Genomic DNA, 72089 nt, shown 5'->3' with positions numbered 1-72089 from the left:
GGTAGTTCATCAAGCAATCAGGTAATCACTACTGACTTAACACAGCTTACTAAAGAAGAGTGCAATGATGCTTTTAATGACATGTCTACTGAATTGTATCATTTGTGTGTGTCTCTTAAATCTCTTGCTAAAGAAAATAGTAGGATTAGAGAGAACAATCTGTTTTTAAGTAATAGAAATGCTTTGTTAGAAGATAAGATGATTGACCTAGAGAAAACAAAGTTGCATTGTATATCTGTTGAAAATGAACTAGCTGAATCTGTTAAGAAAGTAGAAATACTTTCCAATCAATTAGAGAAAGAGCAAGAGGTGATTAAAGCCTGGAAGACATCTAGGGATGTAAGTGCTCAAATTGCTAAGGTCCAAGGAATTGAATCATTCTGTGAAACTGCCTGGGATAAAAATAAAAAGGAACTGGAATTAATTGATGGGCTGTCAACGGATGTGGAATCAACGGATGATGAAAGTTATCCGTTGAAGGAAGAAAAGGAGCATCCGTTGAAGGTTCCTCAATCAAAACAGGCAGATGTTTCTAAAAGAGAGAATCTAAAGAAACTCAACAAAAAGTTTGGTTCAACTTCAAAGAACTTTGTCAAAGAAGAAGCAAGCACATCCAAAGATGTCAGTAAGGTGAATGTAGGGCACATGACCTTAGAACAGTTAAATAATAGGCTCAAGATGGTTGAGGATAAAAAGGAATCTAAAAGAAAATCCAACAGAAATGGGAAGGTAGGAGTTAATAAACACAACAATTACACACCTGATAGGTATGCTCCTAGAAAAAGCTGTGTGTATTGTAGTAGTGTTAATCATCTATCTGCTAATTGTAAATCCATTAAGAAGACTCCCATAACTGTACCTTCTTCTATGCCTAATATGTCTGCATCACCTCTGCATGCTATGCCTGTTATGTCTCAACAAAATCCTTATGCACATTTTGTAAACATGCCATATTTTAACAATCCTTATCTTGCTGCATGTAGTATGCCTCAAATGCCATACAATATGCCCATGTGGAATAACATGTTTGCACAATCAATGCCTAATAATTTTACAAATGTGCTAAATGATTCTGTGACTAACCCTACACCTCAACCAACTACATCTAAGACCAAGGTTGACTCAAACTTACCTAAGTCTAAAGATGCAGGAGGAATGAAGTCTAGGAGAAAGGCTAACAAGAATGGACCCAAGGAAACTTGGGTACCAAAATCAAATTGATTGATTTTATGGTGTGCAGGGAAATGGAAGAAATCTATTGTACTTGGACAGTGGTTGTTCAAGACACATGACAGGAGATTTCTCCCTGCTCACAGAGTTCAAGGAGAGAGCTGGCCCTAGCATAACCTTTGGAGATGACAGCAAAGGGTTTACTATGGGATATGGCTTGATTTCAACAAGGAATGTCATCATTAATGAAGTTGCATTAGTTGATGGTCTCAAGCACAATTTACTGAGCATCAGTCAACTATGTGATAGAGGGAATACAGTTTCCTTCAATTCTGAAGCCTGTGTTGTCACTAGTAAGAAAGACAACAAAGTGGTTCTAACTGGAGTTAGAAAAGGAAATGTGTACATAGCTGACTTCAACTCTACAGATGCAGAATCCATTACTTGTCTCTTCAGCAAAGCAAGAACAGTTGAAAGTTGGCTATGGCACAAGAAGCTATCTCACTTGAATTTCAAGACAATGAATGATCTAGTCAAAAAGGACTTAGTTAGAGGAATCCCTCTAGTTGAATTCTCAAGGGATGGTTTGTGTGATGCTTGTCAGAAAGGCAAACAAAGGAAAGCATCATTCAAAAAGAAGCTTGAAACAACAATTGATGAACCATTACAGCTGCTACATATGGATTTGTTTGGACCAGTCAATGTATTGTCTATTGCAAGAAAAAGATATTGCTTAGTGATTGTAGATGATTTCTCAAAGTTCTCATGGGTCTATTTTCTTGGATCAAAGGATGAAGCAAGTGAAATCATTATCAATCACATCAGGCAAGTCAACAATCATCCTGACTTGAAGGTTAGAAATATCAGGAGTGACAATGGAACTGAGTTCAAGAATTTGACATTAAGGCTGTTCTGTGAAGAAAATGGAATCATGCATGAGTTCTCAGCTCCAAGAACACCTCAACAAAATGGGGTTGTTGAAAGAAAGAACAGATCTTTAATTGAAGCTTCCAGAACAATGCTTGAAGAATCAAAGTTACCAACATATTTCTGGGCTGAAGCTGTTAATTGTGCCTGCTTCACTCAGAATATTTCTTTGATCAATCAAGCTAAAGGCATGACTCCTTATCAGTTGTTCAAGAGAAGAAAACCAACTCTAAACTTTCTTCATGTCTTTGGATGTAAATGCTTTATACTGAGGAATCAATCTGACCATAAAGGGAAGTTTAATGCAAAGGCTGATGAAGGGATATTTGTTGGTTACTCAGCTGGAAAATCTTATAGGGTCTACAATCTAAGAACCAACATTGTTATGGAATCTGTGCATGTTGTGTTTGATGATAAAAAGATTGATGGACTAACAGATGAGGGACATAATGAGAGACTCAAATTTGACAACATTGAGATATATTGTGATGATAGTGAAGAGGAGACTGATGGAGATGACACTTCAAAAGGGATTCAAAACATGCCCTTGGATAATGCACAAAATACTGCATCCGTTGATAGAGGCAATGCAGTATCCGTTGAAAGACATAGTGCATCATCCGTTGAAGTACAAAATGAAGCATCCGTTGATCATAGTTCATCAACGGATAATCGATTTACATCATCAGTTGATAGAACTCCAAGTTCCCTGCAAAGGACCAACAACTCAGGGGGAGTTTCAACTAGTCAACACTCTGTCTCATATCATGACAATACTGAGGTCAGCTCATCTAGAGAGCATCTTCCACCACAAAGGAAATGGACCAAGAATCATCCCTTTGAACTGATCATTGGTGATGCATCATCTAAAGTGCAAACAAGAAAAGCCACTCAAGATGAATGTCTGTATAGTAGTTTTCTGTCTCAGGAGGAACCTAAGAAAGTGGAAGAAGCTCTATTGGATCCAGATTGGATATTAGCTATGCAGGAAGAGCTGAACCAATTTGAGAGAAACCAAGTATGGAAGCTGGTACCCAAACCAAAGAACAAGAGTCCTATTGACACAAAGTGGGTATTCAGAAACAAGATGGATGAGAATGGCATTATCATAAGGAATAAAGCCAGACTGGTTGCTAAAGGCTATTCTCAGCAAGAGGGAATAGATTTTGATGAAACATATGCTCCTGTTGCAAGACTTGAAGCCATCAGAATATTTCTAGCCCATGCAGCCCATGCCAATTTCAAAGTCTATCAAATGGATGTCAAGAGTGCATTTCTAAATGGGAAATTAGAAGAAGAAGTCTATGTAAGTCAACCTCCAGGATTTGAAGATCCAAATTTTCCAGACTATGTGTATTATCTGTTGAAAGCACTCTATGGACTGAAGCAAGCACCTAGAGCCTGGTATAAAACCTTATCAAAATTTCTTTTGGAGAATCACTTCACTAGAGGTACTGTTGATAAAACTCTCTTCTTTAGGGATGTTAATGGCTCTAGTATACTTGTTCAAATTTATGTAGATGACATAATATTTGGCTCTGTAGATGATAAACTTTGCAAAAAGTTTGCTAAGCTAATGCAAAGTAATTATGAAATGAGCCTAATGGGAGAACTAACCTATTTTCTTGGTTTACAAGTTAAACAAGTTAGTGATGGAATTTTCATTAGTCAAACTAAATATATTTATGATCTTTTAAAGAAGTTTGACTTAATGGAATGTTCATCTGCAAAAACTCCCATGGCCACTGCCACCAAACTTGAATTAAATAAGACTGAAAGGTCTGTGGATATTACAAGTTATAGAGGCATGGTTGGTTCACTTTTATATTTAACTGCTAGCAGACCAGATATAATGTTTGCTACATGTCTATGTGCTAGATTCCAAGCTGATCCTAGGGAGTCTCACTTAATTGCTATCAAAAGGATTTTCAGATATCTCAAGGGTACACCAAATTTAGGTATTTGGTATCCCAGAGAATCTGGCTTTGATCTAATTGGTTATTCAGATGCAGACTATGCAGGTTGCAAAATAGATAGGAAAAGTACAACAGGCTCCTGCCAATTCCTGGGAAACAAGCTTGTATCATGGTTTAGCAAAAAGCAAAATTCAGTCTCTACTTCTACAGCTGAGGCTGAATACATTGCTGCTGGAAGTTGCTGTTCTCAAGTGTTATGGATGAGGAACCAACTCCTTGACTATGGACTTCATGTTGATAGAATTCCTATCTTTTGTGACAACACAAGTGCCATAGCCATAACAGAGAATCCTGTGCAGCACTCAAGGACCAAGCACATTGATATCAAGTACCACTTCATTAGGGAGCATGTCATGAATGGTACAGTGAAACTACATTTTGTTCCAAGTGAACAACAAATTGCTGACATATTTACCAAGCCACTTGATGAATCAACATTCACAAGATTGGTAAGTGAGCTAGGTATGCTTAATTACTCTTAAAATTCATGTCTTTATTGCAATTTGAATTGAAGCCTGAAATATATTAGTTGCTAAGAACAAATTTGACTTTTAACATAGTTTATTCCATCAACGGATGTTCCCTATCCGTTGAAAGTCAAAATTGCTCTATCAACGGATAGTCATTATCCGTTGAAAGACAAATACATTTCTGGAATTTTTATCCGTCAACGGATAAAACTGAAGTACCTTTCAACGGATGACAATTTGCCTTATCCGTTGAAATGTCACATCAATCGATTCAGGTGTTTAACAGCCGTTGATTCTATTCTCTTAACCGTTGATACTCATACATACATCTGTATGTATTGGTTTTAAAGGTAGTTTTTAGAATACTTACAGTTTACTCTTAAACGGCTGAAATTCACTAACGCATATTTATTGATAAATCTTTATTTTATATTTTTGTTTATTAATTTGAGAAAGCATATAAGTCCTTCTGATTGTTCATTTTTACTTTACGCTTTCTTGAAATTTCAAGCATTTATCATTTTCTCTCTGCAAAAACTTCAAGTTATTCTCTGCAATTTCTACTCACAAAAATGGCACCAGTCGTGAAGATTATGTCTCAATCTGGGTTCATCTATGAAAAGAACAATTTCATAGCTTTGGTAGAAAAGAATGAAGCCCACTCAGACTATCACAAAATGATGGACTTCATCAAAAACTGTAAACTTAGCTATGCAATGCTGGAAGCCCCAACAATTTTCTGTGAAGTAGTTGAGGAGATTTGGACAACTGCTGAGTTCAACTCCATGGATATGACTATCTCCTTCACTCTCAAAGGTAAAACTCACTGTATTAACTGTGATGATTTACAAGCATGTTTTAAATTGCCTGAGAACAATGCCATGACACCACACACTGATAGTGATGTATCCAGCATGTTAGATTCCATAGGTTATTCTCTTAACTCTGCTAATTTAGGGAGTATTAGAAGAAAAGGCCTTAGGAAAGAATGGAGTTTCCTTGGGGATGCCTTTATAAAGGTTTTCTCTGGGAAAATTAGTAATTTTGATGCCATAACTTCATCTCTGGTTAATATGCTCTATATGCTTGTTTCTGATAGGTATTTTAACTTTAGCAACTATGTGATGCTAGAATTAGGTACTAGATTGGGTAACAAAGCTAATAGACCTAATAAAATCTATTATGCTAGATTCTTTATGTTATTGGCTAACCATGTTGCTGAAGGTTTAGTCATAATCAATGAGAATAATAAACTCAAGTGCTGGGCACAAGAGAAAAGAGTTCTTGCAGACTTGAAGAGAATGGATCTTAACAGCAGTGTGCCATTGGTATATTTACCAATCATGAATGCACCTCAGGTAGGTGAGGTAATTGCTTCTACAACTCCTACTTCTTCCAACCTCTCTATTTCTTTATCTTCTAGTGTGGCCATGAAATCTGTGATGCCCCAACAGATTTCTACCAAGGTCACCAAAACTAAACTTTCAAAATCCAAGACAAAGAAATCCACCTCTGTTGTTTCTCAAAAGACAACAGTTGTAACACCAACTATTAACCCTGAGGTGAGTGAACAGGGTGTGAGTGGTGAGGGGAGGGGTGAACATCAAAGAAACCCCCAGGATAAGGAAGGAAAGTTGAGTGCTTCCCAAGCTAGCCAAGCCACAGTTTCTCAAAAAGCTGTGGTGGTTGAAAAGGTAACTAGCACATCCCTAGTAGCATCCTCCCAAAAGGATGTTACTATTGAAAATAGTTCCAAACCAGGAACACAGAACAAAAGAGGGAGGGACACTAAAGCCAAACACTCACCAACAAAAGCCTTTATAAGAAGAAAGAAGGCCAGAACCCAATCTTCTACACAGGGTGCACACACTGCACAGATACATCCATCTGTATCTATGCCTTCTCAAACTCAGTTTGATGTGACTCCAATAAATGTGGAGTCACAACCCCATTCTCTCACAATAATCACACATCAATCACCAAACACTTCATCACCATCTCTGGATGTGGATATGTTATTCCCATCAATTCCTGATTCTCCCTCTTTACAACTCAGGGAGAAGCCCCACTCAAATACAGGTGATCATCATCTCTTAGATGATTTGTTGGATCACCCGCAAATTCTTTCAGATATAATTGAAGGATCTGTGTCACCACATCTCAAATCAATCTACACAGATTCAACAGTTATATCACTTTCAATTTCAACTTCTTTTCCTTCTTCAACGGATATCACTCATCCGTTGACAAGTGGTTGTTCTTCAACGGATAAGCTTAACAGCAGTTATCCGTTGATAACATCAGTTTCACCTTCAACGGATATTCCACATCCGTTGACAGTCTCTACACAAATAACTGAATTAATTCCAAGTGTAGAAGACATGAATACTGTGCAATCACTCTTAGGATTGAGGGAAGGGAGTGACAATTTGAGTGAGAGGCTGGGTTGCTCCCAGGCAAAAGGAGAGATTGAGAGCTCAAAAATGCATGCTATTTCTTCCAGCATGGCAAAAGTAAGTGAGTGGAGTACCACCTTAGTAGGTGAAGGTGAGGGAGTGAGATGTGTGAGCCAGGGGGAGCCCCTGATGCAAGAACATAGAGAAAAAGAGAGAAAAGCAGGTACAGTAGATACAAGGGTGGAACCAGCCATTGCTAATGAGTCAATGATTGTGGATGATGCTGAAAAGGAAAGACAATTTCAGCAACATTACAAAGCTGTAATTGATAACATTTCCTTGGATGCTGACACTTTTACTCATCCTGTGACAGCCTATCAACTGTTGGCTGCTCAGGGCAATAAGAAGGCAGAAAGGTCACTACATCTAGTGCACACAACAGAATCTCTTCAAAGGGATAAAGCTGCCATTAACAAAATGCCTTCTACAGCTGGTGAGCCATCTGAGGAATTTGGAGCAAATTCTGATGATGATGACTCTATTTCTTTTGATGGAAGCATGAACTTAGGGGGAGATGAAGGCCCTAGTTCAATTCCAAATCTACCTGAATGGGCCTTGACTAAGGAGTATAGATCAGGGGAATTCAATGTCTCTTTAGTCAAACAAATCAACACTATTCAACAGGCCATTCAGAATACTTCACATGCAAGTATCAAGGCTATCCTTCAAGCTCACCTGGACTCACTGCATCTCATGAAGCTGCAGCAAGTGAAGCAGAATCTGAGTATGGATGATCTCAGGAAGGATATTGCTGACTTGAAAACCTATACTTCAGAAAAATTGGATTCAGTCATGCCCTATGGTACATTGCAGGACTTGGTTTTGAGATTGAAGAAAGAATTTGTTACTGAAAAACGGTTGGCCAAGTTAGAAGACAGAGTTCAAGTTATTGAAGATTCTGTGGCCACCATTCTTCACAATCAACAATCTCAAACCAGTCTCCAAATGCAGCTGGCAAAAGCACAAGGCTTGACCCCTCTCCTTGATGATAACAAAAAGGGGGAGAGTAAAAGGGAAGGGGAAGGAGAGCCATCTACAAAAGTCAACATATCTAAAGTGCTAGTTCTTGCCATCACTACTTCTCCAATCATTCAAATCAAGGGCAAGCCTGATGGAATTGATTTGATTCAGCTAGCAGCAGCTGAAATTCAAGTGAAAGAGCAAAGGAGGAGAATTGATGAAAGGTTGCAACTGTTGTTTGGTTCTACACAAGACAAATCAACATCTGTGAAATACAGCACAAAAATTGAACCAATCAACATGGAGCTCATGCCAGTAGGGAGTCATAAGGATGGAGAAGCTTCTTCCAAAGAACTACAAGCTATAATTCTCAAGCCCAATGAAAGATCCAATAAGGACTCAACAAAGAATCCTTTAAAAGAAGTGGACTTTCCTCCTCCAAAAGCTGATGAGAACAAGATTTTAGGCAGAAGTATTGCTTATCTCAAAAAGACCATGGATGAGGCTGTAAGGAGAAATAGAGCTATTATCATTAGAGAGGGAAAGAGCATATGTGTGATGCAAGGACATCCCAAATTCTCAATAGCCAAAAAGGAAGAAGACAAGCAATTAAAGGCTGACAAAAGAGCACAAGCAAAGCTTGAACAACAGCTAAAGTCAAGTCTAGTTGAAAAAGAAAAAGGGATTGAAGTCAGGGGTGAAGACAAGACTACAAACCTAGATGAGGTTTTAGGGAGTATATTTGGTGAGAGTGTGGAAGAAAGAGAGGAATGGCAGAAGGGAAACAGAAGAAAGGCCAAGGCACATAGAAGGAGTGGAGATAACACTGAAGTAACCAAATCTATATCTAAACCACTACCTTCCATACCTGAACCCCTTGTTGCTGATCCCACAATAAACATCCATGGTGAACCAATCATTCCAAAAGAGGAACCTATTGATTGGGACACTATCAAATTGCCTACCTTTCTAACCACTCTTCCACTACCAAAGAAACAGAAAAGAAAACCAAAATCTACACCTCCCATAACCTCTAAGAAATTCACTCAAAACAAAAACCTAAGCCTAAGTCACCCATTTCTAAAGATGATTATGTTCACATCTGTGACATAAAAGAAATTTCAGACATTGAACTCTATCTGGATGAGCTGGAGGATGTAAGGGGAATAACTGCCTACAGACAGCTACCAGAGAGATTAGTGTTCAGATATAAAGGAGCTGGGGAAAGAACATGGCCTCTCCACAGGATTCTGGATGAAGGCTACTCTACCTTGATTAGAGTCTATTCAGCTATACAAAAGGATTCTGGCTTTACCAGAACTGCCAAGACTGAAATTCTCAACAAGATAGCCAATATAAGGAAAACTTGGAGGGAGCCCAATGCTTTACCCAGGACTTTACTCATTCAAGAAAGGGAAATGAAAATTCATAAATCACCTCATTGGTTGATGGAATTTAGAGATGATAAAGGAGTCAGAAGATTTTTCAGACTTGAAGACCAACTCAAGATTGCCAGCAATGAAACTCTCAAAGAAATGCAATCTAAGTTGGATGTCAGTGTTGAAGATGAAGCTGAATTCTTCAGACAACTCTAACTCCAAATTGAGGAAAATGACAAAAGGCTAGGAAAGAAAACCAGGGAACAAAGAAGAAAAAGATGATTTGCTCAGACTAAAGGAGTGTCCTTGGAAACACTGTAAATCTTCAATTATCTCCTAGTACATACACTTTTGCAGCATTTTTAAATTTCTACTTAGTTTCAATTCATATATCTGTTAAGTGTTTTGTTATCATCAAGTTAACCCTGAATTTATGCCTACAATACTTATAGACATAAATAGGGGGAGATTGTTAGGAATGTATGTGCATTAGTTTGATGATATGTTTAACAAAATACTTAAGTAGAAATTTAGTGTCTGTAGCCTCAACGGATAAGACCACTTTGGCTATCCGTTGATGGTGTAGCTTTACTTAGAAATAAGTCTAGTGTTGTAGCATATTTCAGTCTCTGTATTTAAAATGTAATTCTTGGAAGTTGAGAGAAACTATGAGTCATGTTGACTACTAGATGATATGCAGATAGGAAGGCCAATTGTAAATACTTCATGCCTTGTAATTTTGTATAAGTGAAGTGGTATCAACGGATGACTTAAAGACCTTCAACGGATGAGAAGCTAAGCTTCAACGGATGTCTCTAAAGCTTCAACGGATAAAGTCATCAACGGATAACATCCTTCAACGGATGAGTGCATCAACGGATGAAAGCTTCAACGGATAACATCCTTCAACGGATGAGTGCATCAACGGATGAAAGCTTCAACGGATGTTCTGATGATTAGCCGTTGATAAGGGGTAGTTGTACCTACAAACAGAGGCACATGGGTTGATAGTGACAACTGAGATGTGGTAGCCGAATTTCAGGAACAACAGAAAAAGCAGCCATTCTTCTTTAGTACAAAGATGCAATAGTCAACAAAGTACTAGAGTGAGCAGGAAAAGAAGCAAGTGAAGATCTTATTTTATTACTGTATTTTATATTGTTCTTCACTTGTACACTTGGTAATATATAAACCAAGTAGAAGCTAGTAATTAGAGGAGAGATTTTCCAGAGCTGTTTAGAAAAATATTGAGAGAAAATTCATCTAGTTTGTACTAGGATGCAGCTGTGATCAACATTGTTTAATCACAGATTTTCTAAAATACCATCTCTGGTGGAACAACAAATCCACCAGAAAAGTTTTTAAGGTCTGTTGTGTTCTTTACATTTGTGCTTGAATATATATCTGTCTGTATTAGCTTAAAGCAATTCACACACTTGTTCTTCTTGAACACACAACTTTCATAAACTGCTCAAAACTTGAAAAAGTTTTGAGATTTACATTCAACCCCCCTTTTGTAAATCTCATTGTTAGTCCACTAGGAATAACAATTGGTATCAGAGCAGGCTCTTGACATACAAAGAGTTTAAAGATCTTGGAATCTAACAAAGATGGTATAAGAAATCAGGAATCAAGCAAGGGGAAAGAGCAAGTTGCTGAAAATGAAGACAACTCCAGCCAAGATGACTCAGATGGTATTGATGAGCATCTTGCATTTCTGTCCAGAAGATTTGCAAAGATGAAATTCAAGAAAAACACTAGAGCCACTAAACCTCACAAAAACACTGTGGACAAATCCAAGTTCAAGTGTTTCAATTGTGGTATAAGTGGACACTTTGCAAGTGAGTGCAGAAAGCCAACTTCTGAAAAGAAGAATATTTCGTCACTTTCATTGATGATTATTCTAGATATGGGTACGTTTATTTGTTGCACCGTAAGTCTGAGTGCTTTGATAAGTTCAAAGAGTACAAAGCTAAAACGGAGAAGCGACTTAATAAAAGTATCAAGTCACTACGATCAGATCGTGGTGGCGAATACTTGCTTAGAGAATTTAGGGAATATTTATCAGAAAATGGGATAGAATCCCAGTTAACTGACCAGGCACACCCCAGCAGAACGGTGTAGCAGAGAGAAGGAACCAGACTCTTTTAGAGAGTGTTAGATCGATGATGAGTTATTCGGATTTACCCAAGTCGTTTTGGGGACATGCCTTTGAGACAACAGCTTATCTTCTGAACTTAGTACCTTCTAAGTCGGTTCCTAAAACCCCCTTAGAATTGTGGACCGGGGATAAACCGAGTCTAAGACATATTCGAATATGGGGTTGTCCAGCACATGTGCTGAACAAGAACGCGACTAAGTTAGAATCTCGTACAGAAGTAAGGTTGTTTGTAGGCTACCCCATGGGAACGAAATGATATTTATTTTATAGTCCGAAAAATCGGGATGTCATTGTTAGAACCAATGCAAGATTCTTAGAGGAGGAATATATAATGAATCACAAACCCATGAGTAGTGTCGTTTTAGAGGAACTAGTGGAAGGGACAAATAATACCCATGAAGCTGTAGTACAAGTAGAACAACCACAACATAATGTACAACCTGTCACTAATACCGCACCAGTGCCTCGTCGTAGTGGGAGGGTTGTTGAACAGCCTGATAGATTCATGTTTTTGGGAGAGTCTTCAGACTTGGTCTCTGATGAACATGAAGGACTTAGGCGAAGCGGCATACATCCTTGGGATCAAAGTTATAAGGGATCGCAAGAAAAGGATGTTGGCTTTATCTTAAGAGCCCTACATTGATGAAGTATTAGCTCGTTTTAACATGCAGAACTCCAAGAAAGGTTTTTTACCTTTTAAGCATGGAGTTGCTCTATCTAAGAAGCAGTGTCCTTCGACACCTAAGGATATAGAGAGCATGAAAGCAGTTCCTTATGATTCAGCATGTGGAAGCTTAATGTATGCTATGTTATGTACGAGGCCTGACATCTGCTTTGCTGTAGGCATGGTTAGTAGATATCAGTCGAACCCAGGTCAGGAACATTGGAGTGCAGTAAAAACTATACTCAAGTACCTGAGAAGGACTAAGGAGTATATGTTAATTTACAAGGCCTCGGATCTATTTCCTTTGGGATACACTGATTCAGATTTCCAATCAGATAGGGATAAGAGGAAATCAACCTCGGGATATGTTTTTACTTTGGGAGCTGATGGAGGAGTGTAAAACAGAAATGCATTGCAGACTCCACCATGGAGGCCGAGTACGTGGCGGCCTCTAAGGCTGCCAAGGAGGCTGTATGGTTCAGGAACTTCCTTTTGGACTTAGATGTGGTACCTAATTTGCCTAGGAGCTTGACGGTGTATTGTGATAACACTGGTGCTGTGGAAAATTCAAAGGAACCGCGAGACCACAAAGCAGCTAAACATATTGAACGTAAGTATCATCTCATACGAGGAATCGTAAAGCGAGGGGATATAGTTGTGGCTCACATATCATCAGAAGACAACCGAGCAGATCCTTTCACAAAGAGCTTGCCAACCAAGGTTTTTGACAAGCATGTGGAATTGATAGGAGTCAGATGGATGGACACATAGATTTTTATGTAATAGTGGATTAAATAAATACTGATGTACACATAGAATATTTTGAGTATAAGTGGGAGATTGTTAGTGTATACTGAAAATATTTATTTGAAGTATGTACATTTATTTCTGGCCAGTTTATTTGAGAATCATTTAAATGTTTACATGTTGTCTAATATTATATATTATGAACAATCTAGTATCAAATGGGATACAGAATATTAGATTGTTAAATACGGTTATATAATATAATAAGGTTCACAGCACAGGTGGTGTTGGACAATCCAATGGTATGGCTGTAGTATTATTTAGATTAGTTTATATTGACTAATAAATAATACTAGTATACTTTGTGTATATTGAACATGATCAAATTTAGAATTGTTCCCTTAATACTGATTAAGAAGGAGAACTAAGATTCTATGTTATTATTAATGCTTAGGTTCTTAATTCGGAAATAGTAATTGACACGTTTATATTATTTACATGCTTTGATTTATATATGAAATAATTCTTTTGAATTATATCATTATATTTTGGGTGATGGAATTATATACATGGTGGATATTATTTATTGAAGGAATCCATGTCCTGATAATATTCGGGTTAATGATGTCCCCTTAAAAGCTCAAAAAGATTTAATTATGTGAAACCCTGCAGGTGGAATTTATTCTGGCATAATTAAATAAAGGTTGAGTGGATGATCAAGGATAAAAGATATTAATTAAATAAATTATCAGTAATTTATTTAATTAATGGACATATGATATTTTAAACATGGGGAATTTAATAAGCAAATAATATTGGAACCAAATTTATTAAATTACGGTATTAGGAAAGGTAGTGCAAATATTAATTCTTTAGTGGATTGAATTAATATTTAATTACATTGGGCTAGGCTCAAGATGTAATTAGAAGGCCCAACCTAATTATCCATGGTCCCTATTGTAGCCTATATATATTCTTATTCTCTTCTTGCTTGGCAATTGTGTGAAAACATATTGTAGCCACCAAGGAGCAAGAAGAGAGGATAACTTGAGAAGACGGAAGCCACACTTCGCTCAAGGGAATTTGGGAATACAATAGAAGAGCGTGGAATCAACCATTAACAAGGTAATCCTCTTTTCGTAATCTTTATCGTAAAACGTAGTAACACCCTAAGTCCGTGGTTCCCAACACCTTCATTATTTGAGTTTTCAGAAATATCAGAACATGAGTTTCCAGAATTATCAGAACTTGGCCCATCAGAACTTGAAGAGCCTGTAGTAGGTTCTGATGCTTTTTGAGATGTGGTTAGATCTTCAGTATGCTCCCCCTGCAAAGGTGCATTTTCCTTTGGTGTAGTCACCACAGTTTCAATAACACCAGAGTTTAATCCATTAGAGTTTGCAGTATCAGGATTTACAGAATCAGAATTTAAAACTTAATTTTCAAATCTCAGCTGATCATGTTCATTGAAATCTTCAAGTCCAGTAATCTTCTTATCATCAAAAGAGATATTGATAGATTCCATGATAACCCTTGTTCTTAAATTGTAGACTCTGAAGGCTTTTGTAGAAAATGGATATCCAACAAAAATTACTTCATCAGCTTTTAGATCAAATTTGAATAGTTGTTCAAGATGAGTCTTAAGAACAAAACACTTGCATCCAAATACATGAAAATACTTCAGATTTGGCTTCTTTTTCATCACCATCTCATATGGTGTTTTTCCATGCTTGTTAATGAGTGTTGCATTCTAAGTAAACAAGTAGTCTGCACAACTTCAGCCCAAAAGTAGGTTGGCAACTTTCCTTCATCAAGCATAGTTCGTGCAGCTTCAATAAGAGTTCTATTCTTTCTTTCAACAACTCCATTTTGCTGTGGAGTTCCAGGAGCAGAAAATTCCTGCTTTATTCCATGGTCTTTGCAGAACTCTTCCATAATCAAATGCTTGAACTCAGTGCCATTATCACTCCTTATGATCTTCACAGAATCTTTGACCAATTTATCTAGTTGCTTGACATGATCAGTCAAGATAGATGCAGTTTCACTTTTTGTGTGCAAGAAATACACCCATATGTATCTGGTGAACTCATCCACTATGACCATAGCATATTTCTTCTTTGCAATAGACATGACATTAACTGGACCAAATAGATCAACATGTAGTAGGTGATAAGGCTCAAGAATTGATAATTCAGTCTTGCTCTTGAATGAAGATTTTCTTTGTTTTTCCTTTTGACATGAATCACAAAGGCCATCAGGAGCAAATACTGATTTTGGCAGTCCTCTCACAAGATCTTTCTTGACTAGTTCATTTATATTGTTAAAATTTAAATGAGAGAATTTCTTGTGCCAATCCCAGCTTTCTTCAATTGATGCTCTGCTCAACAGACAGATTGCAGAACCATCAGTACTTGTTGAAAGCTTGGCTTCAGAAATGTTACCATGCATGTATCCTATCAGAACAACTTTTCCTGTAGATTTGGTTACAACTTCACAGTGTTCTTCAAAGAAATCCACATGATAATCTCTGTCACAGATTTGATTCACACTCAGCAGATTGTGTTTAAGTCCTAAGACCAGAGCTACTTTTTCAATGATGACATTCCCAAGATTGATATTGCCATATCCCATAGTTTTTCCAATGTTTCCATCTCCATAAGAAACACCTGGGTCAGCTTTCTTCAGAAAGTCCGATAGCAGGGCTTTATTTCCAGTCATATGTCCTGAACATCCACTGTCCAGAACTAGGATGTTCTTCCTATTGCCCTGCAATCACAAAGACCACTAATGATTAGTTTTAAGGACCCAGACTTGCTTGGATCCTTTGGCCTTTTTAGGTTTGTTAACATTTGCAGCAGATTTAGCATAAGAGTTTATGTTGAAAGTTTTATTATCACAATTTGAGATATCAAACTTTGCATCAGAACTTATACTAGAAGGAATAATGCTAACTTTCTTTACAGAAGGTTTTATTTGATAATAATCATAGTACAGACTATGATATTCCTTACAAGTATAAATAGAATGCCATAAACTACCACAATGAAAACAAGGATATTTTGGCTTATATCTAACATAATGACTCTTAACTCCTGATTTTGAAGGTAAGGAGTTTATATTCTTATTCTTCCTGCAAAAAGAAGCCAGATGGTTAGAATTTCCACAGTTATGACATGTTTTTCTAGGAGCATTAGGAACAGGCTTATAATTGTTACTTTTGTTCACACCTTCCTTTCCATTCCTATTTTTCCTAGGTGGCTTTTCCTTGTTTACATTCTTAGCATCTTTCAGCTTATGCTTAAGCTGCTTCTTTGAAATTAAGCCTATGTTAACTTCAGTTGACTTATCCTGTTTAGGTTTGTCAGAAGTTACTTTCTCCTTAACTTCTGATTTATCAATATCAGACTTTGCAGTTACAAACTTAATAGGATTTACCTTTGGTTTTTGTTTAACAACTATAGGCTCAGTTTCTACAGTTCCCTTACTGTTCTTATCATCTCCATAACCTAAGCCCTCTTTCCAGTTTTCACTACTAAGAATATCCTGAGTTGCTTTACCAGAGTTAGTCCAAGTCCTGATAATCTCTCTTTCCTTTTCTAACTCAATTTTTAGAGATTCATTCATTTTTAACACTTCATCCCTAACATAAAAGGCATCATCTCTATCTTTCTGAGTTTGATGGAACATGACTAACTCTTTTTCTAAATAATCATTCTTCTTTTTATAAGCAAGATTTTCAGAAGTTAATCTTTCACATGTTAAAGTTTGATCTTTATAACTAATGAACATGGTCTTAAGATATCTTCTCAACTCAGTAATATCATCAGTATGAAAGGCATAAGTAGTTTGAGGTACCTTTAAGTCAACAGTATCAGAACTGCTATCAACATTTGCCATCAAGGCATAGTTTTCCTCATCCTCAGAATCTGAAGCATCTGACCAGCTTTTCTTCTTTGTGACAAGAGCCTTTCATTTGTCACTTTTCCCTTTTCTGCAATCTGGAGATATGTGGCCTTTCTCACCACAGTTGTAGCATTAAACATTTGAGTAATCTCCTCTGTCAGACTTTCCTCCTTTGTCTTCAGATTTTCTGAAACTTTTCTTATCAGAACTTGCACCTTTCCTGGAAAACTTCTTTCCTCTCCTGAATTTCCTGTATGCAATCTTTGTGATCCCTTTCACCATAAGAGCACATAGCTTCATCATCTCATCATCAGGGTCCATCTCAGGTATACTTTCAGTTTCTGAGTCATCATCACTATCAGAACTTGATGACTCAGTATCAGACTTTGTGATGAGAGCCTTTCCCTTGCTTTCCTTGAGGCAGCTTCTTTGGGACTTTCCTCCTCAACCACAAAGGCAACTATCCTTGACTTTCTTCCATTCCTCTTGCTTCTTTGTCCCATCACAAGTTCATGAGTCTTGAGCATCCCATAAATTTCATTAAGAGTTATTTCATCAAGATTATAGTTGTCTCTTATTATTGTGGCCTTCAAATCCCATCTTTCAGGAAGAGCTAACAGGAATTTAAGATTTGAATCTTCAATATCATAATCTTTGTCAACTAGTGACAAATCATTCAAGAGTTTGATAAATCTGTCATATAAATCAGTTAATGACTCATCAGGCTTTGAGTCAAAGTGCTCATACTCTTTAGTGAGTATCGTCTTCCTTTTTTTCTTGATTGAATCAGTTCCCTAACACCTTGTTTTCAAAGCATCCCATATCTCTTTTGCAGTCTTGCAGTTAATTACCCTGTTTGACATGACATTATCAATGGCACTATGCAGCAAGTGTCTTACCTTTGCATCCTTTGCAATCGATGAGATATCTTCAGCAGTGTAATCACTTTTCTCCTTTGGTACAGACTTTGCTGGCTGACCTGCAATTTCCACAGAGAGTTTGGTTGGCATATATGGTCCTTCATAAATCTTATCGAGATATTCTGGATCTGTAGCTTCCAGAAACATAGCCATCTTCACTTTCCAAATGAAATACTCAGAAGGTTTCAACATGGGAACTCTTATAGTCTCATATCGACTATGAGTTATGGTTTTTGGAGGTTCTTCAGTTTTGGTGGGCTTGGTTGGAGTTTCTTCTTCAGACATGATTGATTTTGGATCTTAAACTGTTTGTGTGTTAACAGAAGGCTCTGATACCACTTGTTAGGTCACACACACTATAGAAGGGGGTTGAATACAGTGTTTAGCACAATCAAATCGAATATAAGAACTTAAGTAACAGAAAACAGATTTTATTCAACACAATAAACTCTATTACAATATGGAACTGTCCTCTCTCAGTGATGAACAAATTATCACGAGAGCTGCTAGAGTTCCAAAAGAATAATTACTTCGATAATTGTAACACTTATAGTGTAAACTCTATGCCTGTGTTTATATACTACACAGTTACAAGATAATTTTCTAATTGATATGGAATATAATTATGCTTCCTAAAATATATCAACTAGTTATCTTTTCTTCCAAGTATTCTATTCTTCATAGAATTCCTTCTTCATACACAATTCTTTCTGTCTTAGTCTCGATCTTCTTTCCTTTCAATCAGCCGCTTGCCTTATCTGAAAGTCATCTTAAGTCATGATATTATCTCCTGATAAATATCTTTTGAACCTTAAGTTCTGATAACTTAAGTTCTGATATCTTAAGTTCTGTCTTCAGTATAAGTGCTGATTTCCAGTTAAGTACTGATTTATCCTGTTAGGTAAGATCTCAAAACTAAATATAAATCATATTACACATGTCATTATCAAATATATCTAACATGGGCATTGAAGATAATTCAACATGCTTGGAGGGGGAACAAGAGTCGAACAAAATGTGCTCATTATTTGGCTTTCACAACTGATGAGGAGAGGTTAGCTAATAAACCCGATGACATTCCAGCTGAGGATTTTAAAGTGCTCTTAAAATATTGGGGATATCCTGAAATTCAGGTTATATAGAATTTTATAATTATTTTTATTCCTTCTGCATTTGTTTTATTTAATCAATTTAAATTAACACAAACTTTTGCTCATTTTAATATTTTGACTTCATTTAATTTGTAGTCAAAGGCTGAAAAAAATGCAAAAATTCACGGTGAATTGACTAACATACACATGGTTGGTCCAAAACTGTTCTCCCAAGTTCGACATAACATTGTACGCAATGCATTATGTTACATTAATTAAAAGGCTTTCTTAAAAAACTCATTGCTAAGTTATCCAGAATTAGTCTTGTTAAATAAGTCAATCGCTTTTTATATAAACTTGATTTAAATTAATCTGGCCTTCTTAATTTTTGGTAGATCGAGCGATATTCTAATTATTATGTTTTTAATTTTTGTAGAAAAATAAACTGGTTGCAGATGCGCAGGCATCAGATGCACATATATCTGAAGTGCAGTCATTGGATCCATCGGATGCACAAGTATTTGTTAAAACTCAGAAGCGCAAGCCATGACGCAATTACAAGAACAATCCGGATGTTCTCAATTTCAGAATTGTAAGTAATGAACACTTCTATTTATCAATAAAATGTCATATATATAGCAGATCTATCTTCATTGAAAGCTCCTTTAATTTTAGTGTAGAAGCAAAAAAATCATGAATTTTAAGAAATCGAACATTCTGTTGAAATTGAACCTAACACCTTGAAATCATTTAAGTATTTTTAATTGGTAATAATGTGTTCGGGTCTAGTTTTATCTTCCAAGTCCATTGTTAATTATCGATGAAACTGTTGGTTATATTTTTTTAGGAAATAATTGAGAAAAGGCTCGCTGCATCAGAACCTCTTGACGGTATCGAGGAACTACTTTCTGGAGGAAAAAGCTCTCATGGTCCAGGTTGGCTCATTGGCAGACACGACGTGAAGGCTCTAAAAAATCCTAATTCAAATCCATCAGATGCATGCTTAGAAGAGTTGACAAAAAAGATAAGGCAGGATGTTGTTGAAGAAGTCATAGAAAAGTTTAATATGAAGCTCTCTGATGAAGTTGCAAAGGTTAAGAAGGTTCAAGACAACATGAGCTTGGTCCTGCAGAAATTACTTGAAGCAAAACCAGGGTTGAACATTGACATGGCTCAGATATGTGGGACAATTTCAGGTGACACAGGAGCTGATGGTACTCCTCTTACCGGTGGTCGTAGCACTTAGACCATTTGTTATCTCTCTTCTACATTATTTTCAAAGACTTGTATGCTTTTGCGTTATCTTGCACGTTTAGTTCTTAGCAAGAGTACTTGAATTTCTTAAGTTATGTTTTGGTATGATGGATTGTAATTGTTGGTTGGACAGAATGTAATGGTTGGATGTATAGTTAAGACTGGTTGGATGAATTGAATTGGTTCTGAATATTGTTGAATTTATGGGAAATTAAGTATTTAAAAAGTATATTTCAATTTTTTATAGTTCATGTGTTGCAATAGCCTATTAGTATGTTGCAATAGGGTTCTAAATTATGCACATAAATTTCATTTTGGGCCCCATAAGTGGGCCCCATATGTGGGCCCCACACAGTTTTGGTATCAGAGCTACAGGTTATAAGTCACTGAAATAAGCCTAGATTATCGGGATTGGGTAGAGGATTTGGTTCGGGAATAAGAAATAGAAAGATAGGACGTCGAGAGATTGAGTGCGACTATAAAGTAGGTTTTTGGTATGGGTCATATCGTGATTCAAGATTCGTATCTTGGGATGTTGATTTTCAGATAACAGCGATGGCAGATCCTATTATCCCTACACCATCTGATCATTCGGAGCCTTCTCTTCATGGACCATCACCCCCACCTAGATCTGATCCGTATTTTATTCTTCCACCAGTGTTAGCTGTATCACCTGTTGTGACAGCTGCACCTCTTTGAGCTATTCCACCACTCCCTGATATGAGACCACATATTCGAGGACTTCCACCTACTGATTCTTGTTATACCGGACATTCAGCTGTGAGTACATCTTTTCAGTCTACGCCGCACCCTGTTCCATACCATCAGTTTGAGGCTTTTCTTATAAATACTCGAGATACTGAGAAATGTGAAAAGGATCTTAGAGAGAGGATTCATGTATTTCGGAGGATAGCTTCCTGCCAGGTTGTATGGATCTACTAGTAAGCATGTCACCCCTGATTACCTTGTGGAGTGGAATTGATGGGATTTAAAGGAGTTTGAGGAGATTGGAGATTCGAAGTTTTCGTGGAGGTAGATGATGATGTCATGACAAATGTTATATGTATGATGGTGATGTGAGGTGATATCATCAAACTTCTATTTTGTTAGATAGAATAGACTTGTTGACTATTGGATAGACCTATTGTACTGAGCAATATAAAAAGTGATGATGGGAGTATCACCAGTAGTACTAGACGAAAACATTGGAGTGAAATTATGGATAAGATAGTACACAACGATAACTGAAGTTTTCGTCGACTAATGAAGGAAAAATGGACCCAGTAAGGGTGGAAGATAGATTAAAATGGATGGACTCTTATGTGATTATTTCCATAATTTGGTACCTTATTATGGTTAAAGAGGACAATAACCAACTCATATAGTAATAACGAACAGATGTTCGATTTTCAAAATTTTAAACAGGTTTTCGAAAGATATTTTCTTAACAAAAATTCTAAAAGTTCTTGAAACGAAATAAGTTTTAAAAATTGGTTGTCAAATTACTACTTGAGTTTCTTGATTATTATAAGACCCAGATTACTTAGAAGAATATTTGTTCTAGAATTAGTATGGTTAATTCATAGGGCCAAGTGGACCCGCTAATATGGAGAAGTTTCATTTGTTCCCGACAGAAGAATGCAAATCTTGTTTGATAATGTTAACGACAGAATTAGCGTACAGATAAATTTTTCATCCAATATTTGAGACTATTAGATTTTAAAAGAATTCGTTGATTTAAAAGAAGTTTGAGTATGATCATAGAAGATTGAGGAATTTCTAGACTTTTCTAAAGGAAAAATATTATTATTAGAAAAAGAGTTGATATGTTGAGTGACTAGTGGTTATTCTATGTGGCATAGAAGAAATTCAAAGTTATGATTGTATATTCTGTAAGAATGTAATTAGGGTCAAATTATTAAAATATTGAACATGGAGGCACGATGCTAGAGATACAAGACTTAATAAATAGGAATCTATTATAATTATCAATTTAAGGAGGCATTTCAGAGGACATCCTGAAGTTAATATATGATTCGGAATGAGATCTATTGATCGCACGAGTTCTGATGGTAGACATAAGTGAAATGTGGATGGCGACCAATGGTATCATTCTTTTCTACAATACTAAAGTGTATATTCATCTTGACTCTTGAATAAGTATAAACTTCTTTCATTATAAGTTCTATGAGGTGATAAGAAAAAGAAGATTGTTTATTCCTTTAAAATTCATTTTTCCCCTCAAGTTTTGCTTTCTGATTGAGACAAGCGGTGTTATGGTATGACGCTTTGTCGGATTGACGAAGAGTCTGGTGGGACGCCGCCTAATCATGTGATGTATGCCATATGGTACAAAAGACTGGCCATCTTGAGTACCAATGTGGTTGTCTCATTCATATTCAAATCATTACTCATTCTTTCTTTTTTCAACTATAAATTTATTGAATTATTAATCCTTCTAATTATTTTGTTGCACTATTGTTCTTTACGAAAGTTTTCCAAACAAAAATAATCTACCAAAAATCAAGCGAACAAAGTTCCAGCCATTGGATTTATATGTTTCAAGTGTGGGAAACCAGGGCATATAGCAAGGATTGTAAATCACCAGCCCCAGTCAGTGATGCGCTAAGAATCATGGGATCTACTCTGATAGTAAATAAGCCTCCAAGAACAAGAGTTTATGATATGTCTATGAAAAATGATATTCAGAATACGGATGTGACGATGGGTATGCTTACTGTGAATTCTTTATGTGATAAAGTATTAGTGGATTCGGGAGCAACTTGATCATTATTTCTCAAGATTTTATTGATAAGTTAAATTGTTAAATAAGATCATGAGTGTAGGACTAGAAAATCAAGAACGTGTATATGTTGACCAAGTGTGTATTAATTGTGAGATTGAGATTTCTGGCAATAAGTTTGTGCTGATTTGATACCGTTTGGGAGAGGAGAATTTGACGCTATTTTAGGAACGGACTGGTTATCTAAGTATGATGCTCGGATAGACTGTCGTGATAAGAAGATAATTCTGAAGATGCTGGATGAGAAAGTGGTGACATTTAGAAGTCAAAGGCAAGTAAAGAAGTTTTTAACAATGATTCGAGCTAAAAGGGTTATTATGGTAAAGATGTGAGCACTATATTGATTATTTGATAAATAGAAGTTAGGAGTCAGTAAACTTGAAAGATTTTTTAGTAATCAATGAGTTTCCAAATGTGTTCCTGGACGAGTTACTAGGACTTCTTACAGAAAGATAAATTGAGTTTGTGATCGACTTAGCACCTGGAACGGAACCTGCATCTAAGGCCCCGTACAGAATGGAAATTGCAAGAGTTGAAATGAAGGAGTTAGCAAAGCAATTGCAAGAGTTGCTAGAAAAAGGAGTGATTACACCCAGTGTGTCCCCATGGGATGCACTGGTACTATTAGTTAAGAAGAAGGATGAAAACGTGAGATTATGTATCGACTATCAGGTGCCCAATAGGCTTACTATCAAGAATAAGTATCCATTACCTCGAACTAACGATTTGTTTGATCAGCTGAAAGGAGCAAAGTATTTTCTAAGATTGATTTGAGATCCGAGTATCACTAATTAAAGATTAAACCTGAGGACGTACCAAAGACAGCTTTCAGAACTAAGTACGGTCATTATGAAATTCTAGTAATATCTTTTGGATTGACCAATACACCAGCAATATTTATGGATTTTATGGAACGAATCTTTAAGGAGTGTCTGCATAAGTTTGTAATTGTGTATATAGATGATATCTTAATTTACTCGAAGTCAACGAAGGACTATGCGGAGTATTTAAGAATAGCTTTGGGAATTTTAAGACGGGCGAAGTTGTATGCTAAGTTTTCAAACTGTGAGTTTTGGTTGCAGGAAGTTCAATTCTGAGGGTATATAGTCAGTAATAAAGGAATCAAAGTAGACCCAACAAATATTGAAGCTATTATGAATTGGGAGAGACCAAAAACATCAACAGAAGTGAGAAGTTTCTTGGGATTGGAAGGATATTATCGAAGGATTGTTCAGAATTTCTCGAAGATTGCAACACCTCTGGAAAAGCTTACTAGGAAGAATGAGAAGTTTATATGGAACGGGAAGTGTGAAGAAAGTTTTCAAGAGTCGAAGAAGAGATTGATTACGACATCTGTTTTATCACCTCCATACAATCAAAGAGAGTTTGTAATCTGTAATGATGCTTCTCATAAGGGATTAGGTTGTGTTCTAATGCATCATGATAAAGTAATTGCATATGCGTCTAGACAACTAAAACCTCTTGAGCAGAAGTATCCTACTAATGACTTAGAATTGACAGCAATACCATTCTCCTTGAAGAATTGGAGACATTATCTATATGGAGAAAGATGTGAGATTTATACGGACCATAAGAGTTTAAAATATATATTCACACAGAAGGAACTTAACATGAGATAACAAAGATGGTTGGAGTTGATCAAGGACTATGATTGCATAAATAAATATCACCCAGGAAAAGCAAATATAGTGGCAATACGATAAGCAGAGAGGAGTGAGTGAATGTTTTGACTGTACTAGAAGAGTTATATAAGGAATTTCAAAAGTTGGAATTGGAAGTCTGAATTTGTAAGCCAAATGAAGCAAAGATGTATAGTATGACCTTTCAACCAGAGTTATAGGAAAAGATAAAGAGATGTCAAGAGGAGATAGTGGATCAGGATGTTAACAATTTAGTAGGGGAAGAGTTATGCACTCAGAAAGATGGTCAAAGTATTCTCAAATTTTCTTCTAAAATTTGGATTCCACATGTAACAGAATTAAAAAATGAGATTCTAAAGGAATCCCACAATTCTAAGTATTCAATCCATCCAGGAAGTGCCAAGATATACAAATATTTAAAGAAGAATTATTGATGGCCAGATATGAAAAGTGAGATTTTGGAATGGGTTAGTAGGTGTTATACACATCAAATAATTAAAGTGGAGCGTTAGAGACCCAGTGGAGTATTGCAACCGTTAGAGATTCCAGAGTGGGGATGGGAGCATGTTGTTATGGATTTTATAGTTGAATTAGCAAGACGCCATTTGGGTTATAGTGGACAGCTAACCAAGTCAGCTCATTTTTTGCCTATTAATGAAAGATTTTCGTTGGATAAGTTGTTTCACATGTATTTGAAATAAATTATAGTTTGTCATGAAGTCCCCGTGTCTATTGTATATGACCAAGATCCAAGATTTAATTCAAGGTTCTAGGAAAGTTTTTTAAGGATGTTTGAGGAACTAAATTAAATATGAATACACCTTATTATCCATCGACTGCCGGCCAAAGCAAAAGAACGATTCATACTATTAAAGTTATGTTACACGTTTTTCTATTGATTTTAAAATAAATTGGGATGAGATTGGGGAACGTAAAATACTTGGACCAGGATTGGTGCCACAGATAAAGAAAGTTGTCATTAATATTCAGAAAAGGTTAATTGCAACACAAAATCGTCAAAGGAAATATGGGGATCAATCCAGAAAAGACATGGAGTTTGTAGATGGAGATCTAGAGTTGTTAAAATTATCACCATGGAAGGGATTACCCATATTTGAAAAGGAAGGAAAGCTGAGTCCTAAATATGTTAGACCTTTTGAAAACTTTAAAACGTGTCGGCAAAGTAAAATACGAATTGGCGTGACCCCTGCACACGGGGCACATTCATGATGTTTTTCACGTGTCGATGCTTAAGAGGTATGATTATATGCATGTGATAGAATACGAGCTGATTGAACTTTAGGCAGATTTATCTTATGTTGAGAAACCAATAGAGATTCTAGAGAAAAGAGAGAAAGTGTTAAGAAATAAAGACGTAAATTTAAGTCAGAGTATTGTGGAAAACCCAAGGGTTGAAGAGTCAACCTGGGAGTTGAAAGTGATATGCGTGAAAAGTACCCTCATTTGTTTACATAAGAGATTCTGAGGACAGAATCCCTTTAAGAGGGGAAGGATGTAATATCCGGGATATAGCGCGTAAATATTTTTGTCAATAAATAAATATTATATGATTATTATCTGAACTTTTGGTGAATTATGTGTTATTTGGTATCCGTGTTTGGTATGTATATATGATAAAATTTGAGAATTTTAATTTTTACATGTCTAAAATAAAGTATAGATAATTTTGATATTTTTCTATTAATTTATATGTTGTTATATGATTTTATAAAGAATTTATAGATTTAATAAATTATTTTTCAGATTAATTATAAATCATTTTGAATAATCGTGAATCGTCCAACTTGAACCGTTTTTACATTTTTACTACCCAGAAGTCTCGAGAAAACTCCTCTCTAACCTAATTTGATTATTCCGAGCATTATCCGTGTTTTGATATTTTCGATCCGGAGTATGGTTTTACTTGTACGGTTCCTGGTACAAATTTTACGATACGATTTTCATTTCGGTAAACCGATAAAACCCGTATTTTCGAGAAAAAGGACATTTTGATTAAACTATTTTATTATTTTCTCGTAATTCGTATAATCAAAGCGCTGAGACCAAGACTGTATTTACAAAAAGCCCAGTTTTGATAATTATCCTAAAACTGGTACCGACTTGAATTAGTATTATTAATACTTAAAGATTAAGTATTCTATTTTTATATCCGATATGATCCAACGGGGTACCAATATTCCGTATATATAAATAACCCTTACCGTATTTTATTTTGTATATATAAACACAACTAAACAGTAAATTTATATAATTTCCAGAGAAAAACCCTAGAATTTATCATGTTCTTCGTAATCAAACGGAGATTTGAAGGCGTTATCGAAGTCGAATTTTTATGTTCAAGTAACCAAAACGAAGCTCTTGAAAAGTACTATCCAGTTTCATAACTTATTTCACTGCAGAATCAATAGTATTTTCCTTTATTTTTCTTTAATTTTGAATTAATTTTGATTAAATTATGAATTTTTGAATTTGATGTTTTTTGTATGATTTGATGCTTGGATGTTATAGATCATGAGTTTATGATCAATTTGGTATATTATATGTTGAATTTTGAGTTCAATAATATGTTCAAATTAAGTTTTGAGCTTCAAATTCAAAATCAGGGTTTATGTTCTTTGAATATTTTTAATTGAAAATTAGGCCTTTCTTACTAAAAAGGCTATTGATGCAATTGATTGGTATCATTGGATAGATCGTGTTGAGAGGAGTCTGTTGAGGTTCGTTTGAGGTTCGAAGTATACTGGAAAGAGCTCGTCGGAACACTCGAACTCATCAATTTCTGGCGGTTTTTCTCGGTGATTCGTGTCCGTACAGATCAAACCAAAGGCATGATGGTGTTCAGGACAGTTAATTGTTGAGTTCTGCAGTTTTTGGTCGAATTATGGGCAGGTTAATTGTTGCCGGCGGCTTTTTCCGGCGAAGCAGGGCGGTGGCTATAAAATTGCAGTTTGAACCCCTGACTTTTGAAGATGGTGATTTTAGTCACCCTATTTTCAGTTTTGTTAAATCAGATTTCAGACTTCAGTTTTAAAATCTTTTAAAAATTATTTTGTTATTTATTTTAATTCTAAAAATACTTTTTAATTATCTAAAAAATCATAAATGAATCTGAATTATTTAGTTAATTAATGTTAGTTTATAATTAATTATTTAGTTGGTCAATGATTGAAATATTAATTGATTAATTAATTTAATTAGTTATGAATTAATTTTAGTTGATTATTTAATTGGATTTAATTATTCCTTTTGATTTAAAAATCCTGAAAAATAGTTTCGAGCTTTAAAATATTTTTTAAAATTTTGTTCATGACCAATAATTATTATTAAATGATTTTATAGTCAGATTCGGGTATTTGAACCTTGTTGTTCGTTCATAAAATGATTCTGGTACCCGTTTTAATTCTGAAAAATGTTCAAAAATTCGTAGTAAATACCAGAAAAATTATTTTAACCCCAAACCTTCTTTAAAAAATTATTATATTGAATACCTTCCGCGCTATGTGCTACGTGTTATCTGATTAATGTGTTATATGTCTATGTGTTTATTGTTTGACTGTTTTGGTCATAACTTTCAATCCGTAAATCGGATTTGGGTGAAACGAATGGTAGATAAAAGCTTATGACATCTATGTGATGATTAGAATAATATGAGATTGAGTATTGATAGATACTTGTTGATTCCTAGAAGAGTAAATGAGACATAGAAAAAGAAAGCAGGTGATCAGTAAATAGAACCAAGGCATAGAAAAAGAAAGCAAGTGATCAGTGAGTAGAAGCGAGGCATAGAAAAAGAAGACAAATGGTTGTTGAGTAGAACCGTTAGACAAGTGCAAGAGAAGTTGGAAATTATTTGTGATAATGAAAGTGTTCTGAAACTTTCTTGAGATATATTGCAAGTACCCTGATCAGTTCTTATTTTATATTGTAAATGCTTTGAACATACCTGAGACATACCATATATTAGCATGTGATAGTTGAGTTGCTTAACCCTAACCCTGATCATATCATGTGATACTTGAGCTGTAAGCCTTATTCCTTATAAACCATCAATTGTTGATTTTCCAGATACTAAACCACACAAATACGATACTGCTCCACAAATACATTCACCCCATATACCTAACACTGAAACAGAACTTTTTGAACATACACTAACTCACACATTCTACGATACATTGTAACATCAAAGAACTAAACCCTGTATAACCATTGAACCATTGTTCATTTATTACTTGATTCTTCTACGGGATTGAAGCAATTCTTCATACATATCTCGATATACCCTGGTGATACACAAAAATTACATTATGCTCTGAGACAAATATCTTATCAGTGTTAATTATGATTCTGTTTATTGAATTACAATGTTTATCATATTAAATTATTTTAGAATTGGATAGTTTTTTTATGTGGACCAGATTCGTGGTCAGACCAGATTCGTGTTCGTATTAGGCCAATGTGTGCCTTGGATCCAGTTTATAGAGCAGAGCTGTGTGTCTTGCTCGGGATTAGTGCGTGACTGATTAGTAGCCTAACCTTGGTTTTAAAATTTAAAATGAATATCCAATTGTTATAATTGTTTAACAAGAAACTTGATTCCTCTGAATAATTTCAATTGATCATTGTTTAACCTCTGTTATTGTTATTATGACTTGCTGAGCTAGTTAGATCACTCTTGCCAATCTGTATATGTTATTTTACAGTTAAAAAAGAAATTGTTGGTAGCGAGGATTCCCAGTCTATTGTGCGAGCTAGGATTCTTGGTTGAGTTGGATCGAGCTCGCAGGAGCTTTATGCTGTAATTTTAAGTTATGCAAGTTTGTAAGAATGATTTCATTATCAGTTGTAAGTTAACCTAGTTGGGATTTAGTATGATTTAATAAAAGTTAAGGTTGTGGCTTATTTTCATAGTTTAACCTATTACGATCCGTGGTTGTGTAAAGAAGGGTCGTTGCTTATAATATTTTATATACAGGTTTATATATTATGTGTGTGTGTGTTGTGAACCCCAAACTTCTGAACCGGGTTAAAAGGGAGTAACAGATACAGTTGTGAGGCACACAAAACAGAATCACACACTCACAATGAGGAAGGAAGAGAACCTCAAATTCCATTCCATTTCCCTAAACATGGTCCGTAATGTTCAATCTAAATGTGTTTATGATTGGGACCTAACACTAAGGGACTTAAAGTTTACATAATGGAATCGAATAGTTGGGGTCTAAGAATTGTGACCCAACAGTTGGGAGGTATAAAGATGTCAAAAAATTTGGTTAACATGATGATCAACGGTGAAGCCATTGTTGCAATAGTTAAAAGGGCATGGTTGATCAGACCACGACTTTCTACTTCTTTTCTAACCAAGTGCTATATGAGAACTTTCTCTTGCTCAAAGGGAAGAACTGTTACATAAGAAATATTAGGGGATTCCTCAACTAAGGGAGAGAAGTGGCAGGAAAAAACAAAGGTAAAGTAAATGTACACCACACCATTGTTCTATACTACGGATGTCCTATTGAATGGGATAAGTGGTAAATAAAGGTGATTTCCTAGTGATTAGAAGAAGTGGTATTGGTTCATCTCTGTTCTTCGTAAGGGGAGAAGATCTTTTTCTTAGGGGGATGAGTTATCTCCCATAGGGGGAGAAGCACGAGAGATATACGCTTTCCAGACAAGGAAATGTGCTAGTACAACAGAAGATGATTATTATTACTTCACGACTAAGAAATTTTATTTTGCAGAGATTTGAAGAACCAATGAAATGAAGATGAGACTACTTAAAGATCAGATTAGTGCTAGGGGAACAAGTATCTTTCATTTCAGTTACACAAGAAATCTGGAAATGCAAAATGTAATACAGAAAACCAGTAGCATTATTTACAAGTCATAGTACTTTACTTTTTCTAGTTTTTAGTTGAGTTATCATCTCCATTAATTTGTTTGTTAGGTTTAACAATAAAATATGGGGAGATTGCTGGTGAGATTGCGAAGCTGTATGAACAGTAGACGTGATAACTCAATGCTAGAACATGACATTTAAATAATACTACGCCTACATAAAATATTAGGAAGAAATAAAAATAAGGCAAATATAAAAAATCAAAACATTAGAATAAGTTTTAAAGTCTGTTTACAGGTCACTGAAAGAAGTTCATTAATATGTTCATGCATTAGTGAAAATTAAGGTTTAAAGACTTTCAGGGTTTTAGAAGTGTTGAAAATTCAGTTGTAAAAGTTCCATCAAAAGATTTCAGTGTATTAGCATTGATTTAAGATTAAAAGTTTTCGAAGCATAGGAATCTGAAGAATTGAAGACATGGTATAGATAATGCTTAAGAAAGGTAACTATAGTCTTGAAGTTACACTCACTAAAAGGAATTCATTTATATGTTCAAGCGTCAGTGATGAATAGTGAATGACGTATTCAAGATTGTAGTAATAATGAAGATGTTGTCTCAGTAGCAGAAAAGATTCAAGTGAAAGTACATTTGGTTATTCACAGTCAGTGTTTGAAATGATAAAGTTGCTACAAGCTTAATAATGTAATCAAGCGTTTAATACGAAGAACTGAATCAAGGTTAGTTATTTGTGAACTAGACCAGTTGCACTCGCCGTCAGTGGTTCGTGAATGGAATATGAGTATTATCATAAGAAGGATTGTTAAGTGAGGATTTGTATCTCAATATGAAGATTATATGATTTATACGAAGACTCGGAGAAAATACTTGAAGACGGGACAGTTCAAGGGTTATAGTGCTCTACAAAAACTAAGTCAAAGTGATCACTGCCTTGTAGTAGGAGTTAATATGGCCACTCCTCAACTTAGCAGGAGGAAGAACCTTAAATTATGGCTCAAAACCCAATTACCAGAGTTGGTCTTAACCTAGTAGGAGCAACAGGGAAGAAATGAGAGCATAAACTAACTCAAAAATGCACCTAGTAGCATGTGGTCTCCATTGGAGTGTCCTAGGGAGGTAGGAGGCACAACTTAGAATTGTTTCAATGGAAAAACCCTCCCCTAATGCATTGCTCCAGTGGAGCTTCAAGGTCCTTAGTATGTATAACTAAAGGTTTTTTCTAAGGCAAATACACCTTCTTGGAGGTAGTAGGCGCAAGTGAAGTATACAAGGGACATTGTAGGCCTAGCTCAAGATTTATTCTATGGAAAAAAGTCACCAAGAGACTATTAGGGACCAGTGGAGATCCTAGATGTCCAAGATGGCGCTAGTTATGGAAAATCTAAGGCAAGAAGCTCTTTGAATAACCATTGGCGCAAGTGAAGCTCTAGTGATGTCTTTTAGGCGCAACTTATGAAAAATCTAAGTAAAAGAATGTTCCTGGACACAAGTAAACTTTCAGAAACACTTTATTGAATTCTATCAATTGGTTTTACTTCATTCACAATTGACCATATATCCAATTGATATAAAAGTCTACACCAATGAAGTAGAAGATTAACAATCACTTATTGTTCTGTTCATCATCTCTCTCACGAGAGCTGGTGAAATAAGAAACAAAGATGCACAAAGAAGCCCAATCCTATTGTATATCCATTAAATTTCTCACCGGAGAAACGTTAGAATACCCGATTTAACTCTTGTATATTCATAAGGGATATTATAATCGTTATGCGGTAATTCGATCCTCAGACGAATAAAAAGTTAGATCATTGTATAGGATTTAATTTTTATATCTTTGTAGAAGCAAGAACATTGTTGTTCTTGGATTTTAGCCGGTTAAATTAATTACTGGAGTATAGTAACACCTTGAGGATTTATATATGAATATATACCTCCCCAAATATTTTATGTTCATTACTTTATTGTCCTAAACATTATTCACCTCAAGAACATGGAATCACTAACTGAACATTAAATTGAATATCCGCAAAAATTTCGAAAGAATTTTTTAATTTATTGTGAATCATATTTGACCCCCCTTTTACGATACTTTGGGACCTAACAAGCCATCTCTCGGAGTTTGGACTGTTATAACATCTTGGTAGATGAGAGGCTCATCATTATCCGTAAGCATCACATCACCATCTAGAGTCAAGATTAATCCATAATTTTTTTCAGGCTCATGGTGAATCCTACTAGATCTAAAAATGACCTGTGTTTTCTGAACATGATTACTTTCAATATTTTGATGTATATCCTGATCTTTTTCTAACCTTGGTTCAGTGTTATCATGTCGTTCTCGATCTTCATCAAGATGTATTGTCCTCCCACTGGTTTTCTTAGAAAGTAGTTATATCTCGAGAAATACAGTGGTCCGAGCAACAGAAACTTTTTTCTTTGAAGGATTCTAAAAACTATACCCTTTAGTATCACTAGGGTATCCCACAAAATACCATATATCTGTTTTTGGTCCAAGCTTGTCATATGCTAAATGTTTCACAAATTCTTCACGCCCTCAAATTTTTATAAATGACATACTATTACGTTTTTCAGTCCATATCTCATATGAAGTCTTTTCAACCGCTTAGTCGGAACTCGGTTAAGTGTATATGCAGTCGTTTCTAAAGCATAACGCGAGAAACTGATTGGAAGATCCGGTAATGTCCAACAAGGTACGATTTCTCCTCTCAGAATCTCTATTTCATTGAGGTGTTCCAGAAGAAGTAAGTTGTGAAATAATATCAAACCATTTCAAGAAACTCTTGAACTTGAAGCCTAAGTATTCTCCTCCACAATCAGATCATAAAACTTGTATACTTTCCCAAGTTTCCTTTTCTATTTCGGCCTTATATTCTTTGAAAATTTCAAAAAAATAGATTTACTCTTCATAAGATATACATATCCATATCTACTGAAGTCATCAGTAAATGTCAAGAAGTAGTATAAGCCAACCCTTTCCATTGTACGCAGTGGACCACATACATCACTTATGTATAAGTCCTAATCATTTGGTGGCCATTTCACCTTATCAGGTACTTTAGTCATTTTTTCAATGAGACAAGGTTCACATCTTTCGTATGATTCAAAATCAAACTAATCCTAGTATACATCCATATGTAACTTAGAAATGTGTTTCTCATTAATATGACTTAATGACAATGCTAGAGTTAATTTTTGATTTGAATCATCTTGGAACATATAAATTGTTAACTAATTGTACAACATCATAAGCCTTATCATTAAAATAGAATATACAATTATTGTTTATTTAAATAAAATGAAAAACCTATCCCGTCTTGAAAAGAAATTGATATAATATCTCCGTTAAAGGCGGACACGTATTAACAATTGACCAAGTTCTCAACTTTGCCTTTTGGGAAAAATTAGGTACCGAGTTACTCCACTAAAGCAATAACTTTTGCTCCAATTCTAACCCGATACATGAAGATTGACCATTGATGGTCATCTTTTTTAGATCTTCCAACTAAGCTCGATAGTTTAACTTCCAATCATCTGGTAATTACCATAGAAGTGACAATTATCTTCTTTAGCAACATCACTAATAGGCTTCAAAAGCCCCCTTGGGATTGGACTCTGGTTTGACACTAAATAAATTTAAATCTTAACCTTTCTTGTCCACTTTCCGTTCCTATTTACATTCTATTTGTACACCATCAATATGGATGTAGTTCATGCCTTTACCATGTTGTTTTTAGTAGTTCTAAACATGATTCAAAACTTAATGGGTGTTTTGTCTTTTTCATTCATTTTGTTCATAATAAATTGAGAGTAGAAGTTGTTCATAGATTGCTTGATCAAATAAAGGTGAGTCTCTAGACCAATATTGAAACCCAAAATATCAAGGTATGTATACCTATCATCTTTATAACATTTGGTCCAACCAGCTGTCATTCCCCCATTTATGCAAATTTATAGTGCCTTATTATTGTCAAATCTTTCTTGACGAGCCTATCCATCAAACATCCTTTGAAGGTGTTCAATCACATCATAAGCATCAATATGCTCTTTTTATTTCTAAAGTTCAGCACTCATAATTGCAAGCATGAGATATGAAACACCAGTTGCATAATTAATTTGCTTCTGGTAAGCATTTTTTCAACACATGTTTCACTCTTAGCTAGAAGAAATAAGGGAGGGGTTTGATCCTTGAACCTGAGGACAGTCCTCATGTTCCCATGTCAATCAAGGAAATTATTTCATGTCAGCTTGTCCTTCTAAAGAACTATTACATAGAGAAATTATTTGTGCTATTTTTCAGTTGATATCTACAATATTAATGTGCATAAAATGATTAAGTCTACAGATAATCATTAAATTATGTTCAAGTGATTATTTATATATATTCATAACATATATCTCCCACTATTTTTATCAAAAAATAGCCCTAACTTTTAATTCGGAAAGAATATATTCTATATCCTTTCTAGTGAGCCAAGATCCATATTTCATCATGAGTTAGGTCAGCTTTGGCTTTTTTCCTAAAATACGATTATTTAGGTAGACAAAATTTATCAATTATATCAACTATATAAATCTTGGATAGCTTGGTGGAATAATATTTGTTCATATTTATTTAATAAATCTCATTGTTGTGGAATAAAAATTAGGGTTGTGATTATAATTAATGCTAGGGTTGTTGAGCTTCGAACTTTAATGGTTATTTTTCGCGGCAGGGACCAGCTGTCCTCGCTAGATGCCTATATATTGTTATGTTGTAGAGAATCAAGCCAAAATCGTAGTTCTAGGTTGAGGGGTAGAGCCCTTTATATATGTGTTGAATCAAGGGTTAGACTAGAATACAGAGACTTGGTGGATAAGTCTCCTACTTAGATGGTAAGTATGACTCTACTAGGAAATGGATTTTGGATCATTCCTAGGAGGAGTCCATTTTCATGTTGGATACAATGTTGGTGTCATCATGGACCTCATTCCCAGGCCTTCTCGGCAGACCTATCACATAGCTGATTTTGGGCCGTGGGCTACACAACCCACTTTTTGTCGTGGTCGTTACAGTCTGCTCAAACTATCAAAACTCGTATTGGGCCTTGACCGTTGTTATGGATCTTCCTGTTTTCACAGCAACAACAATTCTTTGATGTATTCTTTCTGAGGGGAATACATCATCATATTGCCGAAATAAGCAAAAAAATCTTTCCAAGGTATAATAATTGTTGTATTTTCACTAAGGAACGTGAGCTTCGAGGCTCGATTTGACTGCTCTTGTGTTTCGTGACTCGATATGCCTTACAAGTTGCCTACGTACCTTGTTGTGTGCCAAGGATCAAGTCAAAAAATTTAGTTTTGATCTGTGGGGTGAGGCCCCCTATATAGATGGTAGGAGTCCTTGAACTAGACTTGGGTTAGAAGACTTGGTGGGCAAGTCTCAGAATTAGAATGGACTTTGGAGTCCTAAGAGGTAGGAAGCTGATTCCTTATCCCACAAGGTTCCTTGAAGACCAAGTCACGAAATTCCTTATCCCACTTATTTTATTTCTCCACTAGGACTCATCTTATCAGCTGACTTATCCCTTATTAATTAATCACGAAATTAATTAATATTCAGGGTTCTGGGCCTTCTCAAATGGGCCTAGCTTTTGGCCTAATTCTGATATGATTAATGCAACATTAATTATATACCCAAGCCTTATTTTCTTCCCTATCATTTTCCCCCCAACTTTTAGTAAACAGTGACTAGGTTTCGCAAAAGTTAAGTTCATTCGTTCCCTTACAGGGTATTGTTTTTGCGTAAAGTGTGGAGCGACCTACACATTTACAACAATTTGCTTTTATCCCTATTATTTAGGAATTATCTTAATTTCCATGAAATTTTCCTGAATTTATGGGATTTTTCCTTTATTTTCAGGAATTTTCCCTTAATTTCTAGGATTTCTCCTTTAATTTCTGGATTTATTCCTCATTTTCTGAGAATATTCATATTTTCCAGAAAATATTTAAGGAATTTCCTTTAATTTCTGGATTTATTCCTCATTTTCTGAAAATATTCATATTTTCTAAAAAATATTTAAAGAATTTCCTTTAATTTCTGGATTTATTCCTTATTTTCTGAAAATATTCATATTTTCCAGAAAATATTTAAGGAATTTCCTTTAATTTCTGGATTTATTCCATATTTTCTGAAAATATTCATATTTTCCAGAAAATATTTCAGGAATTTCCTTTAATTTCTGTAATTTTTCAGGATTTTTCTTTTTTTTCTTCCCTCATTTTTAACTTTTTTTCTCTCTCTTGTTTTTATAATTTATGTACCTGGTTCGACCAGGAATCCTTATTCGACCAGGATCCTGGTCGAATTAGGCTCCTACAGTGCCCAGGTCGAAGTTATTTTCGACTTTATCCATTCGACAAGGAATTCTATATAAATTCTGGTCGAAAATGGGATCAGGATTTTCACATATTTTTTGGCCCATTTTTTCTAGGCTTCCTTGGGCACATTCTCTTTCAACTAGGCTTCTTCTTTTGGGCCTTGATTTTGTATGGCCTTCAGATATTTGGGATTTGGTTTATTCCTATGCCTCTTTGTGGGGTTTTTATATTTGGGCCCTTTTGTTGATTTTCTTTAGAAAATCCTGGATTTGGGCCTTGACACTGGGCTTCTTGGGCCCCTAAACACTTGGATTTTCTAGACTTCTCTAGAGTTGGGCCTTAAACACTAGGCTAGACCTTTATTCCTAAGCCCAAATTCCTGATTTTTCTAGAATTTCTAGGGTTTTTCTGGATTCTTCCAGAATTTTCAAAAATATTTATTTAATTTAAGTTTTATTTCTGGATTCTTCCAGATTGTTCTTTTCTTGGGCCCAAATGGGCTTTTCTAGGCCCAACTAGCCTTCTTTGTGCCTATATAAGAGTGGGATGGGAGAGTGAAATCCCCAAACCTCTCATTTCATTTCTCATTTCTCTTCTCAAATACTCTTCTCTCTTTTCAACATTCTCCACACTACTCTCCTCAGAGTTTTTCGGCCAACTTTCTTAGCCTTTTCCGGCCTCCCTCCCTTCCAAGGTTTCAAGGTTCCTTTAAACTCCATCAATGGCTAATAAGAATTTCGAGAGAGCGGCAAAGATAGCCTCGGCTTCAAAACGAGGTAAGGATATCAAAATCCGCTCTTCTTACATATCTTTGTTAGATATGATTAGTACTGGGGGGGCCAATATCCCTCAAATGCACATCTTGACTTTTTCGATCATTGCAACACATGGCACAATATAGATTATGATAAGATAAATGCACGTTATAATGTTCATCCCCCTCTTAGGGTAGTTCCAGTTGCCGGTGGCGATCGTACTTGCCACTGGAAACCCGATACTCTTTTTGTTTACACAGATGCCCTTGATACTGGGCTTAGGTTTCCTTTTCATCCTTTCATTCGTCACCTCTTAGTAGATTTTCAAATTAACCCCTGTCAGCTTCCTCCAAACGCCTAGAGGAACATTATATGTTTCATGGTTTGTTGTCTTAGGGGAGGTTTTCCCTTATCAGTAGCTATTTTTAGGAAAATCTTCCGGTGTTATAAAAATTCTTCAAATATCTGTGGTTGGGTCTACATTAAGCAAAGGCCCAAGTGTAACCACATTTTTAACAGTGCCTCCATTCCCGACAATAACCAACATTGGAGGAGTAGTTTTGTCGGGCTAAGGTGGGAGAATGGAGACTGGGGCACCCTCTTCAGATCTTCTTCGGGAAGGTTAGCGATGGTAGCCTAAAATCCATTCACCTAAACCCTGAGGAAACTATCATTTATGATGAGCTTACTTGGGATGATGGTGCCACTGTCAGCTGGACTCTTTTAGAGGAGTTTTCCCTTATCCACGTGGGACTCTCCTCAGTTTCTCAACAGGGTATTTTTCTTCCCTTCTCGTTTTCATTTTCTTCCATGCATTATTGACACCACTTATTTTGTTTTTCTCTTGTTTTGCAGCTGCTAAGGAAATCAACGAGGATAATGTGCCTCTCGTTGAGGAGACTGCGAGGATGAAGAAAGCTCGGCTTGCAGGACTAGATACCCGGGGAAAGCCTACTGAGCCTAGCTTCTTAAGGAAGCATAAGGAGTCCATGGTAGAGGTTCCAGCTGAGGGAGCTGAAGCCCACAGTGCCCCTATCTCTGCTGCTGCTCCTGTCTTTGTTTCTACAGGCGCCTTTCAGCCTCTTTACAGATTCTGCCGAGGGGATACCGTGGTTAGATCCACAAAGCACGCCTGTTATTGATCTAACCACGGCGTAACCCCCAAGGACTTCACTGATGTGGTAGCTAATCCCGACCTGGAGAGGATAAAGCTCATGGGAGCTCAGTCCCTGGCCTTGGTATGACCCTTCCTTGAAATTTTTCTTTCTTTTTATTTGTAGCATTTTCTTGCCTTATTATATCTTTGTTTATTATTTCATTTCAGTCTAACGCCTACTTCCAAGGCACTGTGAAACAAGATAAATCATGGAAGAGGGTTTCTGACAAAGCTGACAATGCCCTCAGGAAGCAGCAAAGGAAGTACGCTTCTTTGGAGCGAAAGCTGAAGCGTAAGGAGGAGGAGCTCGGAGATTCCAATGCTGAGCCGGTTGTCCTTAGGGCCGAGAAGAACAAGGTGTTTGACAACTACTTGGACTCGGAGGAGTTTACCCAGTCCATGAGAGTGAGGGACGACTCAGTGTTCCCTGGGTTTTTTAGGACTGGCTGGGACACGGCCCTTGGGACCGTGAATGAGGTTTGCCCTGATATTAACCCAGCAAACTACGTATGTCCTGACGATGAGGCTTTGCCACAGAGGTTCCGCACCCGAGTGGTTGTCTCGGATCGTATCCCTCAGGACCCGCTTCTTCATCCCATCGAGTCCTCTTCTAGGCCTGCAGCAGATGATAGCTCTTCCTCTTACGGGACTACTAAGACTTCCAACGAGAGCTGCGGAGACGATGATATGGATGCTGAGGGCACCTCTTCTCCTTAGAGCTTTTCTAGCCCTGCGTGGCTTATTTATTTTATCTTATCTTTGAGACTTAGCTTATCAGACTATGTATTATATATTTGAACCCGTTTTATTTATCAAACTTTATGCTTTCATCTCATGCACTTAGTTTACTTGTCTTGCCACTGGAATTCAAACATATTTCGAAAACTTTCTAAATTTTACAAATTGTTGGGATTCATCCCTTACACAAGTCTTAATAAACCTCAAAATAAAACTAAAACATGTAAATCCTAAGCAAGCAAAGCTTCAAGGTGCTTTTCAACCTACTTGTCATCTTGACAAGCGAGAATCGTGCTCAACCACTTCACACATAGTAAATCTTTAGGTTTTATTCATGCCAAGTTCTCGGGACTTCAAAACCAATTATAGTCTCAAGCTTGTAGGTTCCTCTACCCTGAACACTTTTGACCTTGTATGGCCCTTCCCAATTTGGGGCAAGTTTCCCTTTCTTCCCTACACTAGAAGCTTCCACCTTCCTCAGGACTAAGTCACCCTGCTTGAAGAACCTTTCCTTAACCCTTAGGTTGTAGTAGAATGAAGTTTTCTGATATTCCACTGCCTTCGCATGTGCCTTATCTCGTACTTCATCAATAAGATCCAGGGTTAACCTTTGCCCTACCTCATTTTCCTCAGCATTGAAAGCTCAAATCCTGGGAGAGGAATGTGATATTTCTACAGGAATAACCGCTTCTGCCCCATATGCTAACATGAAGGGAGTTGCTCCAGTCGTGACTCTACAGGTAGTCCTATAGGCCCATAGTATTGGGAGTATTTCATCCACCCAGTTATTCCTCGACTTCTCGATCCTCTTCTTTAGTCCATCCAGGATTATTCGATTCGCTACTTCCGCTTACCTATTGGCTTGCGGGTGAGCCACAGAGGTGAATCATAATTCAATTTCATTCTCCTCACAATACTTCTTGAATTCCTCATTGTTGAACTGTGTTCCATTGTCAGTGACTAGGATGCGGGGAATTCCATACCGGCACATGATATTTTGCCACAGGAATTATGCAACCTGCTTAGTTGTGATTTTGTCCAAAGGCTTCGCTTCAATCCACTTAGTAAAATAATCAATGGCTACAATCAGGAACTTCCGTTGTGCCGTAGCCATGGGGAAAGGTCCAAGTATATCCATTCCCCACATAACAAATGGGATGGGAGAGTTGATGGAGGTCAGCATCTCGGGGGGTTGTCAAATGACAGGTGCATTCTTCTGACAGTGGTCAAACTTCTTCACATACTCTTTGGCATCGGCCATCATTTCTGGCCAATAGAAGCCTAAACGGGTTATCTTATGAGCTAGTGCTCTGCCCTCCAAGTGTTGCCCACAGATACCTTCATGCACTTCTTCAAGAGCCAAACATGCCTCATCGGGCCTGAGACATCTTAAGTAAGGAACCACGTAAGATCCTTTATACAAAATCCCATCTATCAAGGAGTATGTCAGTGCTCGAACAGCCAACTTCCGTACTTCAGTAGCATCATTTGGCAACCATCTGGTTTGAATATGGGTCTTAATGGGATCTATCCATAACATCCCCAGACCTATAGGAGCTACAAGCTTAACATCAATGCTCCGTGCCTTCAAAACGTGGAAGTATACACTTCCTGAACTTTCCTCTATCTCAGATGAAGCAAACTTTGATAATGCATCTGCCTTCACATTTTCCTCCCTTGGAATGTGCTCAACATGGCATTCATCGAATTGGGTCATCACAACCCTTACTAGGAGGACATACTTATCCATCGTATCATCCCCTACCTCAAACTCTCTCTTTACCTGGGATATGACCAGCTTCGAGTCTCCACAGACCTTTAAGTTCTTGACTCTAAATGTCCCTGCTAAACCAAGGCCAGCTATCAAAGCTTTATATTCTGCCTCATTGTTTGTGGTCGGGAAGTCTAACTTCATAGCATATTCAATCAAGAACCCATCAGGGCTTTGTAAAACTAACCCTGCTCCACTTCAATTTGTTTTTGATGCTCCATCCAAATAGAAAACCCAATATTCCTTCCCCTTATCATCTTTTTCTTTATCCCCCTTATCAACTTCCTTGTCTTAAGGTATGGTATCTTCCCGCCCCCCGACTTCTTGGTTGGGTATGGTATATTCCACCACGAAGTTAGCCAATGCCTAGGCTTTTATTGCCGTTCATGGATTATACTTGATGTCGAATTCTCCCAGTTCTATTGCCCACTTAATTAGCCTCCCACTAGCCTTGGGACTATTAATAATATTTCTCAAGGGTTGATTTGTTAGCACTTCAATCTTACGATCCTGAAAGTATGGACGCAACTTTCTTGAGGCCATTACCAAGGCTAAAGCAAACTTCTCAATAGTTGAATAATTTAACTCATCTCCATGCAGAATTTTGCTAACGTAGTATATGGGTTTCTGGATTTTCAGTTCCTCCTTAACCAATACAGCGCTCAAGGCACTCTCTGAAACGGCCAAGTACAAGTATAAAACTTCATTCAAAGTTGGCTTGGCCAACAACGGGGCCTGAGCCATATATTTCTTTAATTCCTCGAATGCATTCTAGCTTTCCTCACTCCATACAAAATCCTTAACCTTCTTTAAAGACTTGAAGAACGACAAGCACTTGTCCCCACACTTTGAGATGAATCATCCCAATACAGCAACCCTTCCAGTGAGCTTTTGAATATCTTTGATAGTTTTTGGGGGCTCCATGTCCAGGATTTCCTTTATTTTATGGGGACTGGCCTCGATTCCTCTCTTGGAGACCATCAATCCTAAAAACTTTCCATATTCTACTCCGAAAGCACACTTTGTAGGATTTAACATCATCTTGTGGTATCTCAGGACCTCGAAAGCTTCCCTCAAATGGGTTATATGGTCATTCTTCACTAGACTCTTGACTAACATGTCATCAACATAAACTTCCATGGTCTTGCCAATAAGATCCTTAAAAATTTTATTTACCAACCTTTGATAGGTGGCTCCTGCATTCTTGAGACCAAATACCATAACAAGATAACAACAAACACCAAAGTCAGTGATAAATGATACCTTTGGGATGTCGTCCTTGTGCATCTTGATCTGATTGTATCCATTAAATCCATCCATGAAGCTCAGCATCTCATGTCCAGCAGTGGCATCTATCAAAGTATATATCCTGGGCAACAAAAAATAGTCCTTAGGGCATGCGTCATTCAGATCAGTGAAGTCCACACACATCCTCCATTTTCCATTGGCCTTCTTTACCAGTACAGGGTTTGCTAACCATTCTGCAAATTTTATCTCCTCAATGAAACCAGCCTCTAAGAGCTTCTCTACTTCCTGTTTTATAGCTTTTTGCCTCTCTAAAGAAAAACTTCTTTTCTTTTCCTTCACTGTCTTTTGATTTGGATTCACATTCAGCTTATGAGTAATCAGTTTCGGGTCTATGTCTGGCATATCAGCTGTTGACCATGCAAACACATCACTATTTTCTTGCAAAACTTTCACCAACTTCCCTCTAAGGGCTCCTCTAGTGTGGTTCCAACGAAAGTCAACTTCTCAGGATGCCTGGGGGCTAAAGGAACCGGAAGCAAGTCTTCAACTGGCTTCCCTCTTTTCTTATCATTCTCTCGGATATCCAGATCTTCAATAGGCAGAACCTGCCCCCCAATTCCATCTGCCCTCAGTGAGGCCACATAACAACTTCTAGCCATTTTTTGATCTCCTCTTTCTTCTCCAATCCCATTCCGGGAGGGAAACTTCATTACTGAATGGTAGGAAGAAGAAACTGCATTTAAGGCATGTATCCCTGTTCTTCCCATGATAGCGTTATAAGTTGAACTAGCTTTCACCACCATAAAGTCCAACATCTGTGTTGCTTGCCTTGGTTCCTGACCTATGGTTGTTGGCAACTTGATTATCCCTTCCACGGGGCACTCCACTCCCGCAAATCCATATATCGGCATACCGGTCAGGGTTAATTGAGAATCATTATAACCCATTCTTAAAAAGGTGTCATAGAGCAGGATATCCACTAAAGCACCATTATCTACGAGGACCCTCTTCACCGGGCTGTTCCCTATTATTGGTGTTATGACCAGCGGGTCATCATGAGGAAATTTCACACCCTCCAAGTCAGAATTATCAAATGCCATTGTTACCCCTGTCCTGGCCCTCTTCGAGGCTTCCTCAACAATATGCATAACCTCCCTAGTATATGCTTTCCTGGAGTTCCTGGATAATCCTGCAGCAGTTGGTCCTTCAAAAATTATGTTTATCACAGGCCTTCGGGGTTGTGGTCCTCCAAACATTATATTTATAACTGGTCCCCTAGGTTGGGGATTCCGCCCCTAATCATCTTGGTCCCTCCTATGATCTTCAAAGTTCTTTCTCCCATTGTTACTCCTATCTCTTCCTTCCCTAGTTTACTTGTTCAATCTTCCTTTCCGAATGAGGAATTCTATTTCATCTTTCAGTTGCCTACACTCATCAGTGTCATGACCAACATCTTTGTGAAATCTATAATATTTGCTCTTATCTAGCTTGGCAGGATCAGCCTTCAAGGGTTTAGGCCAACGAATATCTTGATCTTTCTCGATTTTCATCAAGATCTGGCTTCTAGGAGCATTCAGCTTAGCGTATTCATTAAACTTTTGCCCCGGTCCTCCCTTCTTTGGGGTTGAATCAGGGTTTTTCTCAGTTCTGGGATACTTGTCCATAACAATATATTCCAGATCAGTTTTTCGCTTCTTGCCTCCAGCGGGCTCGTTACTTACTATTGTCTTCCTCATGCTCTCCTCCACCTTGATGTACTTCCCAGCCCTATCTTGGAGCTGCAACATGCTTTCAAGGGGCGCTTGGCTAAAGATATCTTGAAGAACTCATCCCTAGTTCCTTGTTGCAGTGCTATCATAGCAACCTTGTCATCAAGGTCCGGGACTTTTAAAGTTTCCTTTGTGAAGCGATTCAGGTAGTCTCTCAAGGATTCTTTTGCTCCCTGCACAATGCTCATGAGGGATGTTGAACTTTTCTCATGCACTCTCCTGCTGATGAATTGCTTAATAAAAACCTGACTTAATTCTCTGAAGGACCCAATGGAGTTCGGGGGCAAACAACTATACCATCTTTGAGCCATTCCTGACAGGGTTTGAGGAAAGGCCCGATACTTAATAGCGTCATTCACGGGCTGTAGCAACAGTGCATTAGAGAATGTCCTGACATGATTAGCGGGATCTCCAGTGCCATCATAAGCTTTGATGATGGGCATCTTGAACTTCCTTGAGATATGGGCACTCATTATCTCTTCAGAGAATAGCGGAGTAGGATCATCAGGATCTCCAAGGGGAAGGAGATTACTTGGATCAGCCCTTGGGACAACAACCCTTTTCTGTATTGGACCATCCAGGTCTATGATTGGAGGAGGATTTCTCCCCCTTGGAGGTAGTGGGGGCCTGATGGTCTGGTGCGCCTCCAAGTCATGCTTCCGCCTTTGAATCTCAGCCTCATGAGCCTTGATCCTCTCCTGCACTTCTTGGGGATTCATCCTTTGGGTGCTCCTAGGACGTTGGTTACCATCATGCATCGGCTCTTTCCCAGCACATCTCCTTCTTGGGGCCACCTCATCATCTGAAGATTCGGAGTCTCTCTCAGTGTATGGACCAGAAATTTCATGATCCTCTGGGATAGGGGCCAAACCTTGTATGTAGGTGGTGTTCGCCCTCGTGCTTCACTCTGTCCAGCATGTCTACTTCCTCCAACCTCGGGATAAAGGGGCATCCCATAAGGGGGTTAGTAGTCACAATAGTTGAATACTCATATCCAACGGGTCGAGAATTCACAGGTGTATGTAGCTGCTGAAGTTGGGAATTCGTCCTGTGAGTAGCCGAGGGAATCGTCCCTTGTGGCTGAGGTTCAGTTACCTCTACCTGGGCTTCTCCTTGGGTGGCGGCATAGGTCGAATGCGGAGGTACCTCCACGGTTGACGACATCGTTTGGGTTGTCCCCGCGGGTGTTCTTCTTTCAAGGGCGTTGCTTGTTCTCCATGTTCTCGCCATGTTGTTTTTGTGCTTTCCCACAGACGGCGCCAAATGTTATGGATCAAAAACTAAGGTATAATAATTTCAGTATTTATAACTAAGGAACGTGAGCTTCGAGGCTCAATTTAACTGCTCTTATGTTTCGTGACACGATCTGCCTTACAAGATGCCTACGTACCTTGCTGTGTGCCCAGGATCAAGTCAAAAAACGTAGTTCTGATCCATGGGGTGAGGCCCCTTATATAGATGTTGGGAGTCCTTGAACTGGACTTGGGTTAGAAGACTTGGTGGGCAAGTCTCAGAATTAGAATGGACTTTGGAGTCCTAAGAGGTAGGAAGCTGATTCCTAATCCCACCAGGTTCCTTGGATACCAATCTATATGGATTTATTTCTCCACTAGGACTCATCTTATCAGCTGACTTATCCCTTATTAATTAATTACGAAATTAATTAATATTCAGGGTTTCGGGCCTTCTCAAATGGGCCTAGCTGTTGGCCCAATTCTGATATGATTAATGCAACATTAATTATATACCCAGGCCTTATTTTCTTCCCTATGAACCATGATAACCTACTTTGGGCTCAATTAATTCAACAACCCTAACATTAATTGTGTCTTTTCAAATAACATTTATCTATATCATTTACCCCCAACTTCCAGGAAAATTTCTCGAGTTTTTCGTGGAAGTTATAATGGTTTAATCGTGACTTGGAGATAGTTTCATGCCTTCTTAGGTTTGGTCATATTATGAAGTGTGGAGCGAACTACATATTCACGCTGAATTTTCTATTGTTAAGTGATATTTCACTCTTTGAGGCCTTTGAGAGGCTAATTGAATAGCGGTTAACGCTAAATTTCCCTAACCGGGGCTATATGACAGGCTTTAATCACCTTTTAACTTTATTCAAGGTTAATTATAAGGTGAAATCCACTAATTGACCTAATCGGGACTAATTAGCCTTAAACACGGCTAACCGGTCCTACTCGGGGCTAATTTTAAGATAAAAGCTACTAACTATGCTCATTATAGCCTAACTTTGAGCTAAAGTATGCCAATTAGCTTTAAAAATGGCTAATCGGCCCTAATCGGGGCTAATTATTAAGTATAAGTTGATAATTATCCTTAATATAGGCTAATTATAAGCTATATTACGCTAATTTGCCTTAATTTCGGCTAAACGGCCCTAAATGAGGCTAATTTTTGTCTAATTTTCACTAATCGGCCCTAATTAGGGCTAATTAGTAAATATGAAAATTTTGATTTTTCGGGGAAAAATCATCAAAAAATTTCGTCCGTGTTTGCCTTGGTGGACCAAGATTTTCGTATGTGGTTGCGACGAGGGAGCTGGTTTTCCACCGTCTCAACAACAGAGGACCGAGGGCTCCTCTAGATCCTACCCGACCTGCTCCACTCGGCTGAGAGGCTCCATGGTGGAGACCTACTCTGCCGAAAATTCCTTTCCCCCTTTTTTCATCGCGGTCTAGGTGTCGGTGGTCGAGGGGCTCCTCTGGAGCCAAATCGGCTCAGTCCACTCGGCCGAGGGTGGCTACAATGCCCCCCACGTGGATGGGGGGAGTGGTCGTGGCCTCCAGGACACGGTGGTCGAGGGGCTCCTCTGGAGCTCACTCGCCAAGGCCACTAAGCCTAGGAGATGCTTCATTCCCCCCAACTCGGCTGAGGAGTATGATCATGGCCTCCTTACCTGATATTTCAAAAATCCCTATACTTTTATTTGGGTGGTTATCTTCCCAAGGGTACCTGACCTCAAAGCTTTGGCTTGGTTTCGATACTCTTATATGGTTAAAAAGCCTTGAAATGTAATACCACTCTTGCGAGAGCGCTCGAGGTGGTTACCACGGATGAAAAGCCTTCAAATGTAATCCCACTCTTCCGAGTCCACTCTTCCAAGAGCGCTCGAGGTGACTATCATGGCTGAAAAGCCTTCAAATGTAATCCCACTCTTCCGAGTCCATTCTTATGGGAGCGCTCGAGGTGACTACCACGGCTGAAAATCCTTCAAATATAATCCCACTCTTCCGAGTCCACTCTTCCGAGAGCGCTCGAGGTGACTATCACGACTGGAAAAGCCTTCAAATGTAATCCCACTTTCCCGAAAGCGCTCGAGGCGACTACCACGGCTGAAAAAGCCTTCAAATGTAATCCAACTCTTCCGAGTCCACTCTTCCGAGAGCGCTTGAGGTGACTACCATGGCTGAGAAAGCCTTCAAATTTAATCGCACTCTTCCGAGTCCACTCTTTGGAGAGCGCTCGAGGTGACTACCATAGCTGAAAAAGCCTTCAAATATAATCCCACTCTTCTGAGAACGCTCGAGATTATTACCACGGCTGAAAAAGCCTTCAAATGTAATCCCACTCTTTCAAGTGCACTCTTCCGAGAGCGCTCGAGATGACTACCATAGATGAAAAGCCTTCAAATATTTGAAGTTCATTTTCTTGGAAATTTATTTCCAAGTTTCCTACTTCATTTGCTTAATGAGGGAGATTAGCATTTTTAATCATAATTAGAGACTAACCCTAGATCTTAGCTTTAATTAGGTGTACTTAAGACTGTCTCCATGGATTCAGCTATTGCTCCCTTAAATTCTGCCATGACGGAGCTTTTATTCGTTAGGTAGACATTTTTCCTATTTTTTCAGGTAGCTTTAATCGTCTATAGGCATTTAACCTGTAAACAACCTACATACATGAACCAGCCTGAGTGGTGATCTGCTTTAACAGGTACCCTTTTTCTTATAAAATGAGGGGAGAAGCATTCATTACCTTTCACTTCTTATTTCCAAAATTCTCAAATTCTCTCTAGTATTATCTTCATCAAGTTTTTCAAGATTTACTCAACCTCTTCTCGAAGATGTCTGATGGACACAACGACCCTTCCCATGATGGCAGCGAACAATGGTCCTTCTCCCTCCGTGTCTGAGATGCTTCCTCATCAAGCAATGAAAAAGTCACAACTAGGTATGTTACTTAACTGTTCTATGTCATTGAAACCTTATTCAACAACTTTTAGTTTGTCAAATATGTTCCAATACTTGGCCGAGGAGTTCTAAGCCAGCGTTCATCTTGATGGTTTTAGCTATATTAGTGAACTCAAGAAAAAGAAGTTCAGGAACATCAAACAAACATATAGCTTCCCTTGACGGATGAAAGTCTGTATGTCTCGTGTTATTCCCAAACAATCTAACAAAGAATTACAGATGGGGGGTTGAATGTAATTCTGGTTCTTTTTTGATTTTAAGAACTACTCTATCTCAAATACATAATAATATTTGATTAAACAAAAGTGCGGAATGAAAATATTGATGTAATCAAACACAAAGTAATTAAATACAAGTATTTAATAACTTTCTGATGGATTGAACTTTTCCACCAGAGATATATATAAGATTGAGACCTCTATGATACAAGGTTTGCACACAGCTGCTTACAAGTAGAATTGCTAGAACAGAGAAATTCTTCACAAGTACAACTTTTTTATTTCTCTAATTCAAGTGCATAATTTACTACTAGATACTCTTGGTTTATATTTTACCAAGATACAAGTGAATAAGACAAACTAATAAAACAAAATGTGTCTTTCTCTAATCACATGCTTCTTCATTTCTCCATCCAGTATCTTTGATTTTCTTCAAGTAAGCATGGAAATGGAAATGCTTCTTTGTTCTCTAAAACTTGTAAATAGGCTGCCACAATCCATTTGCATACAATCAACCCATGTGACTGTCAAGTCACTATCAACTGCAATTTGAACTGGAACATCCGTTGAAACTTCATTTGATCATCCGTTGAAACTGTGTTGGATCAGTCATTGAAACTTTATTAGATCATCCGTTGAATGTAACTCGGAACATCCGTTAAAACCTTGTAGAATCATCCGTTGAAAGTCTTCCATAGCAGTTAACTCCATTTCACTTATGCAAAATTACAAGGCATCTAATATATACAATTAGCCAACCTATTTTGCATATCAATCTAGTAGTTAACATGACTTTGAATATCCTACAAATTCTAGATCTCTAAGGTATTGTAGTATGCAGGAATGTGTTACAAAACTTATTAAGACATAAGCTACTCTATAAATGGATGTCAAAGTAAATCATCCGTTGAGAGCTACAAAAACACTAAATTAAATCTACTAAGGTGTTTTAGTGAACTTATCATCAAGCCTATGACATATTCCTAACAATATCCCCCAATTTATGTCTACTAGAATTGTAGGCATAAATTAAGAGAAACTTGATGATAACAAAACACCTTATATGTATAGACTGATTAATAGTAGATAAAATTGATAAGTGCTGCAAATTATTGAAAATTATGCAGAGAAAGGTTCGTAGAATATGTCATAAGCCATTTTCAAGGTGCTCTTTTAAACTGAGCAAATTTATCTTATTTCCTTAAATGTCTAGTCTTCTTTCCCAGTTTCTTATTGTTCTCTTCAATCCGGTGTTGAAGTTTCCTGTAGAATTCAGATTCATCTTCATTAGTCTGATCCAACTTCTCTTGCATCTCTATGAGAGTTTCATTACTTGAAATCTTTAGCTGATCTTCTAATATGAAGAATCTTCTGGTAATTCTTCTCATCCTTGAACTTCACTATCAAGTGTGGCCTCAAATGCATTATATCTCTATTATAGAGAATAGTTAAGACTCTTGGGAGTGCATTTGGGTCTCTCCAGCTATCTCTTATCTTCTCAATTATGTTTAGTATCTCCCTTTTGGCAACAATATTGAACCCAAAGTTCTTCTTCATTGAGGAGAATATCTTCACTAAAACAGAATAGCCTTCATTGATAATTTTGTAAAGAGGCCAAGTTAGCTTTTTTACACCCTTGTATCTGAACACCAATCTCTCTAGAAGCTTCTTATGAGCCTCAATAGATCTTACTTTATCTAGCTCATCCAGATAGAGATTGAGGTTTGAAACCTCCTTGATGTCACATATATAGAGTTAATCTCCCTGATTTACAGTTGGTTTGGGTTTAGAGTTGAGCTCTGATACCAACTATAACACCCTCCAAATCCGGGTTCTAGATCTGGGGGTTACTTGCCAACTAACAACATTATTAAACCTATACAGTAATTATATAACCATATATCTAACCCCTTTCTTCTACTACTCAGGATCTTTAAGGTTAAAGTATAAAAATAAGAACAATTCATTACTTTTATTACAAACCCAAATTAAAAGTCTTACAAGTTCTCTTTATTACATACCCGTTATCTACACATGCTTAAACTAAGTTCATTTTTATTCAAACACCTTCTACATCTATCCACATTACACTTGTTCGGGTAGCCCAAAACTCTCTTCTTGAATTGGGATTAGCACCCTTGGTGCTAGAGGGTCCCGTCTTTTGACTCATTTTTTACCACTCGAGTACGAATTAGTTTCATTCTCTGCCTTAACTGAAAAACAAGGTGAATAACAATAATAGGGGTGAGCCTATATTGCTCAACAAGTCCACAATATATATAATTATATAGTATTAAAAGAAAATTTATATGAACCGGTAATCTGTTTTCATATGTAACTATGGATCTCTACAAAGGATAATGATGGCTGCTATCGGCGATTACCAATAAATTTGACTGAATTCAACAATCATAATTTTGTAATCTGCTAATCAGTCAGATACAGTACGGATCTATGCTATTCACATAGATACTCGTCTCAACAAGGTACCCAGGCTCATTTTTTGCCTCTATATATCATTTCAGGGTCCAATTTATTCCTGGCCCTAATCGTAACCATCTAGTCCATAGGACAAGAATCCGAACTATCGGTATGCTTCGATGCTATCTCAATCATTGAGATATACATCAGGATACGAATATTGCATCATTTATTGGAATATGATTAGAGTATTCATAGTATCAAAAGAAATTATGAATCAAAGTGAAATACAATCAGAGGAATAGTAATTGTGTATCAGTGTTTGTGAGCAGTAATATCAATGCTTGTAGGGTGGAGAATTTGAATAACATGCAACAATTCACTATTCTGGATTTAGAATAGGGGATAAACTTGCCTGATACGTGTTCTACCTCAGATATATCACGGTTTCCGAACACTGGCCTGATCTCTTTCCTGGGGCCGTATCAATCAAAGAAATATACTTATTTAGTCGACCCATATCTTAATTGAATATCAATCTAACTTTATGCTGCCATTATCGTCTACCCGTATGACTTTAAATTACTCGTATAATAATTATCTAGCAATTAGGACTTGTTTAACCACATAATTCACATAGCACATAAGTCACACAGTCATTTTAGGCTTCAAAACATTTTTAGAATTGAAATCAAACCTTTATTCGCGTTATTTAACAATATCTGACTCGTTTCCTAATTTTTGGAATTTATTAGACTCGTTCTTATGATTAATAAGGTCTATAATTCAATAAATATCGAAAGTCGACTCGTTCCTGAAAGAAATTAAGAATTATACTATTTTTATTGAAAATAGATTATTTTTCTGAGTTTAAGGGCTTTCGTGTCGATTAAAATGGATACACGGTTTAATTATTATTCAATAAATAAGAATAAATTAATTATTATTCAAACTAATTAATTATTCAAAATAACTAAACCTCAAATATAATTTTAAATGATTATTTAGGAAAAATCATAATTAAAAGTGATTTTTCCATAATTTTTAGAATTAAAATGAATTTATTACAAATTATTTAAATAAACTTATTAATTATTTGAATAATAAATCAATTTAAATAAATAATAAATAAATTATAAATAAAAAAATTTTGGTTTTTTTTAAATAATAAAAACAGTTCAGATTTATTTATAAAATAGATCAATTAAATAATTAAATTAATTAATCGATTTATTAAATAACTAAAACTACATTTTGAATTTATAAAATAAAAGTAAAATAGAAATAAATCAGAAACAAGTTTTTGAAATTTAAATTGGGGAAAACCGGATCAAAACCGGGTTTAAACCGGGTTTGAATCCAGGTTTTCAAGAACAGAACCGGGACATCGGCCGGTTTCTAACTCCGGCGACGAGCCCAGTTTTCCGGCCATCATTTCTCGATCAATTTGAGTTGTTTCTGATAGATTCAAACGGGGTTTCATTGAACATCATCCCAGAATCACAACCACGTCGTCCTCTTCCTCTCCCATCAACCTTATGCAGATTCCGGCCACCACAATTGAAGAAATCTGATCGTCGTTTCTTCCTCTGACGAGCTCGAATTCAAGCCAATATACGCATCGTTTGTACCAGGTTTTGTAGGGGATCGATACAAAATTCAATTCTAAGCATTAATCAACCATCAACAATTCCTCATAACCCTCAAAACAATATCTCCGATCAAATCAACCAAAAATCCGGCCAAATATTAATCTCACTAATTTGTACATGAAAAATTACAATCTATAGCTTAAACTAAAGCTTATGAACTGCATAATCAAAGCCCTATCAACAAAATAATCTCAGATTCCTCTAAATTCAAAAACGATTAAATCAAAAATCACATACACCCTAAAACATGAACTATCAATTCAAGCTATCATTTGATGATATAAATAGTGCAAATCGATTATAAACAACTATATGAATCTATTCAAGTGATCAATTTCATTACATAACCCCAGAATCAAAAAGCCCTAAATCACAGTCAAGAAACCTAATTCATGAATTTAAAATCAAGGAATCAAAACGTGAAATTGATTACAGAAACATATATAGGAGATGTAGAGGATCAATTTGGATACTCACATGATATGGTTTGGATTTCAGAAACTCTCAGAATCACAGATTGATCTTTGAGCAAAACAAAGAACACAATTCTCAACCCCAAACTGATTTTTCAGAAAATAAAATATTTTAATGATTTTTTTTATAATTAATTAATAAAAATTCAGCTATTTATAGTCGTAATAAAAATACCCCTAATTAAAATTTAGGCCCCAATTATATCCCAAAATAAAATTAATTGGCCATTAATTAATAATTTTTGGGTATTAACTTTTATTTTTAAATATCCAATAAATACAAAATATATGCCAAAAATTGTGAATAATTCAAAAATACAAAGAAATGAAATACTTGAAAGTCCCATAATTCTATAAAAATAAAAAATTGATTTTTTGGGGTTTTTAGCACACGAAGGGGCCCGGAAAAGTCAATTTTCGCGAAACGAGATAATTTCCAAATTAACTGGATGTTCAGAATATCGATATGGTATAAGCCATACAAGGAAAAATAAGGCCAATTATTTTATATTAAATATCAGCTATTGAAACGAAGTTTGGGCCGCATAACTTCTAACATAAAAGCAATTAACTCAAAATAAAATATCCGATAAATACCCGAAAATTACCCTGACGACACAGAACATATATAGCACATAACAGATAGGGTTTTATGACTAAACACACTTAATGACATAATAAAAACACATAATCCATATTCATTATGATATAATACGAGCGAAATTTCTTAGTCGTTACAATGTACTCTTCCTTTTCTTCATCAAAATCCAGCTTCCTATTTGCTCTAAAAACTATCTTGGTATTTTTGTCTACTTTGGTTCCTCTTGCTTTTCTTCATTCACAGGCTCAGCTATCACAACAAGCATTTCAGTTTCCGTGGTTGCAAGCTTCTTAGCTTGGTTCCTGGCATCTAAGGCAGCTTGCCTTTTCTGTTGTTTGAGCCTCACCTTTTCTTCTTTCTTAGCTTCTGCAAATTGTGGATGTCTAGCTATCACACAGATCAATTTGCCATGCCTGTAGACATTAGCAATTCTCTTTTTGAAGACTGAGTCTCTTGGATCTTTGTGATAAGCAATAGATCTACCAAGCAGCTTCTCTTCATCAAGCTTGGGAGTTGCATAGACTAGGTCCAATGGATTTTTACTTGAATTTTTTGAGTAGCTTTTCTTGGGCTGTAAAATCACATTGACATGTAGAAGTCTTCTTGCTGAGGTTTGACCTTTTTCCAAATTCCCTAAGCTCATTTCATTGATTGAAATTGGTCTCAATTGAGTGAAGTGTTTCACTGGTTTATCAGATTTTGCAATTGGACCATAATTCTTCTCATTCGTCTCATCTATCTTTTTCCATTTCTCTTTGAGCTCTAGTTCAGCTGCTGCTATCTGTATCAGGTCAATGCTGTCTATCATTGGTGTCTTTGTGAAGGTAATTTCTAGAACAATCACCTTACTGACTTGAATGTGCACTTTCTCCCCCTCACTAACTATCTCCCCCTTACTAACTGGAATGATTGCATTATTCTCTCACTTTTTGTTAGCATCAAGTTGAACAGGGTTTGAGGTTTGTGCAGCCACAAATTTCTGAAGAAGGAATGTCTGGTGAACTTGGTTGATCTTGATCTTAGTGATTGAAACTTCCAGTACTTTTAGCCTAGTGTCCAAAGAATCAACCTTGCTACTTAAGTCAGAGTCCTTCCTGAGTTGCCTGTTGATGACTCTCATTGTAGTGTCAGGAAGGGTAGACTATATCTTTTTAGTGATATCCTTGTTGACTTGTGCAATTTCTGTTTTAATTTCAGCCACATCTTGAATCTATTTTAGAGCTTGAATCTTGTGCAATTATAGAGACTCCAGATGGGCTTTGGGTACACTTTTGGTGCTGGCACTTGTGGTTTCTTGAATTGCACTTTGGGTTTCATGAATTAACTTGAAAAGTGTGGTTTGGAGATGTGAGTAAGTGCATTCCTTGTGCTTCATCCATGAGGGAATTTTAACATCTCCCCCTATGTCCATGCCTTCTCCTTCATCATCCTCACCATCATCCCCAAAAGAGTCTTCAAAACCACCAGAGGAATACTCAAAATCATCACCAGTTGTGGAGGGCATTGCATTGATTGCATCCTTGGCCCTTAGCAAAGATGCTGTTATGTGCACCAAATTCAGTGTCCTCTCAGCAACCTCATTGTCTTGTTCTTCCAAAACTTGATAAGCTGGAACAGGGTGAGTAAATGCCTCAGCTTCATAAGAAACAGAGTCTAAGACGGCTTGATATTCTTGCTGAAATAGCTGCTTTATTTCAGCCTCATTGACATCCATTAACTCACTAACAATAGGCATTTCCTATTCATTTATACATGTTTTTCTCTCATGTTCTCTCTGTTTTTGCATCAAGGGCTCCCCTTGGCTTCCCACCCTCACACCCTCACCTTCACCATCTAAGGTAGGACTCCTCCCACTCTCTTTTGCCAAGCTGGAAGAAATAGCTTGCATTGGTTCACTCTTTTCCTCTCCTTTTTCCTGAGAGCAACTCAGGCTCTCACTCAGTTCATTCCCTTCCCTCAATCCTAATAGTGATTATACAACTACTAGATCATTTGCACTTTTAACATTTTTGGAAATTTCAAGTGGTGCAGTGATTTTCAACCGATGAGAAACATCCGTCGAAGTAGTACTTGAGAAATTCAACGGATAATTGTTGTTAAGCACATCCGTCGAGATACAATCAGTAGTCGACGGATGAACAATATTCGTAGAAATAGTATAAGTGAATGAGTTTGGAGTTGAAATTATTGTAGAATCTGTGGTGATTGATTTTAGATTATCCACATATTTCTCAATATTTTTAAAAAAGAAATGGCAAGTGAGCCAACAAATCATCTAAAAGATGATGCCCACTTTCTTGAAATTTTGGCTCCTCCAAGAGATTTAAGGATGGAGAATCAGGAAATGATGTGTGAATCATGTCCACATCCAAAGAGTTAGTGGGTGAGTTTTTTGTGTGATGTGCTTTTATTGTTATAGATTTTGGTTATGACTCCACATTTATTGGAGCCACGTCAATATGAATTTGAGAAGGTGCTATAACTGAGTCTTTGACTGCAGTTTACACAGTGTGTATCCCCAGTGTGTTTAGATTTCTTCTTTCTTGTGTAAGTTTGAGGTTAGTCTGTGTCCCTAACCTTTTTAGCATGTGCTCTTGGATGAGAGTTTTGTTCAATAGTCACTTCCTTTTGGGAGGATGCAACTAGTAATGAACTTGATTCCTTATTAAGCATTACAGTCTGTTGGGAGACTGCAATGTGGCTGGTTTATGGTTTACTTACCTCACTCTCCTTATCCTGAGGGTTTCTTTGATTTTCACCCTGTCCTTCACCTAGCTCACCACCATGCACACTCCCTCTTGGTGTTCGGTAGATTTTAAAACTAGTTTCTTTTGAGAGAAACTAGAGTGGGTTTTCTTTGACTTGAATTTAGAAATTATTGATTTTATGGCTTGGGTATGCAACTGTTTGGTCACTGTCACGGATGCCATGGCCACAGTTGTTTGCAAAGAAATTTGTGGTTGGGTGGAAATTGGAGCAGAAGAAATTACCTAACTTACCTGTTGTGCCTCCATAATTGGCAAATAGATGGGGGAACCTCACTGTGGTGATTTACCCTGTATAAATCAGCAATAACTCTCTTTTCTTGAACCCAACAATAAAGCTTGTTGGTTGGGTTCTCAATGACAAGATCTTCAGAAACAAAATTAGATAGCAACATAAAGAATCTAACATAATATATGTTCTCAGACATTTTTTTAATGTCTCCTAGTTTGTACCCTAGCTCATACATTAAAGAATTACTGAAATTAAAGTACTTATCACTCATAAGCATGTAAAGCATGTTAATAATAGAATAGCTAATAGCATCAAAATTACTAATCTTGCCATAAAATGCCTTAATAAAAGAATTACAGACAAAGCTCCACTCCTTTTTAAGGCCCATTCTCCTAACCTCACCTAACTTGGAGGGATTAAGAAAATAACCCATAGAAGTAAGCATATTGCTCACATATGTGTCTGTGTATGGAACAAGAGTGTTATTTGTTTAAAGCATGCTTGTAGTGTATCATAGTTGATGCAGTGGTCCTTACCTTTGAGAGATTAGGTAATGGTCTTATCTTTTGAATTGAACACGGTTATTGTACAAATCTCCTCAACAACTTCACAATAGATGACCAGAGATTCAAGCATAACATAATTCAGTTTGCAGCCTCGAATGAAGTCCATCATTTTATGGTAATCCCCAGAAGCATCAATCTCCTTGTTCACAAATGCTACAAATTTGTTCTTCTCATATACAAACCCAGTTTGAGACATGATTTTGGCTACTGGTGTCATTGTTGTGATTGAAAGTAGTTGCATTAAGAGGGTTTTTGCTTTGAACACAAAGTGAGTTAGTAGAAATTTCTTCAGAAAGATAAAATTAAAAATAAAAATGAAATAGGATTTTATACTTTCTCATAAATAAATGGTTCAAAATGAAAAGTAAAATAAAGTAACCAATGAAATTTGCCCAAAATAGCCGTTTAAAAATGAATAAATTGTCAAAATTCTAAAGATTATCCATGGAGATATACTTACAGACTGTAAGTAAATTCGACGGTTGATAAATAGAATTAATGGCTATGATGAAAGCAATTCGACGAATGAAGATCAAACAGATATTCGTCGAGATAAAAAGTACCCAGAATAATATTTGATTTTTAACAGATAATTAAAATTTGACGGATATTCATTTTCGACGGATGATGAACATCTGTCGAGATGTAAATATTGACTTAGCCAAAATTTCATCTTTGACAAGAAAAATTAAATTTGATGCTGATTGCATTTCAATTGCTTAGAAATAAAAAAAATTAGAAATAATTAAGCATACATAACTCACTTACCAACCTAGTAAAAGTGGATTCATCAAGTGGCTTGGTAAAGATGTCTGCAAGTTGCTTCTCACTTGGAATAAAATGAAGTGCCACAGTACCATTCATGACATGCTCTCGAATGAAATGGTACTTGATGTCTATGTGCTTGGTCCTTGAATGTTGTACTGGATTTTCAGTAATGGTAATTACGCTGGTGTTATCATAGAAAATTGGAATCTTATCCACTAGTAGACCATAGTCCAATAGTTGGTTTTTCATCCATAAAATGTGTGCACAACATCTACCAGTAGCAATATATTCAGCCTCAATTGTAGAAGTAGAGAGTAAATTTTTCTTTTTACTGAACCAGGATACTAGCTTGTTTCCTAGAAATTGACAGGTTCATGTTGTACTTTTTTTATCAATTCTACAACCTGCATAATCTACATCTGAATAACCAATTAGATCAAAACCAGAATCTCTATGATACCAAATGCCAAGTTTTGGTGTTTCTTTGAGAAATCTGAAAATTCTCTTTATAGCTACTAAGTGAGATTTTATAGGATCAGCTTGAAATATAGCACAAAGACAAGTAGCAAACATTATATCTGGCCTAGTGGCTGTTAAATATAAAATTGATCCAACCATGCCTCTTTAACTTTAAAATATCCACATACTTTTCAGTAGTATTTAATTCAAGTTTAGTGGCAGTGGTCATGGGAGTTTTTGCAGATATGCAATCCATAAAGTCAAACTTCTTTAAAAGATCATAAATATATTTGGTTTGACTGATAAAAATTCCATCACTAACTTGCTTAACTTGTAAACTAAGAAAGTAAGTTAGTTCTCCCATCATGCTCATTTCATATTTACTTTGCATTAATTTTGCATACATTTTGCAAAGTTTCTCATCTGTAGAGCCAAATATAATCTCATATACATAAGTATAAACAAGTATACTAGAGCCACTAACATTTCTAAAGAATAAAGTTTTATCAACAGTACCTCCTGTGAAATAATTTTCTAAGAGAAACTTGGTCAAAGTGTCATACCAGGCTCTAGGTGCTTGTTTCAATCCATAAAATGCTTTCAAAAGATAGTAGACATATTCTGAAAAGTTGGGGTCTTCAAAACCAGGAGGTTGACTGACATAGACTTCCTCCTCCAAATCTTCATTCAGAAAGGCATGTTTGACATCCATTTCATAGAATTTGAAATTGGCATGGGCTGCATAGGCTAGAAAGATTTTGATTGCTTCAAGTCTTGCAACAGGAGCAAATGTTTCATCAAAATCTATTCCTTTTTGTTGACAATAGCCATTAGAAACTAATCTATATGTGTTCCTTATTACTATGCCATTTTCATCCATCTTGTTCCCGAATACCCCATCTGATGTCAATAGGATTTTTGCCTTTAGTTTTGGGTACAAGCTTCCAAACTTTATTCCTTTCAAATTGGTTTATCTCTTCCTGCATAGCTAAAACCCAATCAGGATCCAACAAAGCTTCTTCTACCTTTTAGGCTCTTCCTGAGACATGAAGCTGTTGTATAGACATTTTTCTTGAGTTTCTTTCCTAGATTGCACTCTTGAAGATGCATCACCAATAATTAATTCAAATGGGTGATCTCTAGTCCATTTTATTTATTGTGGTAGATTAGCTCCAGATGAAGAGGCCTCATAAATGTCTTGATGTGTGACTGAGTTTTGATTAGAAGAAACTCCCCCTGAGTTTGTGGATCTTTGACTTGAAGTAGGGGTCCTTTCTGAGTGTGATCTGTATTGACTTTAAACTCCTATTGATGGCTCAATGGATGTTGATCTTTGCCTCTCGACGAATGATGCAGATTGTCTCTCGACGGATGATGCACTTTGTCTCTCGACGGATGTTGAATTATGTGCTTCATTTATTGTAGATTTTTCTGCATTATGCTTAGATATTATTTCTTGATCACTTTCATCATCACTGTCATCATAAATTATCTCAACATTGTCGAATTTGAGGCTATCATGGAAACCTTCATCTTGCAGCCCTGCAATCTTCTTATCATCAAACACAAAGTGTATAGATTCCATAACAATATTGGTTCTAAGATTGTAGACTCTTTAGAATATAAGATTTTCAGCCAAAGACATGAAGAAAGTTTAATGTTGGTTTACTATTTTTGAAAAATTGATAGGGAGTCATGCATTTTGCTTGATTGACCAAGGAAATGTTTTGAGAGTAGGATGCAGTATTTACAGCTTCTGCCCAAAAATATATAGGTAACTTCGATTTTTCCAAAATTTTCCTTACAACTTCAATAAGAGATCTATTCTTTCTTTCCACCACTCCATTTTGTTGTGGAGTTCCTGCTGCTGAAAACTCATGCATGATCCCATTCTCTTCACAAAACAATCTCATCACAGAATTCTTGAACTCAGTTTCATTGTCACTCCTGATTCTTCTAAATTTGAGATCAGGATGATTATTGACTTGCCTTATGTGATTGATGATGATTTCACTAGCTTCATCTTTAGATTTGAGAAAATATTTCCAAGAGAACTTTGAGAAAGCATCCACAATTACTAGGCAATATCTTTTCTTTGAGATGGACAACACATTGACTGTTCCAAATAAATCCATGTGCAGTAATTGTAAGGGTTCTTATATTGTTAACTCAAGCTTCCTTTTGAATGATTCCTTGATTTGATTTCCATTTTGGCAGGCATCACACAATCCATCCTTTGAGAATTCCATTTGAGGAATGCCTCTTACCAAATCTTTCCTGACTAGTTCATTCATAGTCTTGAAGTTAAGATGGTACAGCTTCTTGTGCCATAACCAACTTTCATATTATTGTGCATATGTTGTGTACTTGATGATTTCATAAACAAAATATCTAAGTGGATTTTACTTAGTGAAATAATGTAGCACTCGACGGATAAGAATTATAGTCCCGACGGATAACTCATTATAGTCCCGACGGATGTTAACTTATTATCCATCGAGTGAGTAGCTTATGTAATACTAAGTCTGTAGCACAGTTCTGTATACATCTTTGTATAAATTCAGTAGTAGCCTATAAGTCATGTTGACTTTAACTAGATATGCAGAATAGGTTGATTAATTGTATATAAATGATGTCTTATAATTCTGCATAAGTGAAATGAAGTCAAGTGCCAAAATAGCTACCGATGGATGATTAACAAAGCCATCGACGGATGATCAAATGACTATCAACGGATGTTTAGCATAGCAGTCGACGAATGATCAATGAAGTCATCAACGGATGTTCAGAAAGTCGACGAATGATCATATATCCAACAGATGTTCATAAAATCCAACGGATGATTATATAAAGAATTCAAACAGCAGTTGAACAGTGAAAGCTAAGCACAGCCATCGAGATGTATACAAATCTACTGTGGAAGCTCATTAACTGGGTAATAGAGGACGAAAAGCAGCAAAGCTTAAGACTGATAGTTTTTATATTTATTCAGTCATTTTGACTTTGTAATTTTGGTAATATATAAACCAAGAACGTAGCAAATAGAATGGGGTTGAGAAACACAAAAATAGAGAAATCTTTGTAAGCAAAATCCTTAGCATTTCCCTGTATTCTCAACAGTTCAATTTGTAAGCAGCTGTGAGCATTCTTGCACACAGAGTCCTCTCGATATATAATATATATCTCTGGTGGAATTGTTTAAATCCACCAGAAAGTTTTTAAAGACTCTTGTTTTTAATTAATTATTTTTTGATTCAATTAAGTTTCTATTCCGCATTGTGCTATTATATCTATATTCGAGTTCAACATTTTTTTTCGAGAAAAAGGTTCAAGAATTCCATTCAACCCCCCTTCTGTAATTATTGCTATATTGTTAAGGGACTAACAATTGGTATCAGAGCAAGCTCTTTATCTACAAAGAGTTTAAAGATCAAAATAATTCAGCAAGATGAACAAGAAAGACGTTGGAGTCAAGATTCCTTTTCTAGATAAAGATAATTACCATCATTGGAAGGTAAAGATGCATCTTCATATTCTTTTTCAAGATGAGGCCTATGTGGACTGCATAAAAAAGGTCCTCATGTTCCAATGAGAGCTGTAACAGGAAACGAGCCATCTGTTCCCAAACCAAGGCATGAATGGTCTGATCCTGACATTGAACAAGTCAGGAAGGATAAAAAGGCCATGAATATTCTATTCAATGGAGTTGATGCAGACATGTTTGACAACATTATAAACTGCAAAACTGCAAAACTGCCAAGGAAGTCTGGGATACTATACAGATAATCTGTGATGGCACTGAGCAAGTTAGAGAAAATAAAATGCAGCTCTTGATTCAGCAATATGAGCATTTTCACAATGAGGAAAGTGAGTCACTCACTGACATTTTTAGTAGATTTCAAAAACTACTAAATGCTCTTAAGTTGCATGGAAGAGTCTATCAGACTAAAGACTCCAATCTGAAATTTCTCAGATCTCTTCCAAAGGAATGGAAACCAATGATAGTCTCATTGAGAAACTCACAGGATTATAAGGAGTTTACTTTGGAGAGACTGTATGGCATCCTGAAGACCTATTAGCTTGAGATAGAGCAGGATGAAAGGATGGAGAGAGGAAAGAAGAAAGGAGGATCCATTACACTAGTTGCTGATTTGGAAAAGGAGAAGGAAGTGAAGATGGAAGCTGTAGAATCAACTTCAAAGGTCTGTGAGAATAAGGGCAAGGGGCTTGCAGCAGAAAGTGAAGATTCATTGAGCCAAGATGACATGGAGGACATTAATGAGCACCTAGAATTTCTTTCCAGGAGATTTTCCAAGCTGAAGTTCAAAAAGAACTTTGGAGCAGCCAAGCCAAATAGAAACATGGTGGATAAGTCAAAATTCAAATGTTTCAAATGTGGCTTGGCAAGGCATTTTGCAAATGAGTGTAGAAAGTCAGATTCCAGTAAGAAAAGGTTTGAGTCTGTAGATTATAAGCAAAAATACTTTGATCTACTCAAACAAAAGGAAAGGGCTTTTATTACACAAGAGAATGACTGGGCAGCAGATGGTTTGGATGAAGATGAGGATGTTATCTATGTCAATCTAGCCCTAATGGCCAAGTCTGATGAAAGAGAGACCAGTTCCTCAAGCAATCAGGTAATTACTACAAACCTTGCACATTTATCTAAAGCTGAGTGTAATGATGCCATAAATGACATGTCTACAAAATTATATCATTTGTGTGTTACACTTAAGTCTCTTACTAAAGAAAATGCTAAAATCAAAGAAAACAACTTGTTTTTAAGTGAGAGGAATAATGTGCTTGAGTCTCAGTTTATTGATTTTGATAAATTAAGAATTGAGCGTAAGATTGCTAAGGAGGAATTAACTGAGTCCTTGAAAAAGGAAGAGATTTTAAAGAAGCAGCTCGAGCGTGAACAAGAGGTGATTAAAGCATGGAAAACATCCAGGGATGTCCATGCTCAAATCACCAAAGTTCAAGGAATTGAGTCTTTTTATGATGAAGCCTGGAAAAAGAATAAAGAGAAACTAGAACCCAATTTGGTAGATGGTTTGCTGACAGATGTAGACTCGACGGATGATGAGGACTATCCGACGGATAACAAAAAGTGTTATCCGTCGAAAGATGAAAATCCTCATCCGTCGGCTGTGAGCAAGCCCATTAGAAAAGCCAAACTAATCAAGCTGAATGAGAAGTATGGGTCTGTTTCCAAGAACTTTGTTTCAGGAGAGTCAAGCCAAGTTAAGAAAGGAAGAAAGGCTAATGTTGGTCACATGACTGTCAAACAGTTGAGTGACAGACTTGAAACAATTGAGGTAAAAACCGAGACTAAAAGGAAAAACAATAGGAATGGTAAAGTAGGGATTAGCAAACATAATAACTACACACCTGATAAATATGCTCCTAAAAAAATCTGTGTCAAGTGTGGTAGTGTAAATCATCTGTCTGTTAATTGCAAATCTGCCATGCCTACTCCCATGTCTGTTCAGTCTCAATTTTCTAACATAAATGACATGCCTCCTATGCCTGTTAATGCTATGCCTACACAGAATATGAATGCACGGTTTGCTAATATGCCATTTGCACCTAATCCATATTATGCTGCATACAGTATGCCTCAAATGCCATTTAGCATGCCTTACTGGAATAACATGTTTACACCAAGCATGCCATTTCCTGTTAGCCATAATATGCATGATAATTCTGTTGCATTAAATGGTTTCAAAGGCCCAACCCAAATGACTAAGGAAGAATCTGAAATTTCTAAGTCAAATGAGTTAAGACCTAAGAAACAGAAGAAGAAAGCTAACAAGGCAGGACCCAAGGAAACTTGGGTACCAAAATCAACTTGATTTGATTTTGATGTGTGCAGGGAAACAGAAGGAATCTTTGGTACTTGGATAGTGGTTGTTCAAGACACATGACTGGTGATTCTACCCTGCTCACAGAGTTTAAGAAGAGAGATGGCCCAAGTATTACTTTTGGAGATGACAGCAAGGGTTATACTGTGGGATATGGCTTGATTTCAAAGGACAATGTCATCATAGAGGAGGTTGCCCTAGTGGATGGTCTTAAACACAATCTGTTGAGTATCAGCCAGCTTTGTGACAAAGGCAATTCAGTAACCTTTAATAAAGAAGCCTGTGTTGTGACTAATAATCAAAGAAACAAAGTGGTTCTCACTGGTGTGAGAAGAGGAAATGTGTACCTAGCTGATTTCAACTCAACTAAAGCTGAATCTGTAACTTGTCTTCTCAGTAAAGCAAGTCAAGATGAAAGTTGGCTATGGCACAAGAAGCTATCCCATTTAAACTTCAAGACCATGAATGAGCTGGTAAAGAAGGAACTAGTAAGAGGCATTCCTCTAGTGGAGTTTACAAAGGATGGACTATGTGAAAGGCATATGTCATAGCCTACTCGTTTATTCGAGTATTTAACTCAACTCAAATAAGAATGTAATAAGTAAATAGTGGATCAATCATCAGAGAGATCTCACAAAGTAACATCTGTCAAAGAATAAAGAAACATTGTTCATCTGCAGACTTGAAGATTCACTGGAAGAAGTTCAAGAATTTGATCATGCCTCAGTGATATAAATCAAGATCATGGATTTAATCAAGTGACAGAGATCTCGTCAGGGTATCATTTATTACAAGGATTCAATCAGAATATCAAAGTCAAGACATGAAGAAACGTCACCAAAGTTAGTCACTCATGAACCATACAGTACATCGAGTGTCAGCATTGAAGTGGCGGAATTGATTCATAAGTCTCAGTGACTTTCAGAAGATTGTCAGAAGAATGGATGCTGCTCAGGGTTAGTATTAATTCTCTATTAATTAATTAAGTCATATAATTTAATTAAGAAAATAAATTATATCTGCAAAGATTAATTTATTGATTAATTGAATTAAATTGATTAATTAATTTAGAATTAATATTAAGGATTTACAAGATTTTAATTGGTTTAAAATCTGCTTAAATTCAGCAAGACAATTCATTTGAATCAGTATGACAATCGGTATGACAATTGATAGTCATACCGAAAGTCATGCCAATACATTTAATTGTCTTATTAGAATTTCTGTTTAGATTAAAATCTGTTATTAATTCAGCAAGACAATTTATTTGAACTAATATGACAATCGGTATGACAATCAATAGTCATACCGAAAGTCTTGCTAGCTCATTTTAATTGTCTTGCTAGTTGTAAATTTTGTCATACCGAAAGTCTTGCTGGCCAAAAAGATTGTCATGCCAGTACATGTTTACATTCGGCTGTGTTGTTTAAAAGAAGCAGAAGACCAGTTAAAAGAATATCAATCAAAAACAGAACATACTCAAGAACAAAAAGAAAAAGGAGCAGAAAAATATTACATCTCATCTGCAACTTCAAGATCAATTTCTAGATTGTAAAGTTAAATCCAATCAACTAGAAATACTTATCTTGTTCTTGTGTATCAATCTAGCGGATTAAAATCCCTAGAACTTAATCTCAAATCGCATTTAGCATTTGATCTTTTAATTACAAAAATAGAAAAAGTTCATGTCGAATTTATTCTAGATTTGTAATAATTGATTTGAGATTAATTCCTTGTAACCGATACCGTAGTTGTAACACCTTTCAAGTTTAATAAAAGTTTTATTTAACTTGAATTTTGTTTCACAATTTTATTCCGCATTTTATTCGACTAAACGGTATTGTTTGCATTCAACCCCCCCCCCCATCTACAAACAAATTGGGACCTAACAATTGGTATCAGAGCCTTCTGATTAACGTACAAATCTAGATCCTAGACTTTTGTGTTTCTTTCACTTCTTGAATTTTTTATTCACTCAAAAAATTCATAATGACTACACAAAAAGTTGGAACCGTTAAAATTCCACTTTTCGATAAAGAAAATTATGTTATGTGGAAGAAGAAGATGCTACTGTTTTTACAGGTTGCTAATCCCAAATATTTGCAAGTGTTGAAGAAGGGTCCGAAAATTCCTATGGTTATGGAACCAGAGGTAATAGAAAATGATGTGGTGATCACCAAAGCGAGAACTTATGTGAAGGATCCTGAGGACTTCTCTCCTGCTGAAATAGAAGAAGCTTCCCTGGATGCTAGCCTTCAATTAATCTTAGTAGATTCCCTTAATCCCCTGATGAATAGACATGTGATGAATTGTAAAGATTCCAAACATATCTGGGAAACTATTGAGATTATTAATGAAGGCACAGAGGAAGTTAGGGAGAACAAACTAGAAATCCTAACCTCTGAGTATGAATACTTTAAATCTAATCCAGGAGAAGGAATCACTGAAGTGTTTGAGAGGTACAATGCATTGATCAACAACCTGAACATTAATGGTAAATACTATTCCATCAGGGAGGTCAACAAAAAGTTCCTTTTAACACTGCCAACTCATCTCGAACATAGAATCACTGCCATAAGAGAAGCAAGAGATCTGAGTGAGATTTCTTTGGAAAGGCTCTATGGTGTGTTAAAGACTTATGAGTTGGAGCAGATTCAGCAGAAGGAAGTTTACGGGAAAGGAAGAGTGGTCAGCACGTCTACTGCTCTAGTAGCTGATGAACAACAACAACAACCACAATATCAACATCAATCTCAACAGTCAGAAAGAATGGTACAGTCTTCCAAGGTTGAAGATAATGTGATAGTAGCAGAATTTGATTCTCCTACTACAAATCAATCAGGAGATGATTATTATTCTTTGGAAGAACTGGAGCAATTGGAGGATGAGTCAATGGCCCTGATTGTCAAGAGATTCTCAAATGTCAGATTCAAAAGGAATCCCAAGTTCAAGTACAAGTCCAACTACAGCAGATTCCAGAAAGGTGGATCTTCATCCTCTAACACCAGCAGTGGTGGGTATAAAACAGGGATGGTTGATCGAAGCACCATTCGATACTTCAACTGTAATGAGTTGGGACACTTTGCCACAGAATGCAGGAAGCCAAAACAAGCTAGGAAGAACTCTTACGATTCTAATCAAAAGAGTAAATCTGAAAGGGCGTACCTGGAAAAGGGAAGAAGCTGGGATGATACTGACAGTGAAGATGAAGAAGTTGGGAATCTTGCTCTCATGGCTAGTAATGCAAGCACCTCATCGTCAAGAAAAGAGGGCATTAACCAGGTACAACCGGTAGTGTGGATTCTTGACAGCGGATCGTCAAGACATATGACCGGAGATAGAGCCCTGCTATCAAATGTGGTTGAGAAAGCTGGCCCAGTGGTTACCTTTGGAGATAACAGCAAAGGTTTAACGGAGGGATATGGCTGTTTGCAAGCTGGAAATGTTATCATTGAAAATGTATATGTTGTGCAAGGACTTGAACACAATCTGCTTAGCATTAGTCAGTTCTGTGACAACGGCTACAATGTTTTATTCGACAAGCTGAAGTGTCAGATTCTGCACAAGAAAAGTGAAAAACCCTCCTTAATGGGAATCCGGAAAGGAAATCTGTTCGTAGCTGACATGAACTCTTGAAGCAATCTTGAAGTCAATTGTTTCTATGCAAATGCATCGTCAGATGAGAGTTGGCTATGGCACAAGAGACTTTCCCATCTCAATTTCAAAACAATGAATTCTCTTGTCAAAAGAGAATTGGTAAGAGGTCTGCCTCAGCTGGAATTCTCTCCAAAAGGACTATGTGAGGCTTGCCAGAAAGGAAAGTCAAAGAAAGCAAGTCACAAAGGCACTGACACATCTTCCATAACTGGTGTTCTGCAATTATTGCACATGGATTTATTTGGTCCAGTTAATATCCTTTCTATGTCAAAGAAGTGTTACTGTCTTGTGATAGTTGATGACTATTCCAAGTATACGTGGGTTTTATTTCTTCACTCTAAGGATGAAACACCACAAGTTGTGATTGATCATATCAAGATGATTGAGTTAGATTCTAACGTCCCTGTTAGAGCAATAAGGTCAGATAATGGGACAGAATACAAGAATGCACTTCTCAATGGATTCTGTACAGACAAAGGGATTACCAGACAATTTTCAGCTCCTAGAACCCCTCAGCAAAATGGAGTGGTAGAAAGGAAGAATCGTACATTGATTGAAGCTGCAAGAACAATGTTAAGTGAATCAGGTCTTCCAATGTACTTTTGGGCTGAAGCTGTCAATACTGCATGTTATACTCAGAATCGAACTCTAATCAATAAAGACTTCATGAAAACTCCGTATGAGATTTTGAATGAACAGAAACCTTCTATCAAATACTTTCATGTATTTGGGGCCAGATGCTTCGTGCTCAAGGATGGAGATGATCGTCGTGGTAAGTTCGAGGCAAAGGCATATGAGGCTATTTTTGTTGGATATGGAAGAAGATCATATAGAGTGTATATCATTGATCAACACAAAGTAACTGAAAGTGTCAATGTTACATTTGATGACACTAAACTCCCTAGTATCCAAACTGAAGATCCTTCTGAGAAACTGAAGTTTGATGATACGTCAGATTCAGAATCAGAACATGGTCAAGAACCTGAGGTTGTTGCTGGTGAAGAACCTGTTAATCCTGATGATACTCAAGGTAATAGTGATGGAAACTTTGGCAACAATGAAGATACCACTGCTACTGACGGAGAATCTTCAAGTCAACATGGCAACAACTCAGGGGGAGATGCTGAAGGATCATCTAGTAGGACACAACATCACAATGAATTTCAAGGCGAATCATCAAGATCAAATCTTCCAAGACAGACTGTCTGGAATAAAGCTCACCCTTTTGAGTTGATTATTGGTGATCCAGATGTTGGAGTCAGAACTAGACGTGCTACTCAAAATGAGTGTCTGTTCTCAGGATTTCTTTCTGAGATGGAACCTAAGAAAATTGAAGAAGCACTGACTGATCCAGATTGGGTGATTGCTATGCAAGATGAACTCAATCAGTTTGAAAGTCAACAAGTCTGGAAACTAGTACCTAGGCCTGTACACAAGAAAGCTGTTGGTACTAGGTGGGTATTCAGGAATAAACTAGATGAAGATGGTGTGGTTACAAGAAACAAGGCAAGACTGGTAGCTAAAGGGTATTCTCAAGCTGAAGGCATTGATTATGATGAAACCTATGCTCCAGTGGCTAGACTTGAGGCCATCAGGATATTTCTGGCATTCGCAGCATTTTCAAACTTTAAAGTTTATCAAATGGATGTCAAGAGCGCCTTTCTGAAAGGAAAGCTGGATGAAGAGGTATATGTAGAGCAACCTCCTGGTTTTGAAGATCCAGATCATTTGGATTTTGTCTTCTTTCTTTTCAAGGCTATCTATGGGCTAAAACAGTCTCCAAGAAAATGGTATGACACTCTCTCTGAATTTCTTATTGAAAATAGCTTTATTAGAGGTGTCATAGACAAAACTCTCTTTTCTAAAACACATAAGAAGGATACTATATTAGTCCAAGTCTATGTGGATGATATAATATTTGGGTCTACTAATGATAATCTCTGTAAGAGATTTGCTAAGTTAATGCACAGCAAGTTTGAAATGAGCATGATGGGAGAGCTGAAGTTCTTTCTTGGATTACAAGTAAATCAAAGGTTAGATGGAACATTTATTTGTCAATCCAAGTATCTCAAGGAACTCCTCAAAAAGTACAATCTAGAGGATTCTGCATCAGCAAGGACTCCATCAACTACAGCTGTCAAGCTTGGACCATGTGAAAACTCCATTAAGGTAGATGTCACAAGCTACAGAGGTATGATTGGCTCGTTACTCTATCTTACTGCAAGTAGACCAGATATTATGTATGCTACATGTTTATGTGCAAGGTTCCAAGCGGATCCTAGAGATATTCATCTCGTTGTTGTTAAACGAATCTTAAGATATCTTAAGGGAACACCAAATCTAGGTATTTGGTAACCTAAAGAATCTGGTTTTAACCTTGTCGGATATACAGATTCAGATTATGCAGGAAGTGTTGTTGATAGGAAAAGCACCTCAGGAAGTTGTCAATTCCTAGGAAGCAGGCTAGTCTCATGGTACAGCAAGAAACAGCAAACAGTTTCCAACTCAACGGTCGAGGCTGAATATATTGCTGCTGGAAGCTGCTGTGCTCAGATCTTGTGGATTAGGAACCAACTACGAGACTATGGCTCTGTATTGAACAAGATTCCTATTTTATGTGACAACACAAGTGCAATAGCCATCACCAACAACCCTATGCAGCACTCGAGGACAAAGCACATTGACATCAGGTATCATTTTATTAGAGAGCACGTCATGAATGGTACTGTTGAACTATTTTTTGTTCCAACAGAAGAACAAATAGCAGATATTTTCACTAAACCACTTGACGAATCCACATTTACCAGATTAGTTGGTAAATTGGGCATGTTGAATAGTTTTAGTGATTAATTTAGTTAAAATCTGGGATCTGTTCTTGAATGAATTTACAAATGAATTTTTCATAAATGAAAAATTCATTTGCAAATTTATTTTATCATTTTATCATATTTCTTGCTTATTTCTATGTAATATATATTATCTTATCTATTTTTATTTTCCCTTCTTGTTAATTTAAAATATCTCAGAATATTTTATTTTCTCTAAAAATATTTTTCTATGAATTTTATTTGCTAAAATTCAATAGAAATCTATTTTTGGAATAAAAATAATAAATTCTGATATATTGTTTTTGTTTCTGTAAATATTATAGGTCTGTATTTCAGTTTTGCTATTTTGTTATATAATTTTTGTACATATTTGAGTGTCTTTCTACTGAAATGACAATCGGCAAGACAACTGAAATTGTCTTGCTGAAAATCATTTCAGTACTTATATATATATATACTTATTTTCATATTAATTCTGTGTTAAATCCTTTTATTTCCAGAATGACAATCGGCAAGATAATTGAAATTGTCTTGCTGAAAGTCATTTGCGAATATAATTGTCATTTCAGTGTTTTTCAGTATAGTTTTATACTGGCAAGACAATCGGTATGACTATTGATTGTCTTGCCAGTTATAAACATTATATATATATATTTTATTTTATTTTATACTGGTATGACAATCGGTATGACTATCAGATTGTCATACCAGTTATATATTATCATTTGTTTTATTCTTATTCTTTTCGGTTATTTTCTTTCTTTTGCCTGGTATGACAATCGGTATGACAATCCAGGATTGTCATACCAGCTGTTATATAAAGGCGTTTGTTTTTTTTTACCATCACAACAGTTTTCTTTTCTTTAAAAAAAATTCGAACAGTTTCCTCATTCTCTCTCTTCTCTCTCTTCGATCAAAAACATCTTCAAATCTGTTTTGATTCTCCTTTGCTCGAGTTTTTACTCAGCTTACTAATTCATCACTTTGTGGTATATACATACAAGTATATACATACAAAGGTGCTGTTGAATTTTTGTTAAATCTATATTTTATTTCGATTTGTGTTTGTTGATTTTGAGCATTTTTATTTCTTATTTTAATTTCTAATTTGTGTCGTTTGGTCTTTCAA

This window comes from Apium graveolens, chromosome 2 (genome assembly GCF_009905375.1).
Source record: "Apium graveolens cultivar Ventura chromosome 2, ASM990537v1, whole genome shotgun sequence".
In the NCBI taxonomy this organism is placed as follows: Eukaryota; Viridiplantae; Streptophyta; class Magnoliopsida; order Apiales; family Apiaceae; genus Apium; species Apium graveolens.
Note: the sequence above shows the minus strand (reverse complement) of the source record.